Source organism: Panthera tigris, chromosome A3 (assembly GCF_018350195.1).
Source record: "Panthera tigris isolate Pti1 chromosome A3, P.tigris_Pti1_mat1.1, whole genome shotgun sequence".
NCBI classification, from domain to species: domain Eukaryota; kingdom Metazoa; phylum Chordata; class Mammalia; order Carnivora; family Felidae; genus Panthera; species Panthera tigris.
This window is the reverse complement of record NC_056662.1, coordinates 110,065,776-110,137,864: the sequence shown is the minus strand read 5'-3', so window position 1 is coordinate 110,137,864 and position 72,089 is coordinate 110,065,776. Positions and strand designations below refer to the sequence as shown.

Here is a 72,089-nt window from a genome sequence, read left to right as displayed (position 1 = left end):
AGCTGGGTCTAGAACCCGAATTCCTGATTTTTGAGTTTGTTAGGGCTCTTTACAAATCCTTGTTACTGATTTAGCAATTCTACCATGCCGTAGTTTGTCCAATAAATAACTTCTGTCCATTAGAACTGAGGCTGTTGTCAGAGCGCCTGGGTGGCTCAGTCGTTGAGTCCCACGTTGGGATCCATGCTGAGCAGGGAGCCTTCTTGGCATTCTCTCTCTCCCTTCCTCTGCCCCCTCTCCCCGACTTGCTCACTAGCTCTCTCTCTCTCAAATTAAAAAAACAAAAACAAAAAACTGAAGCTGTTATCTGTAGAAAATCCATCCTGTTGAGTAATGTGGTGGGGGGAAGGAGAAACGATGTCATTGTGGTCACATGATACAGTCACTGAATTCTGTAAACACACACAAATGAGTTACTTACAAATATAAAGAGTTTAATTTAGCCAGCCATTTCATAAAGAATAAAGCATTTCATCGCTATTTGTACTGTTACACACCACATGGTAAAGACAAGACACATAAATTGGAATTAAAGCATTTTCAATTTTTTATTTTAAATTAAAACAGAATACACCACCACTCGTGCCGTCAGGAAGAGTGCTTTCTGCTATCGACTCACAACCTTTTTCTCTCTCGTGTTTCGTTTTTGTTTAATTTTTATTTATTTTTGAGAGTGAAAGAGACAGAGTGTGAGCAGGGGAGGGGCAGAGAGAGAGGGAGACACAGAATCTGAAACAGGCTCCAGGTTCTGAGCTGTCAGCACAGAGCCCAACATGGGGCTCAAACCCATGAGCCACGAGATCATGACCTGAGTTGAAGTCCGAGGCTCAACCGACTGAGCCACCAATCTCTCTCGTGTTTAAAATGGAAACGTTTCATATGCCTTCAGTCAATCTAACAATAATCAAAAAATTTTTCTGGACCAACACATACAAAATTCAGGGAGAGAAGCAGCTTATCAGAGTCCACGCCAATCCCAAGATAAAATAGGAGTAAGTGTACTGGGGGAGGAGGGGTGGAATTTTTTAAATCTGAATTTTTTATGTCACAGTAAATACTGAAAGTGAAGAAAAAATACATTTCTCATTCTTTTCATTTCTGTTTCGAAGGTTCGGCAGACTAAATTTCACAGAAAACACACATTGGGGGAAATGAAATAATTCTTCAAGACATCCCGGTATTTCTTAAAAGGTTCTCAGGCAATCTCCCAGTTAAATAAGTTGCTCTAGAAAACTTCATGCCAATATTCCTACCTGACCATAGTTTCAAGTTGACTTCCTTTTATCCTGTTAGATGACTGGAAATCACCTTAAAATTCACCATCAGAGGATGAACTTTCCTGGTTCAATTTCCTGAGTGTCCTAATTGTCATTATGTCCAGTTGGTGGTGGCAGCTGGACGATATGAAAGCTGCCCTCTTTACCCGTGCTTTCTTGTCCTCCTCTCCTTGCACCAAAGCTTTACAATAAACAAGGAACACGTAGTTGTGCTTGGTGGATCACACCTGCTTGTGATTGCCTCCAGTGCTTGCCTGCAGGAAGGCACCGGAAAGTCACTGAAAAGCAGGGCAATTTCTTAGCCACTAGTTTGTAAGAATACCGACTGCCCCGGTATGATTTATAACATGAACATCATGACCTACATGTTCTCCAAAGGTATTAGTCTCCCAATCCCCGTTTGGAGCCCTTCTGACTTCTTTTCCTTCGAGAGAGTGCATCCTAAGAGCTAATAGTTTTGAGTATAAGCCTTAGCACATGTTTGACCTCTGGACTTCATATCAAGCCACCCTAAAAATTTGGGAAATCCAATCTCATCCTGTTGTGAGCACTAATCAACTCTGACACTACAGAGGAGAGTGTTTGAGTTCAGGGACTGGCGCTAGCTTGGTGCCCACACGCTGGCAGAGAGGTCACGCAAGCTGATCTCTGCAGGGATGGGTCTTCAGGGTGAGGGTTGGAGGCAGAAGCCCCTCTCACCTAAAGCTGCTGCAGGCACGTGAGCCAGAGGAGTAGTACAAGCTCTATCCTAAAGCAAACAGCTCAGGTTAAAATAGGAGAGCTGCATGTAAACAGGTCTCCAAGATAAGGAGGTCCTGAGGCAGGAAACAGGGCCTGGAAAGAAGAGTGAGGTAAGCAGGAAGGTGTTTGGGGAAATTGCATAGAAGGGTTTTTATACATCCTCAGCAGTACATTGCATGGACAGGCTGAATTTATTTAAAGGTCTATGAATGGAGCTGACCTTGCCACATGAGAAGCCCCCAGCAGGGCTGGGTCTGAGTTTGCCTGGGCTGGTGCACTCGCAAGGCAGGGATGCGTTCTCGTGGATAGTCTGCGGTTCTACCCTTTCCCGCTGATGCGTGAATGGGACAAAGGCACTCTTTCAAACATATTCAGGCTGTCTCAGGGAAACTGGCTGTAATTATTGGTTTCTGGTGCGCTTGGTGGAATTTCAACAGAGAGGCCAGACCTGGCGAACCACAGTGTGGACATACATGAAGAAGGCCGATACAGAGTCACCTCCCACAGGTACATCCCATCCATGCTCAGCCCGGGTATGAGATATCCATAGGTCAGGAGAAAGGGATCACAACGGTCTTTAGAGTGAGCTGAAATTCCACCAACTGCCAGAGTAACGGTGGAACCAGGAGGTACAGAAAGAAGTAGAAGGGATATTCCAGCCAGAGAAAAGCAATGAAATTTCTTTTGTATGTGAAATCCACAGCGGCTCCTGAGGTGGACCAACACGCAGTCTTTAAGGTACAATTAGGGGCGCCTGGGTGGCTCAGTCGGTTGGGAGTCCGACTTCGGCTCGGGTCATGATCTCACAGTTCGTGAGTTCAAGCCCCACGTCGGGCTCTGTGCTGACGCCTCTGAGCCTGGAGCCTGCTTCGGATTCTGTGACTCCTTCTCTCTCTTCCCCTCTCCCACTTGTGCTCTGTATCTGTCTCTCAAAAATAAATAAATGTAAAAAAAATTTTTTTAAGGTACAATTATGAGTGTATTTCTCTCAATCTAAGCTGATATGAACACTCTGGCCATCAGTATATACATTTTGGGAAGGTGAAGGGAATCCAGGTTGTCTGTGGTTAAATCTGGGATTTAAGTTACTAGGCTGTCTTAGCATGCAGCAGATTTCCTTGATGAACAGGGAGGTCCTCAGGGTCCTCAGGTCCTCAGGGTCCTCCAGCACCCTGGTTAGGAGACTCAGGACAGGGAGTAAGCCCTAACTTGGTTTGTTATGAAGAATACCTTTGTCAGGGCAAGCTAGGTTATGCTGCAGTAAAAATCACCCCCAAATCTGAGTAGCTCAAAAGTTCATTTCTCACTCAGGCTGTATGTCCATTAGGGGATCAGCTGGAGGGCTCTACTCTATTAATTCTCTGTAAGGAACCCAGACCGAGGAAGATTTCATCTGTGCGCAGCCATGTTTGCTCTGGCAGAGAAATGAGGATGTGGCAAATCACACACCAGCCTTTAAACTTTGGCCTGAAAGTGACATTCGTTATTCCATTATCATTTCATTGGTCATAGCAAGTCATGTGGTCACATCAAAATCTAAGGGGGCAGAGAGATACAACCCTTCCATGGGCCCCAAAGGAGGACTAAAAGTTATTTCATGAGCGGCACTCGTGACTACCAACATGTTCGCTTCGTTAGGATGTATCATGGCTATGGGTCGGGGGTGGTCTGAAATGATAGAGTGTCTGAACAGTTCACTGTTCGGTGGACATGTGGCTACATCTCAATGTTCTCACGCCCACCCCCACTCCTCTCCTTGACTTGGGTATGAATTTCAAGTGTCAATTTCTGTGGTAGGCAAGTCAATGGTCCCCCAAAGATGTCCATGTCCTAATCACAATACTCTAAGAATATGCTCTCTCATGTGGCAAAAGGAACTTTGCAGAGATGATTAAGGTAAGGATCTTGGGATGGGGAAACTATCATGATTTATCCAGGTAGACCCAATGTTTTATCACAAGGGCCCTTATAAGAGGGAGACAGGAGTGTGAGTCAGAGGAAAAAGAGAATTTGGCTTTGAAGATCCAGGGAGGGGCTACCAGCCAAGGAATGCAGGTGGCCTCTAGGAGCTGGAAAAGATAAGGAAATAGTCTCTAGCCGAGCCTCCAGAAAGAACAGAGCCTTGATTTTAATATAATCAGAGCAATTCAGACTTCTGAGCTCCATAACAAAATTGTGTTGTTTCAAGCCACTAAGTTTGTGGTAATTTGTTCCCATAGCAATGGGAAACTGATACAACACCCCAGAGAATATGACAGAAGATGACGGTGTTGGGAATGGGCAGGGTTAGATGGCGGGAGGCACTGTGGCAAAGCTGCAGTGTTGGTCCGTGATGAGTGCGAATTCCACTGTCAGCTCTCGGTCCCATTGACCCAGGAGGACAGGCATTGGTGGGGATCTGAAAAAAGATAATAGGGCCAACCACACTCCCCAAACTTAAATCTGCTCTACAGTCTCCCTCCAACGTTGATGATCAGACACTCCTGGTGAGGGGGAACCTCACTGTCTCTCAAGATAGCCTTTTCCATCTTTGCACACCTGGAGAGCTTCAGATTGGTATAAGCACAGGTGATTCTCTGCATGGTTACCACTCATTGGTCCCCTTCCATCCCTGGAGTTGGCTGGAATATAGAATAGTTCTAATCCCACTTTCAAGTGATAAGTCTTGAAACACTTAAAGACATTTGTGACATTTAGGAAAGAAAGATCATTTCCCGTAGACACGAGTGGTTTGTTGGGAGTCTTCTTCAAATCAGTGCATTTCTACATGAGAACAATGCAAAGTTTTGATGAAGTGGATGGAAGAATGTTAAAACCTGGAGAGTTCCCTGATATTAAAGGTCCCGGTTAAAGGTACCCCAATGCAAGTTCCAGGGTAATGAGGGGAGAGGCAGATAGCGCAGCCTTTGGGAGCCAGAAAGTGTGAGGCAGCCCAGGAAAGAAGCATGTCAGAGTTCCTTTGACCTAGCAGCCCATTGTGTCCTCTTTATGACTTCTTGGGATCAGAGAGACTACCTCTCAAAAATGTCTTCTAGAATAAATCAGCCTCATTGTTGGATTATCTCAAATGCAATAACAAAACAAACAGAGGGCTTTGAAGCAATTGTCTTTTTTTTAAAGAATTAATTGACCCAATTCTATATTGTTCATTTGCTTCCAATTCAAATCCATGATAGGTCTTTCTTTGCTCTGGTCTCCGTCTCAGGAAGCTGACTCCTATGGTCAGAATGACCCAAACTCACTAGCCACCTGGTTTCCAACTGGGTTTGGTCAATAGGAGACACTTGCAGTAGATAGGAGGGTGGGAGGAGAAGAGATTGGGTTACATATTCTCCCTTCTTAGACAAAGTGATTCTGAAGGATGCTATGATAGATTTCCTCCCCCAGGGCTTCTGCTCGCTCCTGCAATGAACAGCAGTCAGCAGCATCCAGCAGACAACAGTTCCTCCGGCATACCTCTTATTCAGCTTCATAGCAGAATGTCTAAGAGAGACATTCCTATTGAAAGGCTTTCCCCAGCACCTGATTTTCTTATCAAGTTCCAAAGTTGGGATTTCCAGCAAGTTCTGCCAGTGCAAAACCACAGCAACTTCTTTCCATCCAACGAGCCACGATTATGTTGTTCCAACAATTACTGACTCTTAGCATTCTCCCACCCCAGAGTGGGTGGTTCTTCCTTGTATGTTCTCTCTGAATTAGGGGTAGTGTTGATAATTATATTCATATATTTCTTAGAATTCTGCTCTTACTAACCAATCCTTCATTCTAATTCCATGTTATAGTTAATAATACTTTGTGTTAATTTTGTCCTGTTTAAATTACCATATGATTTCACTCTCCTGATTGAAACCTGACTGATACAATAGTGAACAACCCTTGGTAAAGGTGTTTTTTTTTTTTTTGAAAAAAAGAAAAAGTTTATTTTACCTTCATCATAGTTGCATTCCTAAGAAATTCAGGAATTATATAAGGATGCAAAATATAAACTTTTTGTTTGTATGTAAAAAGGAGTTAGGGGCAGACTCAGAAGACTGTAAACAATTGTTTACCTGTGTGCAAGCCTGCCACTTACAGCTGTACAGACCTTGCACAACACAGTCCTGTGGGACTGTGCCACACCCAACCGATCTAAGTCAGTGGTGCTTCCAAAAACCCCACAGTCCACAAGCTGCACAATGATATGCATCAGCCCTATAGTATAGAAACACCCATTCAGATATTTGCAAGTTGGACCAGATGTAGGACAATTCTTCACTGTGTAGGACCATCCCACCGATTGCAATACACCTACCATCTCTGATCTCCACCCATTCTATAACAGTACCACATCCCATTCATTCTGACAATTGAAAATATGCCCACACATTTACAAACTGCCCTGCTGGGAACAACAGCTTACTCATGCTTCCTTTCTCTGATCTCCTTTTAAGGGCTTATTCTTGCTCCCATCACACCCACCTTCTTGATATTCCTTAACTAGTCCCTCTTCACCTCCTTTCTCAAGAGACTTTGCAACTTATTATTTCTCTGCATGGGACACTCTTAGGCTAGGTATCTCCAAACTCTTTTTCACTCCCTCCACATTCCTGCCCAAACATCATCTCATCAGAGTCCTTCTCTGGCCACCCTATATACTATAGAAACCCCACACCCACTGCAGCCCTTCATGTCCCTCTTATTCGGCCTTATTTTTCTTTTTCTTTTTTTTTTAATTTTTTTTTAACGTTTATTTTTGAGACAGAGAGAGACAGAGCATGAGCGGGGGAGGGGCAGAGAGATAGGGAGACACAGAATCTGAAACAGGCTCCAGGCTCTGAGCTGTCCGCACAGAGCCCAACGCGGGGCTCAAACTCACAGACCATGAGATCATGACCTGAGCCGAAATCGGATGCTCAACTGACTGAGCCACCCAGGCGCCCCTGCCTTATTTTTGTTAACATCAGGACCACTGTCAATAGCACTGTACATTTTATTGAGTTACCTATTTTCTGTATCCCCTCGCTAGCACTTAAGCTCCTTGAGACCAGGGACTTGACCTGTTTTGTTCACTGTGGTATCCTCAGCACTTAGAACAGTGGCTTACTTGTACTAGGCACCCAATAATTATTTGTGGAATGGTACCAACTTCGCTTATAATAATACATGCTCAGTGACCCTCTTCCCATTTATTCAAGTCAATGAATTCGATCACTTTACTGCCTTTATCCTCCCCTGGCTCACCGTCCCAAACTTGAATTGCACTGCCCCAAAGTAAAAAGGATCAGAGAGTCAGCAAGTCCTATCCTAGAATATTGTAGCACATGAATGTTTCTTGGATGAGGGGATAAATGCAGAATAGCTTTCACATAAGGAGGTATGTGATTTCACTAAGTGTATTTAATATAAATATGCCTTCCATATGGGTTTGGAAGGCAAAGATAAGGGTAGAAATTGGACTTGGCGTGACACAAATCACTAGAACACATTATCATATTTAATCTGTACAGGCATCTTGAAAAATGGAGAAAACTAAAGCTATTTCACCTAAGAGAAAACTAAGGTTCAGTGATATTTAGTTTATATTGGAGAAGAATTGAAAACCATATCTTTCTGACTCCAAAAGCTGTGGTTGTTTTACCACATCACTGAAATAAGACAATGAAATGTGTTGAACACAAGTACAATTTCCTCAGAATTTGAGTATCATTTTTAAAGGTAACTGTTTCTAGAGAAATATCCTGATTCATTTCCTAAAATATTTATTCCACACTCATTAATGAGTAATATCTAGAAACTCTTAAAAAATAAAGTCACCTCTCCCTCATCTTTAGATGAATTATGCAAAATGTTGGCTTGCCCATGGCAAACTTTTGTTTAAAGTCAGTTTATTAACCAATAGCACCAACTATGCTTAATGAATTGTTTTGTTGATATTATTGGCAGGTTGCATTCTGCCTACTTAATTACTGTGTTCTAAAATAATCAATCTTTTTTGTCTTACCAAGGCCAAGGCAAATTATGAGACAAATAGATGCTTCTGTGCTCCTCCCATCCCTTCCTTGTTAGAATCTGGCTAGGTAACAGAGAAACAAAAAAAGAAGATAGACTGCAAGGAGAATTGCTTACTTCACAGTAGGTCTGACTTCTAAAGGTCAATAACCAGAATCCAAGTAGGCCAATATCCATCCCAGTAGCCAATGTTCAGCTGGCTTTGGCCCAGTGTTCTTAACCTTAGAAGTCAAGGAGATATTAATCACTCTGTGTACACCATATTGAGTGTTTTCTACATTATTTAACCCTTACAATTTGAAGACTTATTGTTAGCTCCAATTTACAAATGAGATGTTGAAAACCTTGACAAAACTTAAATATAATGGAGCTAGATTCCCATGCAGGTCCGTCTGATTCCAGGGTCTGTGCCCTTGACTACTGAACCGTGGTTCGGGACAGGAATGTTCCCTGTCAGAGAGCAGGAGCATCTCAATTCCCAGTGCTAGTCTGTGGAAGCAGAAACTTTAGCTAATTGATAGATAGAAGAGGACCATGATCTGCATCCCCTGACCAGAGCAAGACACAACCAAGTGGGTCCAGGCTCTAGCTAAGTGTTCTAGGACTCAAGGCAGGCTCCAAATTCCAGTCAGGAGCTAGAATGCCAAAGCAAGAAAGAAGACTGAGGGCAAGACCCTGGAGTAAATGAGCACAACAGGAGTAAGGAAATATATGTCAAGTATATAAGTGCCTAGGGCTCATCTCAGGCACACCAGTCCCCTGGTGACATATATAATCTGTGATTCCACTGGTCAATGTGTCTCGCTTCAGGTAAAGTGCTGCACACAGCATCTCAAAAGCTCATGGGTGGAGTTATATAATAGGACCTGACTGTAGATCGAAGCTTGCCGAAGAAGACATTATAGTCCAACAAAAATTATCAAGACTCTTACACGTGCACATTATCTATCTACTTCACTCATTCAACTAATATTTCTTGAGAACACACGATGTACCAGACCTTTTTTGAGTTTAGAGTTTTGAGCTCCTGTCCAAATCTGAATAGTCTAAATAGGTAGTTTTGTTCATCTCTCCAGATTTGCACTTATTTGTAACGACCTTATTCCTGAGTTGTGTTTCCTGAAACTGGGCTGTAGTCGAAGCTTTCTAGGTAGAAGAAGACAAGGGAATTCCGGGCCAGGAAATAAGTGGCATGAACAAAGAACCTGAAATGTGAAAGATCTCTATCTGTTTTGGGGAGAGGTGAGAAGCACACATGGGTGAAACGTAAAGCTGGGGATACGGTAAGTGAGGATGACAGAGTCGCCATCTTTATTTTACTCTGTGGGAGAAATTCAGATCAGGGAGGGAGATGATGTAGAAATAATTGGAGGCAGGTAAGGCTTTTGGGTTATACTTCATATCACACTCCTTCCACCTGGTTGCTTTAGCTTTCAGTCCATCTCATTCTCAAGAGGAATGTGCTTTGAAATCCAATCATTTCAATTTAGGATCTGTTCCAAGGAAGGTTTGATTTCTGGGAGAAAAACCTGGAAAAGCTCCCAGCTTCTCCTCAGCCCAGCCTTCATTCACAGCATGATTTCCTTATTCTCTTTGATGTGAATTTTCAGAACATCATTGGGTGTAACCGATATTCGAGCGTAAGTTCAATAAACCCATCCAAAACCAAATTCAAATGTTCTCACAATATTCCTCATTTTAGATTGGCCATGTCTTGATCTGATTCACTCCCAAGATTTGAGAGTCCTCTCTTTCTGGCCATCAGAACAGCCACAGTAAATCAGTGGTTGGCCCTAAACAAGAATTCCCAATTAAAGAAACAAGTAAGGACTGAAATCCGGTACCAGTTCTGTTCTTGAAGTTGTGGGGCTGACAGGAGGCCATGTCCTCCCCCAAAACAAAGTATCTGGCTTTTTTTCATACAAAGAAACTATTTAGGCTATCAGAGGCCTTGTGGCCCAACAGGAAAAAATAGGCCTCTATGATGCACTCCTATTTCAGTTGAAAAGAATAATAACAAAAGAGAAATAATTTTGTCTAGAAGAAAATGAGTTGAACTCTAGCGCAGTAACAAAATGCAATTTTATATAAAATAATACAATGCACACAAATAAATACCTGTCATATAGTAAGCAGAACAATGATGGAACTTATTACTCTTATTGATAATACTATTATCATTATTATTATTAATTATATTATTATTATTATTATTATTTTCAGGGTATTGAGAGTATTCGTGTAACTATGAGGGGACGACTGGGTGGCTCAGTTGGTTAAGCGTCTAACTTCGGCTCAGGTCATGATCTCGTGGTTTGTGGGTTCACACCCCTAGTTGGGCTCTATGCTGACAGCTCAGAGCCTGGAGCCTGCTTCGGATTCTGTGTCTCCCTCTCTCTCTGCCCCTCCCCTGCTCGTGCTCTGTCTCTCTCTGTCTCAAAAATAAATAAACATTAAAAAAATTAAAAAGTCAAAGAGTTACAAATGAATCCATGGCTAAGGTGATGGCAATGTTTTAAGTTTTGATAAACTGGGTAAGAAAGTACTCCAGAGTTATATTAATCTTGTTTATTTTCAGGATGCTTAAAATGTTTCCTAACTGTACATAATATATAAATATTCTAATCTCTCCAAATGGAAAACGTAGAGAGTGGGGGCAAAGAATCTCTGACACTAAGTCAAGTGGCTGAGATCTGATTCCTTTTACTTCCTATGTGACCTTGAGCTGGTCATCTTACCTCAAGCATTTTCTTACCTATAAAATCTGAGACTCAGACTAGATGATTGAGGTTCTTCACTCCCAAATTTTATGACCAAATCTACTCTTTGGCAGCTAAAAAAGATGGGGCTAATTTTAATGCATGTTGTCTGTCCCTATATCTTACATATAACTGATTGCAAATGCCTAGAAGCTAAAATAAAGGGTCAGAAAAAGTGCCATCTGTTTCTATTACCAATTACATTATGAAGCTGCCTCAAGTTTAACAAAAAATTTAGTGAAAAACAGAAGTTGGCAGGAAGTGTGCTGTAAACAATATCACCCCCACACATGTATTGAATAATTCATAACCAGTATGTGGTAGCAGCATAATTTTTAAATGACATTTTCCCCAAATACCTGAGTTTTCTGACATCAGTAGCAAATGATTTAGTTGGCATTACTTTGAAAACCACAGTGTTTAAAGATTAACGTCTCAAATTTAAATTTATTTTATTCTTATCAATTTCCTTTGAATCAATTTTACCATATTATATTGGAATGAAATATTTGCCATAATTGACTATCCCTCCTTATTACTTTTCATACATCCTTTGTATATATTCTTTATCCAGTGTTTTTCCCATTGAAACATTCCATTTTTCCTCACCAATGAGACACTTCACTTTTATTCAAACTGCATAAAGTAGTCTTGCAATTTGATAAGTTAATATAGAATATTCTATTTAATTTTAGAAGGAGAAATATTACTTTAGTGATTTTCAGTCTGACACAATGAAAAGCATATTTGTTTCCCTTTATTTTACCCACCTGGTCACTGCTGGCTCCACCACTTAAGAGCCTGGTGATCTTGGCCATTGCCCAGTCTCTCCACATTGAAGGCTCCTTATCCGCCTGATGTATAAACGTAACAAGAGTTTTGAAAAGTAGAAATAAAAATAAAATCACGACAACATATTAGGTCCTCAGTATTTGTTAATCATTATTATTGTGGCTATTACTGTCACCAGTGTGTTTTTTTTTTAATTTTCTTGATGTTTTTATTTATTTTTGAGACAGAGAAAGACAGAACATGAGCAGGGGAGGGACAGAGAGAGAGGGAGACACAGAATCGGAAGCAGGCTCCAGGCTCTGAGCTGTCAGTACAGAGCCCGACTCGGGGCTCAAACTCATGGACTGTGAGATCATGACCTGAACTGAAGTCGGACACTTAACCTACTGACCTACTGAGCCACTCAGGTGCCCCACCAGGGTTGTTTTATTGAAGACCTTGTTGACCTGTTTGGATTTGCTGCAGGTCCCCAGGGTAGGGCTGCCACACAGAGCCCAGCTGAGGGAATAAGGCAGGTGGCAGGTTCTGGAGACGAACTGCCTGACCTCAAACCCAACTCTGCTGCTTACAGGTTGGGAAGGCTTGAGTCAAGTGTGGAACTTCTCAAAGCTTATTTTCTAATCTTCAAAAGAAGGATAGCAACAGCACCTACTTTATTGGATTTAGTACAGGAAAATTCTTTAGACTAGAGCAAGCCACTCAGAAAGTGATCAATAAATAGGAGCACTTAAAATTATTTTTCTTTACTATAAAAGTAACACAAGTTTATTTTAAAACTCAAAAAAGAGCTCTTATAAGGGGAAAAATACAAAAAAATTCCATTTGTTTTACCCAAAACGACTGTTTCTCAGTTTGCACCATCCCAAATAAGTAGTCTATGCTGCAGAGTCAGACAAAATTCTGTGTAACTTTCTGCTAGCACCTAGTGTATTCCCAACTCACTATCTAAATATTCCTTTCTAATTCTCTAATGATTATCTTACAGGAGAAAACCTCCACCATCTCCACAAAGTCTGAACTTCTTTTCTCCTTGTACCAACTAAAGAAACAAATATGCACACAGTGGACTGAAATGCAAAACTGTTGATGCATTTTATTCTTTGGTCTGTGTTTGTAGTCCTGATTCTAGATACGTCCACAGACTGTATAACATCTGGCTGGAAACCTTTCCAATAATCTAGGTCTTTGGCATCACATTGACAAAATGGGATGATTGACTGTTCTGCCATTTTTTTTTAATCCAGATGTTTGGATTTCCTGAAGGCCTGGCCCAAGTGTTGGTTTGTTCTTGGAAAGAGATTACAGCGTGAGCGTCTTGAAATTCAGAACTTCACTTGATAAACCTCTTCTGCAAAGTACCTGAGATAGAAATACTTCTTGATTTGTTATATAACCAAATTGTTAATTGAAAAGGCATTGAAAGGATTTGAAAGATGCTATACTCAGGAAATGTCTAGCAACAAGGCACAAAAGTGAATAAACAATCGTTAAGAGGCACTCATGCATTTTAGGTACAGATGCCACATTTCCACAGATTCAATTCATGACCTGAAGAAGATGTGGTTAAGTTTATCTTATGGTTGGATTGCATTCTGTGTGCCTCCTTGGTAGTTCACATAAATTGACCCAAGAGTAAAAGTATATAAAGGATGGTAAAGCTCCAAAGCCAGTTCACAAAAATCTATTTAACTGGCAACAAAGCTGAATGTTATTAACTAAATCCCAGAGCTCTGCCTTGAGTCCTCTGGGTTCTGCTGTCCCAGGACTTTCAGAGACTTAGTATCCTGACCCCTAAACTTCTCTAACTGGGGCCTTCCTAAGCTATAACCCCTGATCTCAGCAACTCCAGACCCTGAAGGCTGACCAGCTGTGGCGAGTGGGGCCTCAGGGAGGCTCTGTTGCTAGGCAGCTCCCACCTCAGGAAAGCAAGATTTAAAACATGTGGACACACCAGTAATATTTACTGCCTTAATTTTCCCTCCAGTTTATACTTCTCAGCATCTAATTTTATAACACCTGATATTTCCCAGTTTTAATGTCTTTCTAGTCTTATTTTTTCTTCTTAGTCTTTTAGTGGTCAATCTTTTAAAGACCAACCTGCGGAATTTTAGTTTGCAATTATAAACCCACGATGGTCCATAAATTTGGTTCCTCCTTCCCTAATACCAACAGACTGAGTCCTGGAATTACCAATAACTGACCAAAAATATGAAAAATGTTGGTGATGCAATGTGAATTAAAGAAAAGAAAAAGCAAAGAAAACTCAGGTATATTGAATGTCACGTTATCTCGAAAATGTATGCATTACATGTCTTTATTCATTGTTTTCTGGTTCATTCTTAGCTCAGGCATCTATTCCCAGAGCCTTCCCTTATCCCACCTCCAGCTCCAGCTTATTACTTGTCTCTCCTCTGTTTCTATACTTCTGTATGCCTCTCTGTGTAATTGTCCTTATCACACTGCATTCAAAATGTCTGTTTATAGACCTGTCACTTCAATGGGACTGCATCCTTCTTGAAGGTAAGAACTTTGACTTATCTGTCCTCTTATCCCCAGCACTTAAGACCTATTTATAGAAGGTGCCCAAAAGTTTGTATGAATAAATTAGCCTGTAGGAGGCACCAAACATTATGCTTTATAGATATTTGGATTTATAACGTAATCTGTAAACATAAGTATGTTAAAAATTATAGGTATTATCACATTGAATTCCAGAAAAAAACCTTATGAAATCGGTATGACTATTGCCGGTTTAGTGGAGGTAAGTGAAGCAATCAGGAAGGGTCAGAACTAGAACCGAAAGCCGGGGGGAAAGACCAAAGCCCAGTGTTTCCCATTGTTTGTGTGAGCTATTGGCAGTGCAGGATGATGCATTATTCACTTTTTTTTTTTTTTTTTCAAAATAAGCCTATGTACTCGTTTTCTTCCATTAACAGGTAATCAAGAATTAGTAAGATTTGCTTATAACTATCTTGTCTTAGACATTACACTTAAGAGTCCAGGGTACGTTTTTCTATTGATGCCCAAGTGACAGGATTAACCATGTAGCTTCAGTATAATAGCTGAGAGATAACACCATCAGAAATCTCATGGCCCCTTGAGTATGAGCTGCATAGGCTATATATGAAAAACTCTACCCTTTCTGTTACTTGTAGAATCTGGTTTTTGTCAGCTGTTAAAAGGGTTTGGAGATAATGTGATGATCCTTCTGGCCTTTGTGGGCACCATCACCATGAATTAATAGATGAAATATAGTCTGCACACACATTTGGAAAACACCACTGGCTTGTAGTCTCTGTAGTTTTACATTTTCCAGCCACAGATTCCAGGATCAGAGAAGATGTCTGGAATCATTAATACCAACAGCTGAAAAAGACAGAAAAGCAGAGCTCACTCATTTCCAAATGGCAGCAACATGATTAGGAGAACAAGTGTCAGGACCCCAGTGCCCTGTTCCAGAGAGCGACAAGATTAAAAGAGATAAGACATTGCTGCCAAGAAGAGGAATCATCCCAGAGAACTTGGAAGGTGACTCCAAGACATATGGTCAGAGCATGGATTTCCAGTCAATCCTTTAGTCCAGATGCGGGCTGAGGCCTGCCCTTGGGGGACCAACGTGAAGGCTCTAGGTTAGCATAGGAGTAAGAGACAGCTGGAAAAAGTAGGGCAAAAATCAATCTTGTCTCTCAGTGAGGAGAAAATCCAGTATGATATGGGCTAGGGAAGGAAGAACACTCTGGATTCCTTCCTAGCACGGAAGTTGCTCTTATGGTGTCTGAGGTCAAACTAAGCAGGTCCATCCTTAGGGGCCTAGGTTTACTCAGTAGATTTGGATAATCAGATCATTGTAAGAAGGGACTCATCCATGTCTATCAATTCTAAGCCGTGTGAATTTTTGACTCCAGCACTCTTTGTGAAATATTATGGCCCATTTTGGGATACCTATGGAGGAAACCCACGTTCCTGGTGATCTAAAGAATCTCATCTAAATAAAAGATCCCATCCTCCTCTTCAGGTGATTCAAACTCCGGTGACGATTTCTCTGCTAGTGTATGTTCAGATTTAGTGCTCAATCAAGGAAGGCGTTTCTGTCTAGTTCCCCTGCCCACTGTAAGCCTAAAACCTTGCCCTGCTACAGGAACTGGGAATTGGACTCCTCATATAAACAAAAATCCTTTATCTAAAATCTGATTTTTTTTAAGTAGGCACCACACCCAGCATGGAGCCCAACATGAGGCTTGAAATCACGACCTTAAGATCAAAACCTGAGCTGAGATCAAGAGTGAGACACTTAACCGACTGAGCCACCCAGGCACCCCCTAAAATCTGATTCTTTAATGAAGAGGAAAGTCTTTCCTTTAGTCCAATAGTAAGGTTGCCCACTCTTTCTCTCTCCCTCCCTCTCTTCCTGCTATTGTTTTTTCTAAGTAATATATTAGAAGTGACAACAGGTTGCAGAAGACTGGGCTTAGCATTACCATCTATATACAGCTTGAGACTATAAATTCAAACAATAAAAGAGGTTTTGGGATCACTGGGAACAAACAGTAAAATAGAACAAACAAACAAAAAACTTCACTTAAAAAATATAACAAGATACAGATTTTGTTAAAACTTCTGAACGCCTACTATGGTCATGCAAAGTGCTTATCTGCTGTGATAGTGAAAACTTTTTCTGAGTTGCAAATGATGGCAACCCAACTTAAACATATAATACATGCAAAATCAAGGGAATTCATTAGAAAGCCTCCAAGGAATTGCACCAAACCCAGAGGGAATAGACCTGGGACCAGGGTTCCCTTCTGACTCAGGCCATTTCATAGCAAACCAGAAAACGTCTTCTCTATTCCAGTCTGTTTTTCTCGATTTATCTGCTCAATTCTTCTTTCTAACTGCAGACCTGCCTCAGCGCTTAAGTTCAAAGCACAGACCATGGCCACCAATAGTCACTCGGTCGTATGCTGTAATGTACAAATACCCAGAGGGAGACATCTCTCTGTCTCCCAGTCTGTCTGTTTCTGTCTCTCTCCCTTAGTTTCCATCTAGACCTTAAATGACTCACTGAACTAAGTAGTTCAAAATTAGGCTTGAAGATAGTAAATTACCAACAATATAATTCAACTGATTTCAGAAAAGCATGCAATAAAATTTTCATGCTGTTGCTAAGGGTAAGATGGCAAAAGAGAAAACAAATGATATTACATTCAAACCACAAGGTTTTCAGGGTGCCTGGGTGGCTCAGTCAGTTGAGTGTCTGACTCATGATTTTGGCTCAGGTCATGATCCCAGGGTTGTGGGATTGAGCCCCAATTCATGGGGCTCTGTCCAGAGCATGGAGCCTCCTTAAGATTCTCTTGCTTGCTCTCTCTCTGCCCCTCTCTTCTAGTCACTTTCTCTCCCTCTCCCTCTCCCTTTTTCTCTCCCTCTCCCTTTTTCTCTCCCTCTCCCTCCTTCTCTCCCAAAATAAAAATAAAACCATGGGGTTTTCAGCATGAAAAAAAAAAAAAACAGTTTGCAAACCCATGGCTGGAATAACAAAGACATAGAAGAACAGCAAGAAAACAAAACTATTGCTAAATATGCATGTGAAGTGGACCGTCTGGGATGCAGACAGAGATGAAATTAGGGGTGCAGAAAGCTTGGGGCAGGATGAGGTCTGTGAGAGATGACAGGAAGAGGAGGCAGGACTGGGAGGGTGGGCAGAGCTCAGACCACCATGTGAATTTGACCAAGTCTCAGACAAACTGAACAGCTGCTCCCAGAGCAAAGATTACCTGTTCCAGGAGGCCCGTGTTGGCCAGAAATGGCCAGGCCCTAGTACCCCTGCCATGCTCAGTTATTGGGGCTGCCCAAAAGGTGCTCCAAAGCAGAGTTGAATCCTGAAGGCGTAACAGCAGGAAATGATCTAACTGCACTCCCCTTGGGGATGAATGGCAAATTCCTTCTGGAAGAGAGCTTTAAGTGGCACAGCTCCATTTTTGCAGTATATAAAAGTAGAATGATGGGAAGGTGGATAAAAGCCTGCATTTCCACCAGCACAGAGAACATGTTCATTTTCTTCTACCTTTGCCAACATTGAATGTGGTTGGGTTTTTTAGATTTTCAAGTTTTCTGTACATAGCATTTTCTTATCATTAAAAAAAATTGCTTAACTTCGTAATTACCTGCCCAGAATCAACTCCTCTTTGTAAGAGCATCCCAATCTTTATTCCAGGGGAGTCTCCTCTCCTGCACATTGTACTGGGTCAACGGAAAAGAAATACCAGGAGTATGGGCCACCACCACTATCAAAATTCATATGATGAAGTGCTAACCCCTCGTTCTTCAGAATGTAATCATATTTGGAGATAGTCTTTAAAGATGTAAATTAAAATGAGAGCACTAGGGTGGTCCCTAACCCTATGTGATTGGTGTCTTTGTAGGAAGAGAAAGTTTAGACCCTGACACGTACAAAGGGAAGGTGATGTGAAGATACAGGGAGAATACGGCCAGCTACAAGCCAGAGATGCTTCTCTCACAGCCCCCAGAAGGAACCAACTCGGTTGGCACACTGGTGTAGGTCTTCTGGCCTCCAGAACTGCGAGCAAATACATTTCTGTTATTCAGGCCACCCAGTCTGTGGTACTTTGTTACTGCCACGCTGGAAAATTAATATGGCCAGGTTGCTTCCCACTGTGAAGGAGGAGAGGAACAGATCCTTCTTCCAGGTATAGCTGGGACAAAGCTTGTGAGATGAGCTCAGCCAATCAGAAGCCAACTCTCCACATACTGCAGCCCATCCGGAAGGCGATCAAAAGATAGAGCACAGTGGGAGGTCATTCCTGGCTGCTGTAGTGGTGATATCAGGGGCTCTCTCCCCAAGTCATTCTAGTTGTGGACAGCGTGCTCTGCCTTCTGACTCTTTAGATAGCACCCCTACCTACAACCTGCCCCCCTTCTCATGAGCATTCCCCTCCCCACTAATAACCTCCCAGCAAATCTCCCTGTCAGAATCGATTCTGCTGCTTCCAACTAGGAACCCCAAGTGATACAGAAAGCTTATCCATCACCAAATAAATCAATTTGGCAGCAAAACTTAGGGTGGAGAAACTGCTCATTGGTCAGGTAACAAACATATAAATATATCATTTACCTCACTTCAAAAAAAAAAAAGCCACTCCAACAGATAAGTATAAAATTGCCTTCTCCAATGGTTCAGGATGCAAATTTTTAGACATTACTACTAAGAAAGATTTTCCATATTCTTTATGTTATTGAGACATGCATGGCTTTTCAAATTTTTAACCATTCCCTATAAACTAAAATTTTAATACATTTGCACTTGCCTTCTTCCTAATTTAACTGTAGCAAGTTACAGTTAAGATTTGTGAAACTGACTAGATGTTTCACAATTTGTTGTGGTATTTGAGTGGTTGGTTTTTTTGTCCATATTGTCCATTCCCATTTTGAGAAGGAATAACATAAACACCTCTCTTTCTGCACCACCCCAGAGACAAGAGCCCAGAAACAAAACAAAACAAAACAAAACAAAACAAAACAAAACCAAAAAAAAATCACATTATCTCAAAAATTTCGGTTGATACAACTAACTTATGGTACCTGGATTTGCTTCTGTTTGAATAATCGTACATTATAACACTGATTAATGATGCAGGCTACCTAAAGTCTCTAATAGCATAACTTCCCTTGGTCTAATTCTGACTGATTTTTTTCAGTGGCCTTGACAATAATGTAAGAAGTGTGCTTTTCAATTTCGAACAGGCACAAAACTGAAAGAGATAGCCAATATGTTAGATGTACAAGTTAAAATTTAACTTGTGTTTGATTAACACAAAATAAAAACACAAAAAGATGACATTTTAAAGGTCTTCAATTCAGTATCAAAATCATGAACTTAGTACCAAACCTCCAATGGCAGTATATGGGATTTTAAAAAGCTGAAGGCAGGGGCGCCCAGGTGGCTCAGTTGGTGAGTGTATGTCCGACTCGGGTTTTTTTTTGTTGTTTTTTTTTTTGTTTTTTTGTTTTTTTGTTTTTTTGGCTCAGGTCATGATCTCACTGTTGGTAGGATCGAGCCCCCTGTGTTGTCAGCCTGCTTAGGATTCTCTCTCTCTCTCCATCTGTCTCTCCTTCTCCCTCCTTCCTCGCTCCTGCTCTGTCTCCCAAAATAAATAAATAAAAACTTTAGAATGCTCAAGGCAAACCATTTAAAGAAGCAAAGGATAAGGAAACTAATTGGAATGTAGAAAGCAAACAAAGCAGTGCTCTTTTATAAGACAATAGATGTATATATAGAGAGAGAGATACACACATGTATGCATACGTATGTGTGTATCTATGTATTTAAGTACAGGGTGCCTGGGTGGCTCAGTTGGTTAAGTGTCTGACTTCAGCTCAGGTCATGATGTCACAGTTCATGAGTTCAAGCCTCATGTCAGGGTCTGTGCTGACTGCTCAGAGCCTAGAGCCTGCTTGGGATTCTGTGTCTCCATCTCTCTCTGCCCCTCCCCTTCTTGCACTCTCTGTCTCTTTCTGTCTCTCTCTCTCTCTCTTTCCCTCTCAATAAATAAAGCATGAAAAAACTAATAAATATGTATTTAAATACATAAAATAAGGCAGAAAAACAAATACTAAATTACTGAATGCTTATCTCTAGGGATGAGAGTTTAGGAGGGAGGGGTGAGAAAAAGTTCTCTCGTATTTTATTGTACATACTTATCTACGGTGTGAAACTTTTACAGGAAAAAATTTCTTCATCTCTTACTTATATAATAAAAGATTAATTGACCAAGTATATAATGTGCATGTAAAAAACCTCAAATTTCACATTAGGCTTCAAGATAAAAAATTTTATGCCCAAATTATAGGAAAAATTAGTTCCATGCTTCACTGGTCTAGTCAAACTTCCTCAGAAAAAGTGTACTTGATCCTTAGAAGTCTATCTGCCAAAATGAGGTGTACACAGGGGAGGAAAAACATCTGACTGATGCAGAGAACAACCAAGGGGTAATTGAAGACTTTGCAAATATTTTAAGCAACATCACAAAAGGGGTGAAAAGTTTTAACTAGAGGACACAACTAGAACCAGTAAGTATTGGGAGGCAGACGTTAGGGCACTAACAGAAATTCTAACAGAGTTTCCCCCAAATTCAGTGCTCTTCCTTACAGGGTAATCAACTCCCCATCTCTGGGTGGTGCTGGGTAACCACACCGCGAAAAGAGTGCTTATACTTTGGTATAATTTTAACTAGATAATGTTTAGGCTCCTTTCTCAAATACATTTCATCTGGAATAAACTTCCAGCCTAGATTCAAATGATCATTATCGTGTTCTGCATTTGTTTTCCAGGGCTTCCGTAAGAAACTACCACTGAGTGGCTTAAAACAAAAATGTATTGTCTCACAGTTCCAGAGGCGGGAAGTCTGAAATCAAGGCATCAGCAAGGCCATGGTCTCTCCAAAGGCTCTAGGGAAGGATGCCTCCTGAATCTTCCAGCTCCTGAAGATTCAGGCTGCTGACAACCTTGGCATTCCTGGGCTTGTAGACCCATCACTCCAGCCACATCTTCACATGGCCTTCTCTCCTATGCACCTGCATCTCTGCCTCTATAAAGCCATAACTCAATGGATTTTAACTCACCCTATTCCAACAGGGCTGCATCTTAATTCAACTAATTACATCTGCAAAGGCTGAAGTTCCAGGTAGACATTTTTCCTTGAAGGGGAGAAGGGGAACACCATTCACCCGAGTACATGTTCAAAAATTATTGTCAATTCTGTAACACTATATGCTGGAGAAGTTTGTGTTATACTTGAAGCCCAAGCTTATGTCCATAGACCTGAAAGGAAGTGGAAGAACCATACAGATTAGAAATGGAAGGACTCTACATGGGCAGGCTATGAAGAAGAGCTTGAGGTCTGGAGCAGGAATAAGGAACAAGGAAGTTTAGATTTTTCTGAAGCAAAGTACAAGACAAGGGACGTTCTATAATATTGGTGTGATTTTTTATATTTGTAATTTTTATGTCCTTAGATGCCCTGGTACCATGTACATGGCATGTGTATGATATATCTCTGAAAATACATATATTAATATTAGTTCACTTTCCTTGTAATCAAAGATGATGTTACCAAGAAAGCAACCTATTTATGTTTATAGATATGGACTTTGGGCCATCTCCTTATGAACAGCCACTTCCTGGCATCCCACTGCAGATGATTATTGAAAGCTGGAATGATTCCCAGGAAAGTATATTGGAATTTACTTTATTTTCTCATTAAAGTCAGGCAATTGCAGTCTATAGTATAAATTACGCCTCCACTTAAATTACATGTTTTCCTTTAACCAAGGGAGAATTCTTTTCTATTGTGATCTTCACAAGTCTGTCTATAAATCCAGAAATGAAAGGGAGAGTTTTAAAAAATATTCCCAAATAAATATCAGCGTGAGATTTTTCAATATGCTAGCATTACATTTAATCTTGCCTCGTTGAGAAAGGACTATTCCACTTAAGTCATTTTTCTACTTAATTGTCAGCAAGTCCTGATAGAGTTCTTTTTCTCTGAAATTTTAACCATTTTGATGAGACTACCCCCTTAAAATGTATTACACTTGCCTGCATTGGTGAATAGAGCATAGTAGATTATATTTAACTTTTCTTTCTCATTTCAACTGTAAGTTACACATGTGTAGTGGGCTGAATGGTGCCCCCCCAAAAGATATGCTCACGTCTGGTATGGACTGAATTCTGTCCTGCCCCAGAATTCATAAGTTGAAGCCCTAACCCCAGTACATCAGAAGGTGACTATATTTGGAGATAAGGTCTTTAAGGAGGAAATTATGTTAAAATGAGGACTGAATGGTGAGCCAATCTGACTAGCATCCTTCTAAGAAGAGAAAATTTGGACACACAAAGAGACACCATGGGCAGGTGTACATAGAGGAAAGAACTTGTAAAGACACAAGGAGAAGGCAGCTGTCTACGAGCCAAGGGGAGAGGCCTTAGCCGAAACCAACCCTATCAATACCTTTACCTTGAGCTTCTAGCCTCCAGGATGGTGAGACAATAAATTTCTGTTTTTTAAGCCCCCCAGTTTGTGATATTTTGTTTTGGCAGCCCCAGCCAATGAATATGATGTCCTAACCTCTGGAACCTGTGAATAGTACCTTACGTGGCAAAAGAATGAATATTACTTTATATGGCAAGAGATGTGTAAGGATCTTGAAGAAAAAAAAAGAGCTTATCCTAGATTATCTGGGTAGGACCTAAATGCCATCACAAGTATTCTTGGGAGAGAGGCCACTGGAGTTTAGAAGCAGACACAGAGCAGATGATTCAGCCACCAGCCAAGGGACGTGGACAGCCACTAGAAGCTGGCAGACGCAAGGAACGAAATCTCTCCTAGAGGCCTGGGAACAAGTGTGGCTCTTGCCAACTTGTGGCCTTCAGAACTGAGAGAAAAAAACTTTCTTTAAAGTCCCCAAGATTGTGCTAATTTGTTATGGCAAAAGAAACTGATACAATAGTATACTGGGTTTTAATACCCTGATATCCTCCTGACTTGTAGGAAATGGAGTTTGTATTTGACTCCAGACTACTCTGTGCCTGTGATTGAACTGGAAGTAGAACTGACCCTTGAACAACACGGGTTTGAACTGCACGGGTCCACTTATATGCAGATGTTTTTTACAGCACAGGACTGTAAGCGTATTTTCTCTTCCATATGGTTTTCATAATAACATTTTCTTTTCTCTAGCTTACTTTATCTTAAGAATGGAGTATGTAATATGGATAGCATACAAAATATGCATTAATCCACTGTTTATGTGATGGGTAAGTCTTCCAGTCAACAGTAGGCTATTTGTAGTTAAGTTTGGGGTGGGGGGGGAGGAAGTCACAAGTTATACATAGATTTTCGACTGCGCAGGCAGTGGGAACCCCTAACACCCACGCTGTTCGAGGATCAACTAACTGCACTTGCTCTCTTTCTGATAGTATCACTAATAAATATGTCGTTTTCACTGATCCATCCATTCAACATAAACTCCGGAACCACAGATGATTTTTGACAGTCAAGTGTATTATGATCTTCCCTACTACCCCCACTGTCTTTCTTATCTATTTTTGTTTTGAAAATAGTTTTTCTTATCTATTTTTTTTGAAATTTATTAAAGGTCCATATACTTTAAAATTAAATTTGTTTGAAATTAATATTAGACCAGTAAGGGCAACTCCATCTGCACAAAGTGCACAAGCATTGTTTCCCTTTCCTGACATCATCTCTTACAACATTCAGTTACATTCTATATTGCTTACCACATTTTTTGAAGTTTATTAATTTATTTTGAGAGAGATAGAGACAGTGCAAGTGGGGGTGGGGCAGGGAGAGACGGAGAGACAGAGAATCCCAAGCAGGCTGTGGATGTCAGCGCAGAGCCTGATGTGGGCCTCGAACCCGTGAACCATAAGATGATGACCTGAGCCGAAACCAAGAGTTGGTCTCTTAACTGACTGAGCCACCCAGGCATCCTTATATGATTTGCCACATTTTTGAAGATTCCAGAAGTTTTCCAGAAGTCTGATCACCAGCTATGAACACATTAGTGTAAATTTATCAGAGTAACTTCCTAAAAAAAATTATTTTATTTTTTCCCAAAAGAAAATTTTATACTGTAGGTATGATGTTTAGTCTCTTTGTTGATTTTTCCCCTGTTTAAAATCTTTACAATCTAGCATAAGCATTTTAATTCATTTGAAGCCAAAAGAAAGAGTCTGGCTTACCAACATAAAAGTAAATTTATTTCCAAAAATTAAATTTGCTTCTGTGTAATTTTAGGTAAACACAGCATTACAGTGCTTAACAAAGAAAAAAAACTCATTTGGAAAAATATTATAATGCTGTAAAAATTTCGCTATGTTAAATTAGCAATCAAGGTCATAACATAGACAAGCAACCTCAATCTTATAAATATTTAATATGTAGCTACTTGATGTCATGCACTCTGCTAAGAGCTAACTGCTAGGGGTTTATATATACTATGAATATATATGTGAATATAAGATGATTTCATATAACATATAATATTTATGCATATTATATGCATATTAATATACATAATATATGAAAGAATCTCTGGGTCTACAGAGTTTTGAGAGAAGTTAGCAGAAGTAGCCAGTCGCCTTAGATCCTAAATAAAAGGAATAAAAGGACAAGAAGTGCCTCCAGAGTAGTAGACTCCAATCATCTGGGAAGGGAGCCTGGAAAAACCTGTGGGAGAAAACTGCCTGGGGTTTCAACTCAAGTAAACTACGATCCAAAGGAGTCAGACTTGACCTCAAGGTCAAGAACAGAAGCACAGTACACAAAAGTTTCTATTTAAATTCCAGTTAGTTAACATACAGTGTAATATTAATTTCAGGTGTACAATATAGTGATTCAACACTTCCATACAACACCCAGGGCTCATCACAAGTGCCCTCCTTAATCTCCATCACCTGTTTCACCCATCCCCCCACCCACCTCCCCTCTGGTAGCCATCTCTTTGTTCTTTACAGTTAAGAGTCTGTCTCTTGATTTGCTTCTCTTTTTTTCCCTTTGCTCATTTCTTTTTCTCTTAAATTCCATATGTAAGTGAAATCAATATGGTATTTTTCTTTCCCTGACTGACTTATTTCACTTAGCATAATAATACTCTCTAACTCCATCTACGTCATTGCAAATGGCGAGATTTCATTCTTTTTATGGCTGAGTGATATTCCATTGTGTATATAGATATATATATACCACATATTCTTTATCCATTCATCAGTCAATAGACACTTGGGCTGTTTCCATAACTTGAGTATTGTATATAATGCTGATATAAACAAGAAGGTTCATGTATCCCTTTCAATGAGTGTTCTTGTATTCTTTGGGTAAATACCTAATAGTGCAATTGCTAGATCATAGGGTAGCTCTATTTTTAACTTTCTGAGGAAACTCTATACTATTTTCCGCAGTGACTGTACCACTTTGCATTCCCACCAACGGTGCATGAGGGTTCCTTTTCTTCCACATCCTCACCAACACCTGTTGTCTCTCGTGTTATTGATTTTATACTCAGATTTTTTGACTGGATCAGCAATATTGCAATTATCAGAGCAGAACATAAGCCCCAAAGCCCCCACATAGGATCTTGGGAGCAAAAAGAAGGTAATCACTAGATAGGAAGGAATGAGAAGAGGGAGAGAAAGCAAAGAAACCCACAATCAAGTTGAATCTACAAACCACAATTTAAAATCACATGAGGAACACTGAGGTTAAGAAATAGACAACAAGGGGCACCTGGGTGACTCAGTCAGTTAAGCCTCCAACTTCAGCTCAAGTCATGATCTCATGGTTTGTAAGTTTGAGCCTCGCATCTGTCGTCTGCACTGTCAATGCAGAGCCTGCTTCAGATCCTCTGTCTCCCTCTCTGCCCCTCCCCAGCTCGTTCTCTTTCCCTCAAAAATAAATAAACATTAAAAATAAATAAATAAAACTTTAAAAAGGAAAGAAAAATAGACAACAAAATCAACAACTGGGAGAAGAATTCATTCTACATCAGATAAAAATAAGAATACCATCTAAAAATCACTTTAAAATAAGTATGCTTTAGGGTCCTCAAGATATGAAGTATTTATTTTTAAAAAATAAGAAACTACAAAACCAAAAAAGTTGAAACAAAACACGATCAGAGGCAAGAGGGAAAAAAAACTCAAGAGAAACACAGAAATAAAAAATATAGTCCCTGAAATATTTTTAAAAATTCACTACTTGGCATAAACTCTAGACTAGATGAGAGAATTGGTGAGGTAGCAAAGTATACTGGAAAGGTCAAAAAGCATGCAACACAGAGAAATGATGGAATAAAAAATATTACAGACAAATACAAAATCTCCCTCCCCCCCCCAAAAAAAAAAACAAACTGAGGAAATGTGTGTGGAGAGGGAGTATTTGAAGAGAATGGTGGAGAATTTTTCCAAATGGAGGATTAAAAGTTCACTAACTGCCTAGCCAGAATAATTCAAATGAATGAAACATCTTTGAGAAACAGTGTAACAGGAGGAAACAACTTAACTACAACCAGACTTAAAAGAGGGTACCTGGGTGGCTCAGTTGGTTAAGAAACCAACTCTTATTTAGCTCCTCACGATCTCATGGTCAGGTCCCTGGGTTTGAGCCTAGAGAGGGGCTCTGTGCCGACAGCAGGAAGCCTGCTTGGGATTCTCTCTCTCCTTCTCTCTCTGCCCCTCACCACCCCCCCTCAAAATAAACAAATAAACTTAAAAAAAAATCGACCTAAAAAAAAAAAAAAGAGTTAGGAGACATTCTTACAGATGAGCCGGATGGGACTGATCGCAGAATTCTCAGCGACACGAGACCACAGAGAAGAATCTCCAAAGTGCTAAACAAAAATGGCTGAATCAAAAATTCTGTATAGAGCAAGCCTACCAATTAAGAGTGAGGACAAAGTAGGTGTATTTTTAGCTCAAAAAATTTTAAAGGAAGAAAAAGAAGGAAAACCCTTCTTCCTCCCAGTCTTTGCTCCCTTTCAGCGATCCCAGCTGGAACTGAGCCTCCACCACCCCAGGGCTTAACAAACCCTACAAAGTGGTGCCAGTCCGTCCTCCACTCCTTCCTACCTGGGAGTCAGTGAGGATCAGTAAGGTGCTGACCTTACGCTCTGTTCAACAGCAGCACCCGGAAAGCAACAGACAGCTTTCCCCCCACCCCCCCCACCCCCGGAAACTGTGGGCGGGGCTGGGAGGGAGCTGAACTTGTGCCCTGCCATCCACCACAACGAGGCTATGTAAGTCCACATTCCACTTTGCCACAGAGGATGGGCAGTGCCCAAGGGCTGTAAGACTACTACAAAAGGTATTCACATGCACATAATGGGAATACCAGAAGGAGAAGAAAGATTTTCAACGTTGTTAGCCGTTAGGGAAATGCAAATTAAGACCACAATGATATCACACTGCACCTTTCAGAACGGCCAAAATAAAAAAATAGTGAAAACGCCAAATGATGGTATAGATACAGAGAAACTGGGTCACTCATGGTCGTGAGTGGGACTCATGGGAGTAGAAGATGTTGAGTTCATGATGGGGCCTCAGATCATGTTCTTGGAGTTCTGTTTTTCAGAGTTCTCTATGTGTTTCTGGTGAACAAGGACTCCATTTTTTATTCCTGTAAGTTCAGGTCAACATTTAATTTTGAGTTATTTTAGCCCTCAATCTTACAGAAACCAGAAAAACCTTTTGAATTTTCTAACAAATAAGAGAGATAGATGATAGATAGGTAGATGATTAATGGATAGATAGATAAACAATGATATATGATAGATACATACATACACATACATTCATATATACATATATAGACAATGTCTATATAGATATATGTGTGTATATAGACATGTATATATATACCTGTGCAATGGATGTGTTTATGTGTACCCATCGATATATATATATATATACATGTATATAACCATTTTTTAATATATAGAAATTTTCTGAGAATAAAGGTCCTGTCCATTTTTTTGTTTTCTTCCTTTACCTTTATAAATTAAAAAAAAAAGGAAAATACAATTCAATAAATAAATAAATAAATAAATAAATAAATAAATGCATTTTATATCATCATACTCTTCTGGGAATACAGACATTTCCTACATTGTAGCGTCTATGATAGATGTTAAACAAACAATTCAAAAATGCTTTTCTTGATTTTTTTAAAATTTCATTCCTCAACATTATCCATATGTTGATTTTTCATTAGTTAAAACAAAACCTGGCTCTTTTAAAGCCTGCTTCCAAGTCTAATGTTAGTTCTATTTGATGAATTATTTTCTAATCTCTTGAAATCTTTTCCAAAGTTATGCTTAAAAGGAGGTCATTATCCAATTTCTGGATAGTACCTGGAGACAATAGCATTTGTTGACCAAAAGGAAATGAACCCATGACAAAAACAAAATTTTTTTTCTCCCTTAAGAGAATTTTGAGTTATATACAACACTATTTGAAAAGCATAAATCAAATGGTAACAGTAGATCAAGGGGCAACATTATAGAAATTTTAATGCCATACTTAGTTCTAGTTTTGCTTCTGCCCTCTCATTAGTAGGCTTTATGACTTAAAAGTTCATCATAAAATATTTTTCAATCCCAATTTTCCTGACTTTAACATGGCCCAGAAGCATGAAGTTCTTTCTTTTTTATTCCTACTGGAGAAGTATAACAGTTATATTATTCCTGGTGAGTTTTCCCAATATTAGCATTCAATCTGAGTCAATTCAGATAACAAATCTTTGTGCTACATCTGCACTCAAACTAGACACTTAATTTTCAGGATACCATATTTTAATCAGTCATCAGGGACTCTTATCTGTCTCCAGTCTGGCTGTTTCAGAGTTAATTGGCATTAACAGAGCACTGAGGTGATTCCCACTCTAATCTCAATGTGAGTGAATTAGTGTATCTGAAATTGCAAATATAAAATGACCCTGAGTGTCTAACCTAAGAGGTGGTAGGTCCAGGACCCAGTTTGCATACACTTACGAAGGGAATCTTTTATAGGGATAGAAATGTAATGCTTCCACTTTTCATAGGAAAAAAATAACAAAAGAACAATCCATATCCCCTAGATAATCGCTGATCCCAAATTTCCACTTTGAACCATTATCAGAATAGCCAATCAAAGATCAGCTTTTTACAGGTAAGTATGTACCTATCCGGAGCTGAATTTCTAGTGGGAAGTAGAAGGGTCTTCCCGTGCGCATCCAAGGGACATACTGCAAATACCCCAAATCCAAGGAGAAAATTCACAACTTGAATTTTGCATTCCCATTTCACAAGAAATTTGAGGCAAACCGTCACTCTAAAATAGAATACTGGATAAATAAGGGAGGCTTCAAACCACCTAAGTAATCAAGTTATTGGGAAATGGAAAAAATCTTTTGAAAGGAGGATGACAAGTGTCCAGCACAGAGATTTACATGTATGAAGTACTCAATTAGTAGTTGTTCAATTAAACTGATGAAGTTGATCCAGGACCAGTGTGCTGCTAAAAGTCCAATGCCTGGGTTGCAGAGAGGGGGAACAGAAGTAGCCCTGATTTGTAGTGTTTACCGATTCTTATGATGGAAATACTTCCATCATGGCCAATTTCAAGCTTCCAACATGATGTCACTGGACACAGAGTTGGGAAGAGATGCTTCATATGAGCTACTTCTGTCACTCTGCTGTGACCAAAACAAAAAAGAAGACAGTCAAAAAGTACTTCTTGGGTGCCTGCTACATGCCAGGCTATACCTTAACCGGGTTGAGCAATTTAGGGGCAAGAGACGTGTTCCATTTACCTCCATATTCCTCCAGAATATTAATTACAGTGTGAGTTGCATAGTAGGTGCTCAAGACAGATCTGTGGACAAACTAGTAAATTCACTCTTCACTCTCAGTGTTCACGCTTGGAATCTGTTCTATACATTCCCTTCAAGATTCACCCCAGAGTTCACCCAAACCTCAGCCTACATTTTTCAACCCTTTTAACAACTAGCGTTGGTATCCAACCAGTGCTTCTTCCTTTTCCTGGTCCTGCCAGCTTGTTATTTAATCCAATACCTCTCTGCTTTCAATCTAGATTCCTCTCCTGGCTACAGTTTTTTACCTCTCTCTCTATCTCCTGGCCTCTGTGGCTTCCAGCAACTTCTCTCCCATATGCCATCCTAAGTAGCTCCCACTGGGTCATCAATGCAAACAGGACCCAGATCCTTAGCACACTCTAATGCATTTTTTAATATTCTTTTTGATTTTTGACTCTGTCTTCTTTGAGCATTTCCTTTGGGGACTACTGAAATTCATCCAACTTTTCTTGATTCTAGTCCCTGACCTTGAGTCTCATTCCCCAAGGCTCTTACTGGTGCTAACCACAGATTCTTCCTGAGAAACCTCTCAGCTTCCCTTATTGCTTCCAGCTCCTCGGGTGCATTTGCTCTTTAATTTGGCATTATGCTGAGTTACTCTTGGAAATTCCTTTTAATTAGTCATATTTGAATCTGATTTTATGTGAATATTCCCTGAGGTGTGATACTGATTGACTCTTTTTTATGAGCCAAATTAATAAAATGCCCACTCAACTGATTTGCCTGTAGTACTTAGTCACCCTCTTTCAAACCAGGCTCCAATCAAAACCACATAACTTCAAATCGCTGGGTTGCCTCACAATGATTCCTATTCTGTTTCTTAATTCAACCATTTTATTCCACTCCTTCCCCAAAATGTAAAGAGCAAGAATGTCATTTCATTCTGCAAATTAAAGCCAGGAAGAAAATGAGGAAAGAAGCTGCAACTCACTTCAAGTAAAGCCGGTAGGAAACATTTAAGCTAAAGACTAAGAAAAGGTATGGGTGTCATGGACTCTACTAAAATTTTCACTCTAGGATTCCTTTGGAATTTCCATCTTCTACCTCCCATAGCTCTGTTATGAAAGTGCTAGATGGCTGCTATAAAGGAATCCGCTCCCACTCTCATGGAGCTTAGCAAAATTAGGACAGAGCCAAACTCCAAGCTTAGTCAAGTCAGGCAATGGCAAAAAAGAATTCAGGTCCAGTCACCTATTGACTTAGGCAATCTGGCCTTGGGAATCTGAAGGAGTAGCAGGCACAGTGACTCATAGATGAGTATAGGAACCTTGGAAGTCTGAGTCAGGTCACCAAGCCTAAGTCAAAAGTTCAGGAGTAAAGTCAAGGAGTGAAGGGAAAAACCCAGGTGTGGCCTTGGAAAGTAGAAGATACAGTTGGAGAATCAAACCAACCAAAATAAGGGGTGTCTGAGTGTCTCAAGGATCTACTGCACCCATGTCTGGGTGGGGGGAGGGCTTTTCCAATACTTTTGACTGGGTTAACCTCTATTAACCATAAAGCCCTTGCACAAACATGACATTATTGAGGCCAAATGTATTATTAACATTTATGAATCAGTTCATCATTTCTGTGTGAGGGAGGCTTGCATGAAATGGGGAAGATCTGATGGAATCTGGCACTCAAAATAAATTTCAAACAAGAACTAGTAGAAAGTCATCTCAGTAAAATAAATAGTATGATAAGAGATCTGGGATCTTCTAAACAGGATTTTAGGTTGGCTCTTAATTTTTAGAAAAATCCATAAAATGGTAGGAAAAACATTTTAAATTGAATCATTTTAAAAACATTATTTTTCTTTAGTGAATTCTGTTTTATAGTGAAATCTGGAACTTATAGTCAGGTTCCAAAGTCAGGAGTACACAATTTTTTTAAAATATATGTTGAAATAATATTTAAGCTAAAGAGCCCAATTTTGCCAAACGCCTAAAAAGTACAAAAGATATACCAGTAAACTAAAGGGCCCCAACAAAAGGGCCTGATTTTATAGAGTTCCTAAATTGTCATTTATATTCTTCTTTAATGAAGTCGCAAAGTTCTTGGTTACCTCAGTACATTGTTCCTTCGTAAGGTTGCTATGCTATGTAGGGCTTTTAAGACTTTAGTTAGAAAATTATGAATTCTGGTTTTTAGGTGTCCTTAGGCATCAAAGTACACTTCCCATAGGGTCAACATTTTACAAGCAGGTGTAGAACATCAATAAATTAAAATTTAAAGTAAAAACCACCAAGTCCTTTGAGTTATGGAAATTACCAAATGAAACTTTCCCACTCTGGAGATGACATTGCCAGCATGTATTTTTAGTCATAAACATGTCACGTTTCAACATTTCACACAAATCACCATAACCACCCTCTTTTTTCATAGAAGGGTAGAATTTCTATGCCTAGCCTTTCATGGGAATATCTCTGCATATTGCAGAGTCCACTGCAATTAGGTGGTGGTAAATGGTGTCAGGAAGACAAGTACCTCAAGCTACAGTCATAAACAAAGCATCAGGAGAGGTGAAACCAAGGATCAGATGTCAACGATATTGCCATCTTCCACCAAGCCCACCAGAAGAGGCAACAAATCAGCATGTCCCTCATTCACTCCACCATTAAGACAACAAATGCTTCAAGAGAATTCTGCTGGGTGATCAAGCTTATGCCAGACCACCCTAGAGAAACTGAAGAAACACAAAATGAATAAATCACCCAGACAAGAGAAATTACAATTCCCACGATCATCCCTGGCTCAGCAAGGATAATTTGATCCAATAAGTGGGGACACACTATATTTAGTAATGTAATATTGTGTTCATTTTTAAATACTTGGACTACCTCTTTTCCCACAGTCCCTTCCTTATCAGTGCCCTTTAGCCATAAGTGATTAACACTAACATAACAATGGTAGGGTGCAGCAAATATTCTTGAACTTCAGCATCACAGTGTGTTTCTTGGGCATATACACGGTTGACTGCCAGTTCTACTTATCTCTGACCCTAGCTCTGGTTAGGAGAGTCTCTATTCTTGAAACAGCTTCCAACTGGTCCCATGCTACCATGCAACAGACATCAGCTCTGTCTCAGGAATTTTTCTTGTTTTCAGTTTGACATCTAGGAGACATTATTTTTAAGCAATTCTCATATTTCGGAGCAGATTTCACATTGTCGCTTTATGAAAAAGTCAATGGGCATCTATTACTAAATGTAATTTAGAGTCATTAGGTATCAAAAAAGGGCATGGGCCATTTATCACAACCTGAATTTGTCTGTATCTCATTGACCCTCCTTCCAGTAAGCATTTTCCTTACTATCCCTGGAGCAGACATAATGAACAGGTCCCCATGAGCCAATTTTATGCAATCTGATGTTAGGTAGGCAGTAAGAAGCAAAAGTATCTCTCAATTTCACTTAGCAAGAGCCCACTGAGTGCTTAAAACTTCCCTACACCATGCTAATCATTTTGAGGCAAATAAATTTCTAAAAAAGATTCTTTGACTTCAAGTTACTCATAATCTTCTTTCAGTAGCTCATACTTCAATCAGCAAACAACAAAGGAGGTTTATAATGATATAAGCAAGAAGTCCTCCTAAATACACACACACACACACACACACACACACACACACACACACACAGGCTCCAGCCTCTGGAATGTGAAGGAATGCCCAAACCGTGAATTCCATCTTCCCTCTCTTCTTCCAAAAATGGCCCTATGCCTTCACAGTACAGTGGACCTTCAAATTCTCTAAGAAAAATGCTTCACATTCCAAGGAATTATTCCCACTTTTCCCTCACATCATTGGGTACTTGGCATTTTTCTTCATATATGGAGGCAAAGAGGTAGAAACTGGAAATGGGGTCAGTATCATAGAGTTCAAGTGAAAGGACTTTGAAGAGTACACATTGCTACAAGTACAAGAAACTGTTAGATAACTAGCTAACGGCAGGCCCATGAGGACATCAAAAGGCTCATTTTCCTCCTCAGGAAAAAAAAAATCATAGGAGCACCTATCTGAGACTGTAACGGAAAATTGGCCCATGGAGTTATGAGATTAATGAAATATTGATATAAAAAGAATTAATCTTATCTAGCAATCATTCTACTCCAGCTGGGTCCAGTATAAGCATAGCCTATACTAACTAGTTAAGAAAAGACTCAAACATAATTATCATTTAATCTGTAACAGTGTTCCTCAATTTCATTATAATGGATGATCCTAGTATACATGAACAAATTACCGACTTATATTATTACCTACATAAATGCACCAAAGAACATGATATTTAAAAGCACGATATTTGTTAATAGAAAAAGATACCCATATGGAACCCTCTCCATTAGCTACATCAATACAATAAGTGTAAGCATTACTCACCCTAGTCGAAGGTAATCAATCAAAAGACCAATATCTTATAAATCACCCAGGAGCAGAAATTGATTAATTGAAATGTTATATTCAAGCTAACCTATGCAGCCAATGTATGTTATGAATCTATCATATAGATGGACATGTATGTATATATATATACATGTGTATATATACATATATATATACACATGTGTGTGTGTATATATATATATATATATATATATATCCAGATAACTTCATATCTATGTGGGTAAGTTAATAAGCATTCCATGCTAGCTCTGTAACTTGATTCGATGGCAGAAGAAATAGCAATGATGCAGCGGAAGAAAGGGCTGTTAATAGAAAGTAATGCATACACATCACAAGAAACATGGCCTCCACACACGTATCATAAGATACATTTTCCAAAATGTCAAAACCACTACAGGCATCAAACACCTACTTGTAGGCCAGCTTGGTATAGAAACACTAAGTTTAATTTTGCAACAACCCTAAAACAGAGGCTTCATTGTTGTGCCCACTTTACAGATGAGGAAATTGGGACTCAGGAGTTGAAAGTATTGCCCAAGGTCACACAGCTAGTAAATGACCAAGACGTGACTGTGATGTAGGTCTGACTATAAAGTCTGTGCGCCCCATGCACTATGACAAACTGTGTGCTAGGTAACAGAGAAAGGGATGCAGAAATGACATCCGTCTCTATCTGGGTACATCTTGGATCGCCCTGGAGGGTAGGGCGGCATCTGTTCCTACTTTGTACAGCACTGAGCTGGGTAAGCAGGTGCTATGGCGTGTCGTTTTGGTAAGAACAATGAAGAAGCAAGAATGCAAAAGACAGTAGAAGACGAACTCCGTGTCTTGCGCCTGAATTTATAAAAGGTCTGACAAATGTTAGGCGGGAAACAAATATATAGTCCTGGAGCCTCGGTGTCAGTATACAACCCTGCGTGCATACTGTCAAACCTGCTATCTTAGCGGACAAACGTCCGAACAAAAGAGGCATTAAATCATTGCTGGAGACCACTCAGCCCGAATGTCATGGTACTGGAGGAGAAAGGGCAGGTTTCTGAGAGCGCCACCTTCCTCAAACCCAGCGCGCCCTCCTCCATGTCTCTCTCCCCCCTGCAGCTCTGACCTCATCAGCGCTGGAATTTTCTGTGCAGCAAAAACCAAAGGTAAAATAAATGCCGACAGCTATCGCTGTCATTGCCTTCCTCGCAGTCATTTCGCTATTAGCTGTTGGCGGAGCAGACGGTGTAGGTTGACGAGATCTGAGGAAGGATGAGAGATGGGATGTCAAGTCAGGGAGCGCGGCTGCCTCTGCCTGGCGGCTTTGACACGCGCTGCAGACAGCCCTGATCAGCTCGGTGGGTCGGAGGAGACACGGCGCAAGCCCAGCCCAGCCGCAGAGCAGAGCCGGAGCCAGAGAGGAGCCCGTGAAAAGATCAGCAGAGGCAGCCTGCCAATTATCTGCCTCCCTCTCCACCCCAGCCCCAAACCCGAGCTCCTTAGTATTAACACTGCTGGAAATTGCTGCAGTGAGCGGGGCGTCAGGTAGAACATCACTTTCTGAACGTGAGTCTGGGTGTGAAAGCGGACCCCTAGGCACTGCCCTGCTGTCTTCCAGACCAGAATATTCTCCCAGGCCAGCAGCCCCGCGGCCGGATCTTATCCTCCAGAAGTAGGACTGACATTTCTAGTTTTCCAATAAAGCAAAAGCCCGTCCTGGAACTTTTCCAAGCATGAATACGTGCAGGCTCGATGGCAGGTGTGCGTGCGCGTGCACACACACACACACACACACACACACTGAAAAGTGACAACGAGGCCTTGTTTATGGCCTAAGTGGCATTCTCTTATTCCTCTTGCTTGAATCCTTACACCTATTACCTAAACCTCACCATTCCCCTCCACACAAATACACTCAATCTCATCATCAAGTCCTTGATGTGGTTAAGATCAGTTTTGATATCAGAGAAATGTGTCTGGGGTCAGCGTGACATATGTTGAAAGAGCTTGAACTCTTGTTTTTGGTGACTTGTTTGTTTGTTTGGCTGCACGATAAGAAGCTCTTTAGCCCATCCTAAAAGGAATATGACCAACACTCACTTCCACATTCCACTCCCCAGATCAGAACTGAAACATCTCCCCCACCACTCTGCAGAAGGTAGAGACTAGGAGTTCTTTCTAAAGATTGATCCAGCTTAACATTAAGTTGGAGAAAAATAAATATGCTGTTAAAACATGACTCCCAGTCTACTGTCTAGAAACTCTTTCTGACGAGCCTTCCACGACTACACTGGGCAGAAGGAAAGAATGCTCTTTTCAAGGTGGTGGGTAGGCGTAGACAGCATCGGAGAACAATACCTGAAGAATGCTTGCTTAGACCCCGAGCTCTAGAATATGCCTGGACCATCATCAGAAGCAGAGGTTTGCAATCAGTGCCAGCTCCAGGGGCGCCAGGGTATCAAGGAGCACCAAGTGACCTCCCGGGGACAGACCCAACATCTGGCTAGCCATGCAGACTTGTAAGGTCTTACTGTGGCTGAGCCCTTCACACATCTGCACCGAGAGCCCTGGGGCATCAGCACTCTCCCCCAAGGCTGCAGATTGGAGCAGGGCATGGAAGGCAGGGAGTTTTGACACAGAAGGGCTTAAAGCATCTGTGGCAATGCACTGCATGGGAAGAAAAGATTTGCTGAGATGTTCTAGAGAAAGCTTCCTAAGAAATGAGGGCATGTGAGGCAACCGGAGGCACCCTGTGTGTATGGGCACAAAAAATGAATGTTAAGAATCCCGGGGACTATGACCCTCCTTGCAATCATGACTTTGTCCCAGAAGGACTAGCATTGAACATATTCTTCTCTATTTCCTACTCTGCTAACACTGAGAGAATCATGTTTCCACAGCAGTAGGTTTTGTTAACATGAAAAAACATCTCTCAGATATTTTGACCAGAAATATGGCCTTACAGATTTTCTGTTCCAGGGACTGTCAACTTTAACCTGCATTAGAATCACCTGGATGGCCTGTTAAAACGCAAATTGCTGGGCCCTGCAATAAGTCTGGGATGGAGCTCAAGGGTTTGCATTTCTAACAAGCTCCCAGTTGATGTTGATGAAACTGATCTAAGGATTACAGTGTAAGAACCACAGATCTAACCCAACCCGAAATTTTTAAAAGGAGACTATCAAATTTAACAGATATTCATTAAGTACCTCCTGTGAATAAGATTTTGGACCAAATACTAAAGACAAAAAGAATTTTCTGCTATATTTAACTCCAGATTGCTTAAAGATTTAGATGTTTTAAAAATTTTATGAAACTTGTAGAATATAATTCCAGAATGAGAAAGGACTTTTTGGAAATGACACCAAAGGTAAAAACAATAAAGGAAAACCATAAACAAATATCATAAAGGAATTTTCTACATAAAATTATTAATGCTGGGGATGCTCAGTTGGTTGAGCCTCCAACTCTTCATTTTGGCTCAGGTCATGATCTCACGCTTCATGAGATTGAGCCCTGCCGAGGGCTCTGCACTGACAGTGTGGAGCCTGCTTGGGATTCTCTGTTTCCTTTTCCCTCCCCCATGCTCTCTCTTGCTCTCTTTCTCTCTCTCCAAATAAAGAAATAAACATAAATTTATTTTAAATTATTAGTGTCTAAGCATCGAAAAAGAAAAAATAAAAAATATGACAAAGTTCAAAATTGTGAAAAAGTATTGGCAATCCATCTGACAAAATGTTATGTCCTTAAAATGCAAAGAATCCATATGGAAAAAGCAAATAATTTCAGAGAAACGTTAACAAAGAAATAACTGGGCAATTTGCAAAAACATAAATACAAGTGGTAAATTAATTTCTAAAAATATTTACTTCCAATAATGAAAATTAAACCAAGATTTTTTTTTCAATAATAAAATTGGCAAATAAAAATACAGAATGTTGGCTCAGCTGACTTTCATATGCTGATGGAGCATTGATTACAGCAAACCTGAAGGTGGACAATGGCTTAAACATAAATGCATGTACCCTTTGCCCCCATTCTGTCTCCAGAAGTGCCCCTGAGTAGCAGAAACCCTCTCTCTAAGCAGTGGTTTGGAAACTCGGGCTCCTTCCTTTTTTCTTCTGTTTGGTGCCTCTGCCATCTTCAACACAGAGGCTATTATAGCTTCAAAAATCAAGCCGAAGATGGAAATAGCATGAAAAATAGCATGAAAAATAGCATTGCAAGTGTCTATGGAAGAGTCTTGGAACGGCATGCATTCCACTCACATTCCATTGGCTAAAAATCATTTATACATTATGTGAATTATATCTCAATAAAGCTGATATCTTGTTAAATGCAGAAAGAGAATTTGGAGAATGTGATGTTATGAAAGCAAAGGGAGCTATTCAAGAAGAGAGAAGGGATTAATTATACCATATATTGCAGGGAGGTTGAGGAAGATGAAGTCTAAGGATAATGTACAGGGCTAATTATTGATTATTGTTAATCCTAAAAAAAATGTTTTTCAGAATGATGAATGTCCAAGGCTAATGGAAACTCATTAAGGACTAGGCTGAAGTTGTAAAACATAGCAGGCAGCACTCAAAAGCTATTCTACTGAGTTTTGCAATGAAAGGGAGGAAACATAAGACTAAAATATTAAGTGATAAACAGGGAGAGTAGATTCTTTTCAAAATTTTTTTTAAGATTTATTTTTGAGAGATAAAGAGCAGGAGCAAGCAGGGGAGGGGCAGAGAGAGAGGGAGACACAGAATCTGAAGCAGACTCCAGGCTCTGAGCTGTCTTCACAGAGCCCAACATGGGGCTCTAACCCACGGACTGTGAGATTATGACCTGAGCTGAAATCCGACACTTAACTGACTGAGCCACCCAAGCATCCCTAGATTCTTTTTATACAAGATCTGATAATACATGCAATGACATGGCACCTGACTGTAGCAGGGTCTTATTGGAGGCTGAGACATGAAATTCTGTGCAAGAGTAGAGGATTAGTCTTCTCTAGAGGAGATGTTTCTTCCTACAAAATCTTAGGGAAACAGAAAAATCTGGAAAAAATGTGAAAAATATTGAATTGTTTACCAGATGGTTGTAATCATTTCAGTAACATAACATTTAATGATATTTTTTAAGGGAAAGGGAAGTGAACTGTGTTTGAGAAAGGGAGAGAAATAGGGCAAGTTTGGGATAATTGGCATTGGAAACATAATCAGAAAAGAATGATCAGGGGGTGGGTTTTTTTGGTGGCCACCAAATCCCTGAGGTGGGCACAACATAGATGAATGAACAGGGATAAGAGAGTTTGGGTGCAATAAATGTTAGTTTCTTTAGACTTGTATTGTCTCTCTTAACTTACAAGAGCTCAAATTATCAAGAGGTGACCAGAAGTCTTCAGTGGGGACTGAATACAACTTTTTAAAAGTTACCCAAATCCCTTAAATATTATCTTCTCCTTCTCAAATAAAAAGGCTAGTTTTCATTCCTTGAAATATTTCCCACAATAAATTTTATGTCTCATCACAAGTCATCAGCCATGTTACTCAGATGAGTCAATAGATATAACAGCGTTTACAAAGCCCAATTTTTTTTCATTTGTTCTTATTCCTGTGTATCTTATTCACAAGAATCCCCACATATTTCAATAATTTGTCAGAATGCATATGTCAATTCCAGGGATGATTCTATGTAATATATGAGACCTCTAAAATTTACAGAATGCATTAAACATTTACTGTCCAATTTTCCTGATCAATCTAAGAAGTAGAGACCATGTCCTGAGGCGATATAATAAGGGGAGGTGACCAGTCCAAGGAGAAAGCTCTAGCCAATAGGGCTATAATGCTCGTCTGTATTGGAAGCCTTTCAGCCAACTGGAGCAGTGTGGGTGGTAAGTTCTTGGTGGACAGAAGGGGTGGCTGAAATGAGAGCAGGGGGCTGCAAAAGGCTACTCTATCCAGGATGACCTTAGCTTGGAGCAGCTTGAACGTTATCTCATCTGCCTGTCTGCTTACGGGCCAAGGGAGGAACCTAGGGACAAATTGTTCTGGAGGCACAGGACTAACTCAAACTAAGGACTAGCCTCCTATGAGCTGAAATTGATCCCAGCAGTAAAAATTCCATTATCCAAAGCAACAGGAAAGATGGATCTAATTTTTGACTGGTACCAATGTTCAAAGATTCTGAGCTGATTGAGACTCCAGTCACAAATACGGAAGCAGGAGCCTCCCTCAGACAATGGTCATGGTCACACAGAAGGTTTTGCAGTGGTTCATTTCAGTTTGAAATGGGTCTGCAGTTGAGGGCTAGTGGAGGAGGTTTACGCTGACTAGTCAGCTAGCAAGGCCTTGGAAATTAGTAGTGTCCTAGCAGCCAAGATGCATTTCGGCAGAAAATCCTAATCCCTATTATTATACCTGTCCATCAATCATGAACTGAGTTATTGCATCAGAGGTTAAGGAGAAGCCAGCAATTTCAGGAGCACTTGGGTAACTGGGATCTCACTCCAGGCATATGAAATCCCAGGGCTAGGTTGTAAGGCTAGTATTGGGACTCCTAATAATTATTCATTCATTGCTTAAGCCATTACCGTGTGCCTACTATGCTCTCGTCTCTGTGATAGTTGCTGGTGATATAAAGATAAAAAGGAGTACTTTTCAAGTAGCTTACTGTGTACAGTAGGAGATACCATGAAGAGCCAATGTACTTCAATTTCAATAGGGAACACTTATGAAATGGAATGAGGGTCTTCCTGAATTTTGGAGGGCTTGGCATCTATAGAAAGCAGAAACTGATAACTCCTTCTTTACAAATTTTCCTAAAATCTGCCCTACTCCAAATGTAATTCTCCATTTGAAAAAAAAAATATTGGGGAAACTTTAAAGGAAACGTGAACTAGTAATTGTATTACACAAGTCAATCCCATAAATAGCCGTATAAAACATAAAAGTTTTCATAAACACCCAAGCCCATCTGTATTTATTTTGTCTCTTGCAATAGTGTTTCCATGGCTTCAAAACAGCAAGTCAGTTTGGTCAAGTCAGTCAAAAAAAAGTTAAGAGTTAAGAGTTAAAACACACACACACACACACACACACACACACACACACACACTTAAATTGAAATGGTTGATATCTTCATCCTGTATAGGCATAGCCTAAAACTCAATATTTATTTCTATTTTCTGGATGTTTGGTTTAATACTGATTCCCAAGTCCCTTTTCTCTACTATTTTATAAAATGCACAACTTCGCCTGAGTTAAACTGCATACAATATCTTAATACATCATCTTCCAATCATTAATTTTCATCAGAGAATGTCAGCAGGGAATTATGTCAGATTACTTGGACCTGATTTCTTCTCATAAATCCCTTCTAACCTCTATATAGCCTTTCATTCTATCAGACATTTTCCATCTCTCTTGGAAGCTTCTTAAATTTTTTTCTTGAAATTAAATTTGAACTTGTCCAAACTGTTCCTGTCTTTATTTTTAACAAACGTTTATTGGGTTCCAATTATTTAAAAAGCACAGAATAAAATATTGAGAGTTAGGGACAAATAGAGTCTCTGATTTATAGGTAAAGTGGGATTTTCGGTGTTGTTCTGGACAAAAGGCAAAAGTTATCTTCTATTGACAAGGAGCTGTCCTCAGCTGAAGCTGGAGCCAACACCTCCCTGCAGGACTTGTTGAGAGACACAGTGCAGACTTTCCACCAAGTGGCTGATCCCCCCACTAATCCCCACATCCAAAAAGAAGACCAAGGAGCCATAAGAGATGGGTACTACAGTGCTTGTGAAGAAAAGAGGGTGGAATCAGAAATGTTTCCCTCCAAAAAGCCAACATAATCATTTGTGAAGACTGGAGATTCCAGAAGGAAAAAGTTAATGACATCTAGTCGTCTGCCTGGGAACTTGCTCAGCCACAGGCTGAGGCTCAGGCCCTTGCAGGCGATACCCTGGAGACAAGCATGCTAAGGGATTCTGGAACTCCAGAACCGGAACTCCAGGTATATCACATTAGCATTTTTGGGACTGTTTACGCCACCATGGGTTGGAGTAAGTGGGTGCTTCCCAGGTTTCCTTTAAAGTTTAGAAGTCATTCTTGAACACAAAAATCAATGCCTCTTTCTAGCTTAGAGATTCATGAAGGAAGGAAACCATTGGAGTAGTGGCAAGGGAGTTTAAAGGGTTGTGTTCCTAGACACCTGTTGCAGCTCTCCACAGCCCTTCAGAGCATGAAGAAAAACATCCCATCTCCACAGAAAAATGGACATAGATGGGCTGAGAATGCCCAGGCAGTTGCTGGACCAATTGATGAGATGTCCAATCCAAGAAAGGAGTTGAAGTAGGTACTTCTGGTGAAATAAAGGGAGACATGTCTGCTTCTCCTAGGGGATGCCTCTGTGGCAATGAGAGCTGGGGTAAAGGTAAATACCACTGAAGAAAACCAAGCACACCATCTCAGTTGGAACTCTCATGTCAACAGATACCACAAGCAGCAGGTAGAACAGACTGAGCTTAAGAAAAGACACAAATCAACCACTGACACATGGGCTGTCACATAAAACGATGTCTGCTTCCCCATATGTTTCCATCTTGTCCACAACACCAGAGAGAAAGAACTGGGGAGAGGGAGGACTCAGCCTGTACCTCCTCAACTTCCAGCTGTCATGGCCACAGCTAGGGAGAAGAGGAGATTTGATCAAGAGTAAAAGTAAAGATTTAAAGTAAACACGTTTCAGTCTTCATTTGGAGATATTATTCAATAAAATAAAACAATTTCTCAAAGGAAACAACCAACAAAACTAAAAGGCAACCAACGGAATGGGAAAAGATATTTGCAAATGACACATCGGACAAAGGGCTAGTATCCAAAATCTATAAAGAGCTCATCAAACTCCACACCCGAAAAACAAATAACCCAGTGAAGAAATGGGCAGAAAACATGAATAGACACTTCTCTAAAGAAGACATCCGGATGGCCAACAGGCACATGAAAAGATGTTCAACGTCGCTCCTTATCAGGGAAATACAAATCAAAACCACACTCAGATACCACCTCACGCCAGTCAGAGTGGCCAAAATGAAGAAATCAGGAGACTATAGATGCTGGAGAGGATGTGGAGAAACGGGAACCCTCTTGCACTGTTGGTGGGAATGCAAATTGGTGCAGCCGCTCTGGAAAACAGTATGGAGGTTCCTCAGAAAATTAAAAATAGACCTACCCTATGACCCAGCAATAGCACTGCTAGGAATTTACCCAAGGGATACAGGAGTGCTGATACACAGGGGCACCTGTACCCCAATGTTTATAGCGGCACTCTCAACAATAGCCAAATTATGGAAAGAGCCTAAATGTCCATCAACTGATGAATGGATAAAGAAATTGTGGTTTATATACACAATGGAATACTACGTGGCAATGAGAAAAAATGAAATATGGCCTTTTGTAGCAACATGGATGGAACTGGAGAGTGTGATGCTAAGTGAAATAAGCCATACAGAGAAAGACAGATACCATATGGTTTCACTCTTATGTGGATCCTGAGAAACATAACAGAAACCCATGGGGGAGGGGAAGGAAAAAAAAAAAAAAAAAAAGAGGTTAGAGTGGGAGAGAGCCAAAGCATTAGAGACTGTTAAAAACTGAGAACAAACTGAGGGTTGATGGGGGGTGGGAGGGAGGGCAGGGTGGGTGATGGGTATTGAGGAGGGCACCTTTTGGGATGAGCACTGGGTGTTGTATGGAAACCAATTTGACAGTAAATTTCATATATTAAAAAATAAAAAAAAATAAAAAATAAATAAAAATAAATAAAACAATTTCTTATATAGGTCAGTGAGGTGATATCTATACACACAGAAACTCAAAAATTGCATCAAATGCTGTTACCTCCAAGTATTTAGTTAACTGGCATTTTCCCCTTCCATTAAATTGTTTGTCATCATCCCTGTGTTAACCATTGAATACAGCATATAACTCAGAATAAAGCACATAGCATTTATTGGATTCACTAAAAATAAAAATTGAGGGGCACCTGGGTGGCTTGGTCAGTTAAGCGTCCGACTTCGGCTCAGATCATGATCTCACGGTCCGTGAGTTCGAGCCCCGCGTCGGGCTCTGTGCTGACGGCTCAGAGCCTGGAGCCTGTTTCAGATTCTGTGTCTCCCTCTCTCTCTTCCCCTCCCCTGTTCATGCTCTGTCTCTCTCTGTCTCAAAAATAAATAAACGTTAAAAAAAAATTTAAAAATAAAAATTGATTTCAGTAAAAAGGTTTGGATCCAAATACCAAAATGTATTTTATCTTCAGTTTTCTGGGCTAAATTATATCGCTTACATATTAATTAAAATTATTCACATTAATAACAAATACTGTTTCTCAGGAAAAATATATTTGCTGTATAAGTAAAGTGAAACAAAGGAATAAAGAATGTGAAAAATATTGCCACTTGAACACATCCTTGCAAAAATTATTTGTGTTTAGATAAAACTGATTATTCCAGTATGGCTAGTTTGGCTGCAAAGAAAACAAATAAAATTGCAAGTAAAAGTAAATGTATTTTAAGAATATAATAAGTATCTGAAAATCTGAAGTCCCAGGACTGTGATATATTTCCAAGAGGCTTCAAGAAGCTAGAAGCAGAGAAGGCCTAAAATCTCTCCCTTGGGGCCTCTCAATTCCTCTCTGATGCTTGTTCCCTTCACAGCTCTTCAATGAAGACAATCTTAAGCTTCCATGCTTTATACTAGTTCATAAGGTTGCTACAATTCTCAGTATGTTGCCTCTTTAACCTCAGATTCCACCACCAACTAGCAACTTCCCTTCATGCTTCTTAGTTTAAATAAACAAGTGAGAGAATTGTACAGTTCATGTTTTTGTTCCAAACAACATGATATTTACCAAAGCAGAGATGGGCTACTCTCAGGTCTTCATCTACTCCATGTTTTCCAGCAAGGTGGGACACATAAGTGATGGAAGAAACTGAGTTCCCAGTGAACTACAGTCTTGGGTACCACCATGGAGAATAGGGTGATATCTGTGACAAAGAAATTTGACTAACCCTTATGTATATTATGCATAGTTTCGTTGTTTACTGAATTTTCTTGCAAATGAATTACCTTTTCAAAAGCCAGCTTACCACCTCATACAGAATGGCTAAAATTAACAACTCAGGTAACGACAGATGTTGGCAAGGATGTGGAGAAAGAGGATCTCTTTTGCGCTGCTGGTGGGAATGCAAACTGGTGCAGCCACTCTGGAAAACAGTATGGAGGCTCCTCAAAAAATTAAAAATAGAACTACCCTACAACCCAGCAATTGCACTACTAGGTATTTATCCAAGGGATACAGGTGTGCTGTTTCAAAGAGGCACATGCACCCCAAGGTTTATAGCAGCACTATCAATAATAGCCAAAATATGGAAAGAGCCCAAATATCCATAAACGGATGAATGGATAAAGAAGATGTGGTATATATATACAATGGGGTATTACTCAGCAATCAAAAAGAATGAAATCTTGCCATTTGCAACTATGTGGATAGAACTAGAGGGTATTATGCTAAGTGAAATTAGTCAGTCAGAGAAAGACAAGTAACATATGACTTCACTAATATGAGGAATTTAAGATACAAAACAGACAAACATAAGGGAAGGGAAGCAAAAATAATATAAAAACAAGGAAGGGAACAAAACATAAGAGACTCTTAAATATAGAGAACATACTGAGGGTTGCTGGAGGGGTTGGGGTTGGGGGGATGGGCTAAATGAGTAAGGGCATTAAAGAAGACACTTGTTGGGATGAGCTCTGGGTGTTATACATAGGGGATGAATCCCTGGAATCTACTCCTGAAATCATTATTCCACTATATGCTAACTAACTTGGAGGTAAATAAATAAATAAACAAACAAATAAATAAAATTTTTAAAAATAAAAAAATTAAAAAAGTCTTTGTAATAATTTGAAGTATAAAATTGAACGAGTAATGTTATAAAAAACCATTGAGAACACAAAATATTTTTGTTATACTTTTTGTCTCTTATTCCTACAAAAGATCCTGACATCAAAATAATGCAAGTAAATATTTGATAAACAAATAATAAAATTTTTCCCAAGAAAACGTAAAATAAAATAAAAGAAAATCCATCTTACAGGGGCACCTGGGTGGCTCAGTCGGTTGGGCATCAGACTTTGGCCTAGGTCATGATCTCACAGTTCATAAGTTGGAGCCCTGCACCCATCTGTCTACTGTCAGCACAGAGCCTGCTTCAGATCCTCTGTCTCCCCCTCTCTCTGCCCCCCAACCCCCGCTCACATGTGCACTCTCCATCTCTCTCAAAAATACATAAACATTTTTAAATAAATAAATAGATAGATAGATAAAAATCCATCTTATAACATCACTTTGAGGCAGAAATTGAAGTTCTTTAAGGAAAGATTTCTTTCATTGTTTTGGACCATGATGTCATTCTCATCAAAGATCTCAAAGGCCCTACCCCCATCTGTTCTCACTTGCTATTCCCCAAGATCTTCCTAGGGCTTTAAAGTTGAAAAGTTACGAGTAAATTATTTACACATAAGAGATCCCAAAATGCAGACATTTTTATATTCTAGATAGAACAGCATTTAGGTCACCTGAAGAAACAGTGCAGTTGTGTCCACACTCTGAAAACCACTTTCCTCTTGGAAAAGACAGCTCATAACCACAGAAGAAATCCTAGCCAGAAGGAAACTCTTTCTGTCATCTAACCTAACCACATACCCTCCTTCTTCAGTCAGTGGAGATGAAAAATGATCTTTCTTGAATGAGGGAGGAAAAAAAACAACATCCTCTTTCTTACACAAGCTATCGCTTATTGAGGATGTACTGAGTTAAACCTTCTTTTGCTGAACATTGCTGAATGTGACTCAAAATTCAGACATCCTCCTGGAGCTCAATTCTTTTTCCTTTTAAAGGTGCTCATGATGAGTGACTGGAGCCCTGTGAGACGAATCCAAATGGTCTTTGGCTTTTGGGTGCAACACCTGTTTCATATAGCACTGTTGACTTTACCTCATGAAATAACTGAATAACAGGAAGGCAAGAATTAGTGGCTTCTACCAATGTAAGTATTTTGCTTCCTTGTGATTAACCTAATTATAACAGACCAATCAAAATAATAAGAATGTATTTTTATTTCTTCCAACTTTTGAGGAGAAAATGACCAAACTACCAATTGTATTTAATTAACAATGCCACGTCTATTCCATAATGGTATTTACCAACTGACACACAGAGTGAATATGTTTCGGGAGAATATTTAAGACAATCTACTTGCAGTCTGTTTGCAATAATGAGACTCCATAACAACAGACAGTGAGAATGACCAGTAACAATAGTCTAGAATTTCTCTACAGATGAGTAATGGTCTTCAAAAAAAGAAGAGATTGTTGGGGAAGGGCCACATCAGAGAGCTAAAAAGTAAGTTCTAGAAAGGGAATAGAAACCAATAACCTCAGTGTAGGACACTGACATGATTTTGATCAATAGGTAAATGAAATATACCCAAAGGGCTGACCAACCCTAAGAAGTCGATAAAAGATAAGAAAAAAGATCCTGCATTTTTTACACTTAAAACAAAGAGAGATACACTACTTTGAATTACTAAAGTAAATCTTTTTAAAGAAAATTATCTAAGATCCTTGTTTTCCCTGGGGATATTGCAGAATTCCCAAAGAATATTCAGACCATATACCAGAGAGCACTTCTAAGATGTTTCCTTGCAAGTTTAAACATCTGTGATTTTTGCGGCCTTTTCACCTGCAGATTGATTCAAGTTTTCCACTTTCTATGACATTGGCCATATCTCAGACTTTGGTCAAACATGGGCGTTTGCTCTTCTTTTTTGAGTTATTTCTGGTCTTATATTAATGTCACCCCTTATGCAGTGATTCTGAATCTAAAGGTAAAGTTCTAAAAATATGAGAATTAGGCCAGAGTTTCAGAAAGTCAGTGACAAGAAAAGCCAGGTGGACACAATATGAAGACCTTCTTTCCCTGAGTCAACCACCTCTCCTCTTTTGCCAATTCCCTACTATCACCTCCAACTACTCTCGCTTCTCCTCTTTTGACCAGTATGCCCTCTCAATCTTGTTTGGATTAAATAGTCACTTATAAAAAATAAGAATAAGATCTCATTTTCTGACTAAAAAGAAAGATATCATTATATATAGCTCTCCCCATTTCAAAAAAAAATTAAACATTTCTCTACATTTTTTAAACCTGCCTATTTTTTATTCGGAAACAATTGTAGGTAGGAAAATATGGGGATCAGGAACTTAGTTTGCTATCAGGTTATCATATATTGTATTGTAACCTAAGGATACTATGCATTTATGCACAGAGGCTACCACATACATGTCAGTGGCTACTCCAGGAAGCAAATTGGAGGCACTTTACTTATTAATCCCCATGACCTCCATCCAAATAAACAGCAAATCTAAGCAAAACCAGACCCTTACTATGAAAACACATCTTGAGGAGAGGTATCCCAAGCTCGCATTCAAACCAGATTGCTATTGCCCCTAAGCTCTACCCACATAGAAATCATGGAGTACTTGTGTTCTCTGTCCCAAGGGCTGAGAATTTCTTGTCCCAGAGCCAAAGAAGCAGTCGAAACCAGGAGACCATAATAAAGCAAAAGGAGCAGGGTGAACCAAAGTCAGTAGTCTAGGAAAAAAAGGTCAACCGAAAAAGGAGACGATGAGATAGTCCTGAAAAATGAGAGTATGAATATGAGAACACAACAGCCAGCAAAATGAAAACAGCAAATCAGGTGGGCAATCAGCAAAAACACTAAGGATCTCATACAATACAGGGTTTTGAGTTGCTCTCAGAGGCAAGATGCCCAGATGATCCAATTGCATTTTGAGGACCAGAAATGGCATAACCAGTACCTCCCTTCCCCTCAAGGAGGACAAATCTGACCTGGTAAAATGTGTAGGTGAGTGAAAATGTCCTTGTATTCCTCTGGTCTGAGGCAACCTTCACCAGCCACCCATCCAGCCCGTTTTCTTCACAGTGAAGTGTCCTGAAGCTTGTCTTGCTGTTCCAGGGAGAGTCTTCTCAATAGTTCCCACACATGGCTGGGCAGCAAAACAACCAAGGGCAGGCGTTTAAAATGTAGAATTCTGGGACCCATGCCAGTCCTTGTGAATCAGAAACTTGAAGATAATAGTGTTGATCTGTATTACCTAGTTCTTTATTAAGCAACTCGCCTGGTACCAAACCCACAATAAGCATTTGGAAGCTTCTGTTTGCACGTATACTTCTGTTCTCTTTCTCAGGACGCTGGTCTATTTACAGGAAGGCTAGGATACCAGGGTTTCAGTAAGACAACAGAAAAAATGGCAAACGACACAAGCAGACAATTCACAAAAAGATGTACAAATGGCTGTTTACCATATGAAAAGATGTTCTTCATCACTCATGACAAAAGAAACACCTGTGGAAACCACGCTGAGATGCCATTTCTTACCTGTCAGATGGGCAAAAACTAAAAAGTGTAACAATGCATTCTGTTGGTGAGGCAGTGGAGGAATGCAGACACTCACATACCTCGCTAATTGGGATGCAAACAGCAGTAGACTGAATATTTGTGTCCACCAGATTCATATGTGGAAATCCTATCCCCTTGGTGGGATGGTATTTGGAAGATGATTAGGTCATGAGGGTGGAGCCCTCAAAAATGAAATTAGCGTTCTCATAAGATGAACCCCAGAATGTTCTTGCTCTTCCTCCTTCTGTGAGAATACGACAAGCCATCGACAGTGTAAAATCCAGAAGAGGGCCCTCACTAGATGCCAGGTCTGCTAGTTTTTAATCGTGGAATTACCACCACCAGAACTGTGAGAAATAAATGTTGTTTAAGCTACCCAGTGTATGATCATCTGTTATAGTCATCCAGAGTGACTGACACGAACTGTTATCAGTCTTAGTGCAGGGGAGGGGAAGGACTTGGCAATGTCTACCCACACTACCCATGTTTACTTGTTGATACAGCAATCTCTCTTCTAGAAGTTGACACTGAAGAAAGACCTCCAGCAATATCAAAACACATATGTACAATCTACTTCCCAAAAATTTAAAGTATGGGAAATAAGGTAAATGCCCATGTGTAGAATATTGTTTGGACATGCTCCTGTCCATCCCCACAATGAAGTACTAGGGAGCCATGAAAATGGATGAGGGAGAGGTCTATAAACTGACGACTTTTTCCCAAGAAGTAGTAAACAAACAATTGAAGTTTCAAAAGTACATATAGTGTGCTACCTTTTGTATAAGAAAGTAGAGGAAATAGTGAACTAAGGTATCTTATTATTGCAAAATAATAATGATATACAGAAATCCAACTGTGTAATTTTAGATTCATTCTACCTAAGTGTGAGGTTTGGTACTATTTTTGAAATAAACACAATGCCTTTTGAAGGTGAACACGTGGAGCTACAGGTCAAAATTCCATATTACCAAAGAGCCAGCATTCTCGTTCTGACATAAAATGAGTGGAATGGATAGGAGCTAAGGATTATAAGTAGAGAAAAAGAAGAACTATATTTTGCTCCTACTCATAAATCTAATACAAACACAAACAAAACTCTCCTTACTTTAAGATACTTATATTTGAGGGGTGTCCGGGTGGCTCAGTCGGTTAAGTGTCTGACTCTTGGTTTTGGCTCAGGTCATGATCTCACAGTTCGTAGGATCAAACCCTGTATCAGGCTCTGTGCTGACAGCATGGCACCTGCTTGGGATTCTCTCTCTGCCTCTCTCTCTGCCCCTACCCCTTCTCATTCTCTCTCTCTCTCTGTCTCTCAAAAATAAATAAACATTTTTTAAAGATCTTTATTGTTGAACTTACAAAAACATTGACACCTCTATGAAAAAAAATTGCCTCAGACCCTATCCACTGACTATGGCTGATGCAGAGATTATCTAACTAGCCTCACTCTTAATTTAAACATTGGTCCTGAAGCTGGTCCAATTCTCAGGTGTTAAAAATGCATCTACTCCTGCACTTACCCATCAAGCTTTTGTGCGACACCGGTAGCTATCCACCCAACATACTCTCTGTCCTCCAAGAAAACTTCCATTTTGTTTAAGGGTGACATCACTTCTCTATACACCCCTACAGCTCTGGTGGCCACCTGACATGGTTAGGGTGACTGATGTTCAAACAGAGGATTTCTGTCATAGGAAAGAAAAGACCCCTAACTCCATTCTTGCCACATGACACTGTTCCCTCTTCTTCTCACCTAGAACACTGAAGTGAGAGCCAGTTAGAGACCATATGTCCATCCATCGGCATGAGAATAAAACCTACACATGGAAGGGGTATAGGAGAAGAGAAAGAACCAGCACCCCAACAGTATCCCTGGTGACCATATCTACTGTCCACCTCTGGATTTCTTGGCCTCAGAGGCAGATAAGTCTCTGTGTGTTTAAGCCAGCATCTGGAGGATCTCTGATACTTATAGTGGAACACACTGCTAACTGATTACAATATCACTAGGTTTCAGCATTGGCTAAGAACTCTGAAGTTCCACAAATACCATTCTACCATTCTACCTGTGCCCCGTTAATGGATAAGAAAACACATTTCACTCAACAAGAGCACGTGAGGGCAGATATGATCCCAGTGATATCTAGATTCTTACTATGAGGAAAAAAAAGCCAGATGTGATATTCAAGAGAAAAATGGCCCAAAAAACCCTCATCTGACAGAGGCTGCACCAATGCCTTCAAAAAACAGATTATCCAGCTGTAGAATTTTCTTGTCCAATGTCAAGTGTCATTAGGTCCTGCAAGAATAAGATAAATTTCTTAATCATAATACCAAATAATACCAAAGGAAAAACAGAAAATATGCTTTAAAAAACTAGTATAAAATCAAAAGCAGAATTGAGACAACTAAAGCAATCTGTTATTGTCTGACTGCTCTGGCCCGTCTCCCCTTATCTCGTTTCACTTCTGACGCCTCTGCACTCTAATCCCTATTCTAGCTACTTTGCTCCTGGAATTCCTTTCTGCGTCTACACTTCTGTCTCCTGCTCTTTTTTTTTTTTTTTTTTTTTGAAAGAGAGAGAGACACAGACAGAGACAGGAAGGGCAGAGGGAGAGGGAGAGAGAGAACCCCAAGCAGGTTCTGCACCATCAGTGCAAAGCCCAATGCGGGGCTTGAACTCATGAACTGTGAGATGGTGACCTGAGCTGAAACCAAGAGTTGGAGACTTCACCAACTGAGCCACCGAGACACATGTCTCCTGCTCTTGACCCCTCTTTGCTACTGAAGCATCAGTTGTGGAATCTTCCTTCTCTTCATACTCCTATTGTTAACTCGTAATAGTTTCTCTGCCCTCATTTTCAGAGATTCCCTCAGAATCTGTACTGATTTCTTGAGCTTCTAGATTTTGATCTCGGCCAAAATCAGGTTCCATTTCAGATGCTGCCTCTCCATGGGGCCTGTTAGCCTCTGAGTCTCTCAATTCAATTCATACACAACCCTACCAAGGGAATTAAAATCCCCTAGTGCCTGAACCAACTTCTCTGCACATACTTACCCACTGGTCAAGTGGGAGGCTTTGAACTTACTTTCTGCTAATTAAAAATGAAATGCATTACAAAATTAAGGCAGAGGTTACTGTACAATTACAACAATGGGTGGTGGAATGTGGGGGCAGGTGACAGTCTGTATCCCCACTGCTCAGAATTAAGCTTTTATTTTGTATTGCAATTTTAAAGACAGATTTAGGGTCCCACAGAAGCTATCACATAGCTGGGTAATATATCTTCAAGCAATTTCTTGGAAAAAGTTATAGAATTTTATGGTAACTTAGAGGCCTCCCTCTATATATTCACTGCTAAATTAATCGAAAGGGCAAGTGGTCAAAAATTTGGTGCCTCCCAATTAGTGGCTTGCATCGCTCCAAAAGTGAGGACCAAAAACATTACAGTAACTTCTGGAGCGGTGGCGATACTTATACTGGGTTGTGCTTTCTTACACGAGTGATTTTTTTTAAAAGACACCAAGTAGAAAGACTCTGTACCGTTTTAAGTGTCCCCCGTGTGGAAAAATCTGTCCTAGTTTATGTTTGTTGATTTGAAAGGGTATTTGAGAAAGAATGGGAAAATGAGCCCAGGAGATCAATATTCTGAACAATTAACCTATAAACAAATAAATAACACAGTATATGGGCTACTTAATGTCACATCTCTATAGACACACAACAATAAGTTTGTAGGCAAGGTTGACAAGATGGATATAACTAGATTAGTGGCACGCTTCGCCAGATTCAGAACAAAAGCACGGGCTTTCTCTTTCATTGTTCCACCTTGTAACGGATGCTCTCTGCCTTTTGCACTCCTCAATCCCTCACCCTGAGTTTCATCAATAATCTAGACATTTACATTTATTCTCAAAGGAATGGTATGCGATAGCCATGCAAAAGAAAAAGCAGAGGCAAACTTAACCATAGTGGGGTCAGCATTCAAGCCATCTTTTAGGTCTCTAAAGGATACCAAGTAAAGGACCCATGTTGAGAAGCCATGGTTTGCCTAGTGCCATAAAGATGCTCTTGCACCTGTATGCACATCCACAGTTCATCAATCTGATGCTAAATCAATGGTTCACAACGCCAACTGCACATTGGAATCAACTCAAAAGTTTTAAAAGTACTCATTTTTTGCCCACCTCCCCACCTTCCCCACAAGCCTATTGAAATCAAATCTCTGTTCATCTCCAACATCTATAGTTTAAAAAAAAAAAACACTCTCCAGATGGTTCTGAAGCACAGGGTTAGTTGACACCAACTACACTAAATAAAGAAATTCCCTTTTTGTTCCAGTCCACAAACTGTATCAACAAGGCCAAAATCTTTCAAGCCAGTAATGTTACCCTTTCTTGCCTGCTAGAAAAGTCTCACAAAATTAATGTAAAGATCCTTTGACTGGATCCAAGGAAGACAGAGTCAACAAGATAATCTCTTCATGCCAGAAATAAAAGCTAAGTAGTTAAAAATTTTTACTGACCAGAATTTGCAGATAACACATTGAGGGCATATTTCCTAGAGATAATCCCATTTTGGTAAATGTTAAAATATATATTTTGAAATTTTAGGAGATAGAGTCTAATATTTATTACCTATTATCTTAAGTTTCATGGAGGCTAGGAGTCATTTCAATATAGAATTAAGGCATTTACATAAAATTTGAAATTTTACACAATTGTTCTGAAGGAAAAAAAAAGACATATAATAGGTGAAATCCTCACTTTTGATCTTTCTCCACTCTTTATAATATTTTCCTTTTCTATGGGTGGGTGATAAGAATTCACAAGATTCCAACATAGAACAAAACTATAGAAGAGGATGACACTGCTTTTTAAATAACAAAGACTAGATTAATTATTACAGGGAGATAAAAGGAAATTTACAAGGGAGACATTTTACATGAAAGATCTGCTCTTTGAAAGAAAGAAAAGGTGTAGCGTATTCTTTATTCACTAGTTTCTCTTCTGAGGTAAAACAGAGGTGAGTGCTTTGACAATATTTATGTGATCAGGATGAAATAATGAAGACAATGCCAGCTGCCAAGGAGATCAAATCCATAGGAAAGGAAAATACAAGTAGTAGGTGTGGGGGAGAAAAGAAACCCATTAAAAATTAAATGCCAAGCAATGAATGCAGGAGAATTTTACATCTGAAAAGACGTTTGAACTATGGGTAGCACTAACAATGGAAGATGCATCTAGGGAAAGAGAAAGAGTAATCTAAAAGTGGAATGAAGACTGAGAAAAAAAGAATAAGAAAACAGCAGAATGAAAATTACCTCATTCAGTTTTATCATTTTAATGAACATAAGCCAAAAAGTAAGGTCACAGACTAAAGTTTTTTCATCTGTCCTTTCAGTCAGTTCCCAAGTCAACAAATATTCCGGCAGAGAATAAGAAAATCTTTGAATCAAGACCTAGAAATGGGAAGAAAGCTAAAGGTACATGCTGTTGTCAACATGTTTAACCTTCACTTTAAGATTTATTTCAAATATTTGCTTTGTATTTTTCAAAAATATTTCAGGGACGCCTAGATGGCTCTGTTAAGCATCCGACTCTTGATTTTGGCTCAGGTGGTGATCTCACCATCGTGAGGTCAAGCTTGCATGGAGCTCCACGCTGGGCATGGAACCTGCTTAAGATTCGCTTTCTCCTCTCCTCCTTTGTGCACACAGACTCTCTCAAAAATCAAATATTTCAAAATAATTTGTTTCAAAATATACAGTGTGTGTCTCAAGCTGTATTTTGACTCAGTGGTCAATGGACCAAATGTTTGTCCAGCCTGATTTGCAGCTTCTTTGCTTGCTCGTGGCCAGAGGTACATTTGGAGTACCCTGCCCGCTGAAGGAAGGCCCCACCCAGCAAAGCTTGTGGTCGCTTTGCAGGTTGCCTTGCGAGAGTGGGTGGGTGTTGATGGAGAGAGAGAAGACGCTTCAATGGGGGGGGGACCTGATGATTCTGCAAACCAACACCAGAGTAGAGCGCTGCTTCTGGAGGAAATAAAGTTGTATTCTGTGACATGTGCTCATTTCACCTTTCCATTGGGTATTTCCCTCCTTCTTCATCCCTCACCATTCTCAATTTTGTAGAAAATATCCTAGGGATTTTTTAATTTTGATTCACCTGATTTACCTTTTGGAGGGTGTGGTTGTTGGTGGTGATTTGAAAACCGGTACTCTTTTTCTACTCAAGTATCTACATTTTTGCCATTTAATATTTCTACTTGAGGAATTCCTAGATTACTGCCCCATAAAGCTAATGCGATAGTTCTTTACAGTTGGCATCAGGAGTATTATTACACATGTATTCTATGCAACTTCACTTTAAGACAATGGTAAAATTCATTATTATTATTTGAAATCTCTACTGAGGTTTTTTTTTTTTGAGAGTACATATCATCTAAATACACTAATGAGAACCTATTTCCACTTTTTATAAATAAAACATTAGTTTAAAATTATCTTTGATATTAGCTAGTGATTAATAAGGTAAATAATAAAAAATTTCCTGGATAAACTATTTCATATTTTACATTAAAGCTATCAATTACCTTTGAAATGTTAGTTTCCTAGAAAATAGCTAGTGGCTACCAAGAAAAAAAATAGCTCACAAGTACAAAATTGTGAAATTTTATATATCCAGAAGAGTACTATTCAACAAAACTTTCTATGCATTTAGTCAACAGCTGTTTATAAAACATCTACTATGTGACAGATACTTTTTTAGGTTCTAGAAATTGACATGAAGCTAAATTTGATCTGCTTTCAGTAAACTCATAGACAAGTGGAGAAACAAAAAGTTAAACCATTATTATAATAATGTATCAGTGGTCCTCAAAGTGTGGTCCCAGACCATCAGCATTTCATTGTATAGGAACTTGTCAGAAATGTAAATTCTTGGACCCTATCCCAGACCTACTTAGTCAGCAGTCTGATGGTAGAACCCACCAATCTGTGGTTTAACAATCCCTCCAGGTGATTCTAAGGGATGCCAAATTTGAGTACCACTGCACTATTCCTACTGCTATGAGGCAATCACTATACTGTGATACTGTGAATAACTAATGATGTGTTATTCTTCACACCCTGGGGGATAGTTCAGAAAGAATGCAATTGTGGAGGCAATTGTTGAAATTTGAAAACTAAAGCAGGTGAGATGTGGAAGGACATTCCAAGGCAAAAGCAGTGATATAAATAAAGACCCATAGAAAATTATTTTGGGTGCCTGAGTGGCTCAGTCAGTTACACATCTGACTCTTGATTTCTGCTCAGCTCATGATCTCACAATCTGTGGGATTGAGTCCTGCTCTGGGGTCCTCGCTGGGTGGGGAGCCTGCTTGGGATTCTCTCTCTCCCTTTCTCTCTGCCCCTCCCCCACTCTCAGAAAAAAAAATTATTTTGCATATCAGTTTTAAATACACTGCTTAAATGAGGTGTTTTTATTTTTTTTATGTCCTTGAATAAGTTGAATAAGTTGGTTGACAGTATTTCTTAGGTATGTGACAGTGGCTGCAGGATTAAGGGAAGATCCTATTTGGCAAAAGGGCAAAGTCCAGGTAAATTGCCTCCATATAAGTTTTGCTCACTGGACAGTTTATCTGGAGCTAAGAATACTTCTCACTGATGAAAAATTGTCATGAGTTTGATATGCCACTGACACGGCAGGCATATACCTGCAGTTCCCATCTTTTGGTTTCCATTGTTGGGAAACATAATTGATGGTAAAGAACCTCAGAATATACATTTTTATGTCATACTAAGTGGTCAAGTGCTAAAAGCAATATTCAGCCAAAGCCAAGGCTGATGTCAAATATCCTCTCATAGCTCTTGAGATTTGAGAATACATCTTGAATTTAACAAAAATAAATTATTATTACTCCTAAGTTTAGTAGTCAAATTGTAAACACTTAAGATAGTGCATAAATGATCATTTCTTAGCCTTGTCAACTGCTAAAATGTTCATATGGTCACGGTATTGCAAATTTATGGCTCTAAATAGACACTTAATTTCAACTGAGGTAAGTTGAAGAACAAGATAATCTCTTGAGTATCTCATTTTTCTCTAGCACTTTCTTCTTTTCTTCATACTCTTTATATCCTTTACCATTCTGAATCAAAGATGATTTATTATAGATGTTGCACAAGATTTTGAATATTTTTTTCTTCATAAAATATTGAGATGGCCAAGTTGACATTCCACTTTACTTCAGTTCAGATGATGTGAAAAATAATCAAATAGAACTTTCCCTTGAAAGACTCAAGACTGACATAGGGGGCTACAAAGCTACAAAAGAGTGGAAGTTTGTTTTGTTCACTCACGTCCTCAAGTATGTAGTAAGTGCCAAGCACATAACAGGTGCTTAAGGAATATTGATGGAATAAATGGTGGATTGAAAGGATTTAAGTAACTATAAACTAAAAACAATTCTTAAAACTTATTTTCTTTAATGTCATAAATACAAGTGCACCAAATGATTCTACAATGATTTAAATTATGGTAGATAGCTATGAAAACTCTAGGAGAGAAAAGAATGAGGATAGAACTTATTATATTAAAATACTCTAAAGCTATAATAATTAAAGCAGGGGGTCATGTGGATAGACCAATAGAAGAGAATAGAAAATCTAAGTATAGACCCAAACACATATGAGAATTTGATAGTGATAAAGGCAGAATCTCAAATCAATGAAAGTAAGATGGACTCCTTAAAAAATGGAGTTGGGACCTCTGGGTAGCCATCTGGAAAAAGATCAAATTGTGTTCACACCACATACCAAGCCAAACTGGGTATGGATCAAAAATGTACTAGAAGAACACATATCAAATCCTTTTTTGATCTTAGAATGGGAGAAACATTTTAACTGACTTAAAATTTACAAGCTATAAAATAAATTATAAATTCAAATGCATAGTTGCATTAAAAAAAACTCTTACATGACAAAAGTAATCCAAGCTAGAAGATAAATAACAGAAGATATATATTTACAACTCATATCACAAGCAAGAGTTCAACTCTCTAATATATTAAAGCTCCTAAAAACCTAGAAAAAAGGCATCAAAAATCCAATAGAAAAATGGGTGAAGAATATGATCATAAAACTCACAGGGGAAAAAATATAAATGGTTCTTAAACATATATAAATGTGCTCAGCCTCAACCATAAGAGATACCACTTTTCATCTACCACATTGGCAAAAATCCAAAAATTTGACAACACATTCTGCTGATAAGGCTTTAGAATAACAGGCACTTACATACCTTGACCAGTGGGAGTACAAAATATTATAATACCTAGGGAGGGAAATTTGACAGTGCATATAAAATTTACAAAAAAAAATGATCAGGCAATCTCACTTCTGGGAGTTTATCCTATACACATACTTGAACACATGTGAAATGTATAAAGTCATAGCATTATCTAATTTTTGGAAATTAGGGATAAAATCCAAGTTCCCATCAAAAACAAGCTATTTAAATAAACTAGGATCAAACACTATCCAACCATAAAGAAAGAATGAGGGAGCTCTCCTTCTACTGATGCAGAAATACCTCTAAGTTATATTGTTTAGTAAAGAAAAAGTGAAAAAGTGTTTATAGTATGCTACCCTGTAAGTAAGGAATTATGGAAGATGGGAATTCGCTAATATCTACAATAAGAAATACAGAAAGTATATGCAAAAAATATTGAGGAGTATGGTGAAGGGCTAACAGAGACAGAACTAGAGTGACATCACAAAGTATACCTTTGAGGATGATTTTTTAATATGAATCATGGAATGGTTCTTTTTATGTAAAAAATTGGAAACAATACAGGGGAATTTGTTTGTTCAAATTTGTTTGTTCAAACCCACAAACTGGGAGATCATGACCTGAGCCATAGTCGGACACTTAACCAACTGAGGCACTGAGGTGCCCCTATTCTGCTTTACATTATTATTTAAATGTTTTAAACTTTCATTGACTCAAAATGGTTCTGATGCCTTTTCCTAAAGTATCCTGCTAATACACTCTCCTTAGTATTTGCCTTAATCAAGATTTTCTCTATTTTGACCTTAAAACAAAAATCCTTTCATAACCATTATTAAGATTATAGTATTTACTCTTTTAAAGATTATCAATGACCCTATGATCTGTCTTTCAGTCTTTAGCTATTTGACTTATCACCAATATTTGGCAGAGTTGTTCTCTTCCTCCTCCTTGAAACCCTTTCTTCACTAGGATTTCCAAGATATACTCCCTTTGTTTTCTTCTTTTATTTTTAATATTTTTAATGTTCATTATTTATTTTTGAGAGAGAGAGAGAGAGCGTGAGCAGGGGAGGGGGAGAGAGAGAGGGAGACACAGAATCTGAAGCAGACCCTAGGCTCTGAGCTGTGAGCACAGAGCCCGACATAAGGCTCCAACCCACGGGCTCAAACCCACAAACCGTGAGATCATGATCTGAGCCAAAGTTGGCCGACTGAGCCACCCAGGCACCCCTCCCCTTGTTTTCTTTTTACTTAACTAGTCATTCCTCAAGTTCTTTGCTGACTCCACCTCACCTACCCATCCTCACAACATTGGGACACCAATGTTTCATGATCCCATCTGGCCTCTTGGCTTTAAATACCCACCACATGCCAATGACTCCAGATTTAAATCTGTAGCCCAGCCCTCTCTTCGGAACTACAGATTAATATTCTCATAGAGGACAGACAAATGGATGAATGTTTACTGAGTAGAGATGCTAAATATATGAGAGGAGCAAAGGGGAAAACAAGGTTGCCTGATTTTATAGAATGATCAAGGCCACAACAGAAAAGTAATTCAGCTTTTATAGAAGAAAAAAGCAGAAAACAAAAAACCTCAAGGAAAACAATTGGAAATCCTGGTTTGTTTCTCTTCTAATTAATTTCAAGAGAATAAAATGATTAGAAGGTAGGGAGTATCAACAAAACTTCCCTTCTCACAAAACAAAACAGTCATGACTGCCTGAATGAAACAAGTTTCTGTGTGAAGCCGACTGGGAATAAGAAGGTGAAGCTTTTTAAATTAAATTATAGACTATGTTCTCACCTCCCACCTCCTGGCATAGTCATTGCTTCAGAGACTCAGAGTAACTTGGAAGATTTGGGTGTGAAAAGTAACGTCTAACCTTTAGCACAGTGAACTCTGATAGACACCAGGGACACTGTTCCAAGTCCATAAGCCTCTCTAGAACATAGCACAACCCTCACATTCCCCACGACCTCATCTCAGATTCCTTCTCCTTCATAGATGATCTGGCACACCACCCAGGGTGTTCTGACTGCATACGACCTTCCTAAGGTTACATGACAATAAAAAATCCTGTGGCCATTGTCTCTGGAAGAACCCTGATTCTAAAATTTTTCTAATCAATGTCAAAATTCCAAGGTTATTAAGAAGGATTTTCTTGAGCTCCTTGAACGATATGTCTCTTCAGAGAATTATGAAAGAATATTGCTTATGTGTTCACTAGAAAAACATTTATGGAATTATACCTAGCTGGTAAGACATGTAAGGGTGAAAAGAAAATGTGTTTTGAAGTCAGAGAGACCTGGGTTTGAATATTGACTCTGCCATTTCTAGCTGAATGACCTTAGCATCTCTGTGTCTCTGGTTCTTCACCTTTCAATAGAGGTAATAAAACTTTCATTGCCGGCTTGTAGATTCAGCTAGTCTATAGAAGCACCAACTACCACACATTATAATCATCCCTTTTTGAATAATGGTCTTCAAAATAAAACACAAAGGAGAAGATAGATAGGCCTGTATAATCTGCCATTATGTATTGGCTATTGATAAGGGGAGTTGAATAATTTATGACTGATTTATTCCAAGAAATGTAAGGGTCAAGAAAGCAAAATACTTATATGAGTTGCTGCATATGCAGAGAACATTTAGGTGTTCTCTCCCTGATGAAGAAGTGCAGGGCATCTTCTAAATTTGTGAAACATCTGTTAAAGCAGCTGGTTCTTCATTAAATAAAAATAAAAATGTACCACTTTTCCTTGCCAATGCTGATAAATGGGAACAGGTGATGATCCCAGATGAGATTATGATTATAAATGAACCTATTGAAATTCTTTGATATTTTTATCGAGGCATCAAAATAAAAATATGTGAGAAGTGAAAATAGGGGTCATGGAGCCCCGGGAATATACCAGGACCACCAATGAATGGCTCAGTCCCACACGATGAATGGTTCACTCCCACACCCCACTCAACTTGGATTCCATATTCTAAATGGGATTTCACCAGAATCAAAACTGATACTCTTTCTGCAGGATTCCCTAAATCTACCACCTGAAATTTTCCCAGTCAAAAGCAATAAAGCAATTTCTGAGACTCAAATTCCAGTCATAACTAGATATTTTAAAAAGGCAACATTCCCTGAAAGTCATGGCAAACAGCCTACCTTTAACAAGTGGGGCCAAGCAATAATTTAGGACATTTTATTCTCACACATCTCAATGAGGTAAGAAAATGGGATTATGTTCATTTGACAGATGAGGAAATGGAGATTAATTGATTTGTGATTACATGATCGTATTTGGCCCAAGAGTCAAGATTCAACCTCCACCTTCCCATCAGTCAATGCCTTTTTATTAGAAAGGGGTGTTAGAGAGGAAAAAACAAACCGGGTCATCTAAATTTGTCAGGGAGACAACTGGGGGACGGTTTCCTGCTTTGCTTCTTGTTCCTCACCTTACCCAAGCAACCAATGAACTTTTCCAAAGCACTCCACTCTCTCTGAGCAGATTCCCACCACCAAGAGCTGAAAAATCCCAAACACCCAGGGGGTAAAGCAAGGTCAAGAAAAGTGGCAACACTCTCCATGAGCCTGACTCAACAGAGTTGCTTTTAGAATTTAGGAGTGAGACGTGCTTAACGGTTATGGGTCGCTGTGATGATGCATAATTAGACGGTGATTTAACACAGAGCTAAAAAAAAAATGACAGTAATCATGGGGGGAAGGAATAAAATGCCAACGAAAGCAGTTAAATGAGCTGAAGTGCCTGGCATTTTTGTGATGTGTATCTGTTAGTAATTTGTCAGGCTGCAACAATAGAGGTAATTTTGCAAATAACAGGGGTTCATCAATTCACAATAGCACTCACTGGTATTTAAGACTGAAGAAAAGGAATTGTATTTGGCTTATCAACGTAAAGAAATAGTTACGAAACTTGGGCAGAGCCTACACATTACAAAGTGAAATGGAGAACTGATCGTTAATTGGGAAAATTCAAAGCTGTATAACTCTGGCCTATGAGGACTTTCCGGGTAGACAATGGCTTTGGGAAAGCTTTCACAGTTAAGAAATGATTAATAGTGGCATTTCATGAGTAGGAAACAAAGACTGTTTCTCATCACCTTCCCAGAGAAAATCCCCCCACCAGGCACTCCTCTCATTTCACTCACCGCTCCTGTCAAGCAACCAAAGGGTTAGCCAAGGAAAGCCATGCACACCACCCACAATGAGCTTACCTTTTGCACGCTGGGCACATGTGACTCCTAACTATAATACCCATTCTCTTCACTCCACTCTGATAGCAATTCACCCCTTAATGTTAAATTCAAATGACACTTGCCAGAAGATATTCCCCTGCCTCATCTCCTCAACCCCCAGAATGCTCATCCATTGCTTCTCTGTGCTTATGCCCCACACCCCTGGAATTAATCACTCTGAATTGTAATAACTGGTCTACCTATCTTTCTTTCACATTCCACAAGGACTATGATTGCATTTCTTTGCTATTTCCTCATTCCTTGAAACATAAGGTACATTCAACAAATGTTAATGAATGAACAAATGAACAGATGATAGAATCAAGGCATGAAGAGTGAGAAAACTATGTATTGATTCTTCTCTCCCCTCACCTATGAAAGGCACATTATAGGAGAGTCTGTAAGTTTCTCCTTATTCTCAACATTGCTTCTAACTCAAGGGATAAAAAAAAAAAAAATAGGAGATTGCCTAAACATGTCTCTACAACTACAGTGAATGAAAAATAGAAGAGTGATAGAAACATATGAAATATGACTTCTCTTATTTAAATTTGGCATTTGAAAGATTTAGGTTGTACTTCATGATAAGTCAAAGAAATCCGAGTTAGTGGTTCTCCTTTTTATATTATTCAGCTGTTATTACACTATATCGTACATGTCTAATTAGGACTTGTTATAATTTACAAAAAAAACCTCACAGGGCTAAAAACACATAAAAATGTAAGCCTTCTACTGCTCTATTTTTCAAAACCAAAAGACATTTTTTTTTCATCTTTTTGTAGGTTCACCAACCTCAGAGCTTCCCAGTAAAATCTGAAACTGGCCTCCATACACAGAGGTCATGGAGACACAGAAGAAAGAGGCAGACCACACCAGAATGACCAGTGGCACAATAAATAAGCAAGAGAGTTTACATTGGAGAATTGTGCTGTAAGACAATTAGATCTCCATACCTGCCCAGCAGAATCTTAGAAGTTAAATTGAGGCCTCAAAGGTGTTCAGTCACATGTACCATCAAGATGTCTCAACAACACATTGCTCTCTCAAGGCTGTCCTTGAAAATGGCTCCCACTGTGGAAAGGGTGGGCAGAAGTTATATTCCAAGGACAAGAGAGAGGGTGAAGAGCCTCTGATTGCCTAGAGCCAGATCAGTAGTCAACCGATGATCACATCCTCTCCATGATCTCCTCCAACATTCTTTAATTTGGTATTCCTGTATACCAACACAACCTTGATTTTCCCAAAGAAAACAATACAACAGACACGTGAGCAACAAACATAACTAAAAATGAAAGTACAAAATGATACAAGTAATCTCCTTACCTTTTAAAAAGTCATAAAATAGTGTGTTTACTTGAAGAGAAAAGGATATCTTACTGTGTCAATATTGTAGTAAGTATAATTTACAATTTATCAATATGGGCATGGAAAGAGAGATAAACAATCAATCCTACTCTGATGCAAAATGATTATGCAAATATAAAAGCTTTTACAATTATTGCCTATAATCTTTCAACGTAGGATAATTAGCTTTCCCCTTTGCCTAAGTCATCTATACTCAAGCAATTGTGTTTCAATTTTTTCTGTCTTAATCATAACCAATTTATCTTTCCATTTTCCTTCTTAAATATCATCATAATTTTTATAGTCCTTTAACCTCAGTGAAATGATGGAATGATTACCCAAGTGAATCAGTTTTGGATCAGAGAAATCATTTAACATTTCCTAAAGTAAAATGAGAACGATTATAGGCGATGGGGTGAGGGAGAAGACAAATGCAGAAACGAGGGGCTGGAGCACTGGGGGTTCCTCATACACACAATAGGAAGTAAGTAAAATCCATATTCTTATAGAACAAACTGACAATTTCTTGGTGTGGCAAGATGGCATGACACCACATTTACTATATCCAAGTTGCTTTTTCCTTTTCTTTCTTTTTTTTTTTTTTAAATTTTGGCTAGTGTTATAGGGATGGAAAGGACCTATAGAAGGAAAATCATAATGTAGGGAAATGAAATGTTTCATGTGCCTTAACCCAGAAAGCAGAGTACTTCAGTACTCAAGTGGATATGTACTTTATAGTACTTTACAGCGCTTAGACAAGTACTTCATAGTACCTTATATTACTAAGGAGAGTACCATGGGTGCATATGTTTCACCCAAAACAAGATCAGGTAAACATTATAAAGCCAGCATTGTCCTTTAGGGGGTGAATTGGTTTTTTTTTTTCTGCTTTTCTCAACAAGTATATCATGGGCACCTACAGTAGAGTATGCCACAATCCCCTAATTCTTCCCTCCCCATTTCATTCATGTGGTTCCCACAGGGGCTGCTATTCTCTTAGTGCTCCACCTATCAGGGCATTATTGATTAGCCCAAGGATACACAGCTGAGCAAGTTGGGCCAATGAGTGAATTTCCCTTGGATGTTTGGACTTGGAACCAGAGAGTCAAGGCACTCTCTCTTTAGAGGCTAAAAATTGTCAGCATCATGTTTTCATCTATGTGGGAATAACTGTCAAAGATGAGAGATTAATACACATGAAATATACAAACGCAACTTCCTGAGTTGTCCATCCGCTCAAATGGGAAAACCACAAGCCATGACTTGTCCCTGTAGGTCACCATCTTTCAGATATAAAGACACCAATGCTTATGTAATCAAAGACCCAAAAGTAGCCTTCTAGCATCAGTCCATTCCCCAGTCAATGGCACCTTCATTCATCCAGTAGTATACTCAGAAATGTGGAAGTTCTTCAAACCACTTTTTCCTTCCTTTCCCATATCCACTCCAATAAGAAGCCTAGTCTATTATAAATCATAATTATCTGTGCAATCAAATCTCATCCCTATTGCTAATACTGGTTCAAGCTACATTCTCTCTCCTTGACTTCAACCCATAAGCACAATTGAACCCTACACTCATTTTATTCACCACGCACAGCCTGAGTGTATCTTTTCAAAGTATGTATCTGAAATTATCAAAGTGATAGTCTGAAATGATCACTATACAGTAGAGTCCCTTTATCTGTGGGGGATACATCCAAGGCCCCAAATGGATGCCTGAAACCACAGATAGTACCAAACCCTATATATACTCTGTTTTTTTTCCTTTACACACAAAACTATTATAAAGTTTAATTTACAAATTAGATACAGGAAGAGATTAACAAAAACTGAAAGTAGAATAATTTTAACAATATATTGTAATAAAAAGTATGTGAATGGGAACTCTCTCTCTCTCTTTCAAAATATCTTACTGTACTGTACTCACCCTTCCTCTTCTGGTGATAATATGAGGTGATAAAATGCCCACGTGATCAGAAGAAATGAAGTGAATGACACAGGCATTGTGACATAGTGTTAGGGCTACTACGAACCTTCTGACTTATCATCAGAAGGATCCACTGCTTCCAGGCTGCAGAATACAGATAACTGAAACCATGGAAAGCAAAACTGCAGATAAGAGGTACTGCTGTACCTAAAACTCTCCAATGCTATCTTATTCCGATTGAGGTAAAGACAAAAGTCCTTAATATGGCCTACAAAATGCTAATTTTTTGACTCCTGCCTACCAATGAGCATCATCTTGTACATCAACACTGCACTGCCCAAATCTCCAGATATCTGGAAAAGCCTTTCAATCAATCAGGTTTTTCACCTGAGATGGCTATGGTTTTCAAGCTTTTCTAGTTCCCTTTGCTTCAAGTAATTGTTCAGCCTGAGGAGCACCACTGACTATAGAAGACGCTCCATCCATCAGTCCTGGTCGCCAATGGCTCTACCACACAGCTAGCTCTTCTGTTGGCACCATCTTCCAAAGCACAGAAAATATTACATAACTCTGTTTGACAGCTCCTGTGTCCTGTTTAAAGGCAATTCTAAATGCAAGGTTTTTAAAAGTGTTATTAGTGCCAGAAACTTCTTTAAAAATATATTCACTTCCATAACAATCTCCAGAAGACATCACAAGTTGAGCAAAGCAAAGAATTTTTTGCAGAATAAGAGACAGTAGAATAAATTCTGACAACTACCTAATCCACTCAGAGAAGGGGGCTTGTTAACGATGCAAACTCTGGTGTCTCACCCTATACTTCCTAAAACAGAATCTCTTTGGGAACCCCCCCCCAAACCTGCATTTTAATAAGGACCTCGGGTGATACTTTTCTACATTGAAGGAGAGAGAGCTGAGTGAGGGAAGAGTTCCCGGCATCAGACCATAGGAATATCATGTAGAGACCATGGAAAGAAAATGGAAAGGACAGAGGAGAATTTGAAGAGGGGATCAGAGAAGCAAGAGACAAACCACACAGAAACATAGAATCCAAGAGAACAATAAGCAGGCACAGTGGAATGGCAGGGTGTGGTGTTACAGGATGAGGACTGGTAAGTGTCTGTGGGTTGCGTATTACAAAAATAATTAATGAGCTTGGAAATCATAGCAGAGTGAGCCAAACACCAAGTAAAAACAAAAACTGGAAACGACCCACTATCCATCAAAAAGAGAGGGTTTATAAATAAATTCAGCCTATGGAACGTTATGTAGAAATAAAACAACAAATAACAACTACATGTTGCAATTGGGAGAAATCTTAATAACGTAACGTGAGTCAAAACCTGAGTCTCAGAAGGCTACATTTAGGCAATAGTCTTTGTGTAATTTCAACAATAATCAATATAAAATATTATATATTTTAGGCCTGCATCATTATTTGATAAAATGAATTTTTAAGGTAAAAGAAACTATAAAATTTCAAAATTTGATCACTTTGAGAAGAGGCAAGCAGGGGACTAGTGTCAATAAAGAGCACATAGAAAGATCTTAATGAGTATTAATGTTCTATTCACATGTATTTGTATCATTTATATCACATGTAGTTATCATATCATTTAAAAATGAATACATGGGTTCCATTTCTGGCAGGATGTCATGGGGAGCTCCATTGACTCAACTTTCCCCCACTCCCAGAGAGATTGGTAGAAATTTATGTAAAAAGAACAACCATTTAAAGTCTCTGGAAATGGTCTAAAAGAATACAACAAATAAAGAAACATTTATCCAGTATACCTGACAAGAAGTTACTATCCAAAATATATAAGGGATTCATATAACTTGATATAAAATAATAGTAATAACCCAATTTTTAAAAATGAACATTAGGCCTGAATAGATCTACATATGAAAAGATGTTCAATACCACTAATCATCATGAAATACAAGTCAAAACCACAGTAAGTTTTCATCGCACACTTCTTAGAATGAACATTATCCAAAAAAAAAAAAAAAAGACAAAAAATGTTGACAAGAATGTGGAGAAATTGAAACTCTTGCACACTGTTGGTGAGAATGTAAAATGGTACCACTGTAGAAAAGAGTATGGAGGTTACTCAAGAAATTAATAACAGCCAGAAGTCTCACTTCTAGGTATATAAACAAAAGAATTGAGATCAGGATCTCAAAGAGATATCTGCACTCCCATATTTATTAAAGCATTTATTCACAAGAGCCAAGATATGGAAACATCCTAAATGTCCATCAAAGGCTGAATAGAGAAAGAAAATGTGGTATATTCACACAATGATTCCATTGTATAATATTCCTTATTCGGCCTTAAAAAAGAAGGAAATCCTGCCATATGGAACAACATGGACCTACTTGGAGGACATTATGCTAAGTGAAATAAGCTAGTCACAAAAGGACAAATACTGTATGATTCCACTTATACGAGACATCTAAAATGGTCAATTCATAGAAGCCGAGAGCAGATGGTCATTTGCCAGGGGCTGGGGGGAGGGAGAAACAGGGAGTAGTTGTTCAATGGGTATAAAGTTTCAGTTGTGAAAAATGAATAACTTCTAGAGATCTGTTGTAAAACATAGTGCCTATAGTCAACACCCGTGTATTGCAAACTCAAAAATATGTCAAGAGGATAGATTTCATGTTGTGTTCTTACTCCAATTTAAAAAAAAAGAAATTTAAGAATAAGTTTAAGAATTGGGATGGAAAAAATACAATAAAATTGTCAACTGAAGCTCCAAGGGCATTTGCTGACTCCACGAACACCTGAGCTTCGGTTTCCCACCCCCACCCCCAAGCCTTCCAGAGCTGAGGAGAGAGAAGTCCTCCAAAGAAGGGGGAATCCCAGTATTACAAAACCCCTATATGATGACCTATAACCTCTGACCTCAGAGAAAGAGTGAGGTAAAGATAAGTCTATGCCCACTGCCAGTTCCACATGACAGCAAGTTAAATCTCCTATCCTGAATGAACCGTGGCACTGGATGAAGAACAGAAAGAAAAACATCATTTAAAATTCTCAACCAAAAATCAACTCTTGCAGGGGTCCCCAGGATAAATCTCTTCTTCCTGGATAATCCAAAAACCCTTAAGTCAAGGATTTAAATTCAAGTATCACAGAATTGAGGGTTTTTGTGAACCCAGAATATAAAATAATTGTGTTCAATATGTCTAAGGATTTTTTTTGCTCTGAAAATATGAGCAACAAGCAAAAAAAACCCAAGATTTAAAATAAATAAAACATCAATAAACAAAAATTCAATAAATGAAATCTAAAACTTAATGGGTGGATATAATACCATATTTCACGTAGCTGGAGAGATAGTCATTGCATTGAGAGGGGTGGATAATAACACACAAACACTTAGATCATGTTTAAATACTTGTGTATTGGTCTGAACACTTTAAAATTATTAACTCATTTAATCCTCAAAACAATCCTGTGAGGTAGGCACCACTAATTTCCCCACTTTGAGGTAGGAAAATATGATGCATAGATTAATAAATTGCCTGACATCACAAAACTAATATTTGGAGAAGCCGCCTCTCAGAGGCAAAAGATTCCAGAAAAATCATTTATCCTATCCTCAAAAGTATGGCCTCGGGGTACCTGGGTGGCTCATTCAGTTAAGCATCTGACTTTTTTTTTTTTTTAATGTTTATTTACCTCTGAGACAGAGAGAGACAGAGTGCGAGCAGAGGAGGGGTAGAGAGAGGGAGACACAGAATCTGAAGCAGGCTCCAGGCTCTGAGCTATCAGCACAGAGCCCGACACGGGGCTCGAACTCACGAGCTGTGAGATCGTGACCTGGGCCAAAGTCGGCTGCCCATCCTACTGAGCCACCCAGGCACCCCAAGCATCTGACTTTTGATCTCAGCTCAGGCCTTGATCTCAGGGTTGTGAGTTCAAGCCCGACATTGGGCTTCATGCTGGGCATGAAGCATTACCTTGAATTTTTAGATTAATTGATAATAATCTGTGAGTCTGTTTATATATTTCAAATCATATTCTGAAAGAATAGTTTGGGTATAATTATTAATTGTTTTTATATTCACCATTATCAATTCTGTTATTTTTCTACATAAGCAAAAGCCTGAATGACATCAGAGAGATCTCTGATCAGTTAGATTAAAAGGCTATAATCCATACAGCATCATCTTCAGGTGATCAAATGCAAATGTTAAATATGGTAAATTTATTCATACAAAGATGTGAAACGGCTTCCAGTAAATAAAATCAATAATAATAACATATCAATAAAAAATGTCAAGACCAAGAAATTCTAAATGAGAGTAAAATGCCAAGCCCCAAGAGAGCGGTAAAAACTTACAGGCTTCTTGGAGGGGTTACTTTGAGCAGAGACATGGAACACACATAGCCCATAAGCAGACACATTATCAGAATAAACGAGTGCACAACCTCATCTTTTTTTTTACTTTAATTCAGTGCAGTTAACATACAATGTTATGTTTGTTTCAGGTGTACGATACAGTGATTCGACAATTCTATGCATTACTCAGTGCTCATCGTAAGTGTCCTCTTAGCCCCCTTCACCTGTTTCACCCTTCCTCCATCCACCTCCCCTCTGGTACCCATCAGTTTCTTCTCTATAGTTATGAGTCTGTTTCTTGGTTTGTCTCTCTTTTTCTTTGTTCACCTGTTTTGTTTCTTAAATTCCATGTATGAATGAAATCATATGGTATTTGTCTTTCTGAGAATGACTGATTTCATTTAGCATCACACACTCTAGATCCATCCGTGTTGTTGCGAATGTCAAGATTTCATTCTTTTTTGTGGCTGAGTAATATTCCATTTTATATATATTTCTACATGTTCATATATAGAGAGACAAAGACAGAGACAGAGACAGAGACGGAGACAGAGGGAGAAAGGGAGAGAACTTCTTTATCCATTCATCTATCCATGGACACTTGGGTTGCTTGCATATATTGGCTATTGTAAATAATTTTGCAATAAAAATGGGGATACATATATATCTTTCTAAATTAGTGTTTTCATCTTCTTTGGATAAATACCCAGTAGTGGAATTATTGGATCATATGGTAATTCTATTTTTAATTTTTAAGGAACCTCCATGCTGTTTTCCAGAGTGGCTGCACCAGTTTGCATTCCCACCAGCAGTGCACAAGAGTTCCATTTTCTCCACATCCTTGCCAACACCTGTTGTTTCTTGTGTTTGAGCAGGTGTGAGGTAATATCTCATTGTGGTTTTGATTTGCATTTCCCTGGTGAAGAGTGAAGAAACCTCTTCTTAACCACATATGCCAGTGTGATTTGGGGGTTTGTTTTTAGGTTTTTTTTAAGTTTACTTATTTT

General features: G+C 39.2%; 1 long non-coding RNA gene across 1 annotated transcript; it reads left to right on the top strand.

Moving 5' to 3' along the window:
- Positions 1–42,402: 42,402 nt before the first annotated feature.
- LOC122237061 lies at positions 42,403–64,407 on the top strand. Its single transcript, XR_006215267.1, has 4 exons — positions 42,403–42,707; positions 47,319–47,467; positions 55,305–55,386; positions 64,237–64,407. It is a non-coding gene; the product is annotated as an uncharacterized LOC122237061 (long non-coding RNA).
- Positions 64,408–72,089: the final 7,682 nt, after the last annotated feature.